The sequence below is a fragment of the Peromyscus maniculatus genome, chromosome X (genome assembly GCF_049852395.1).
Source record: "Peromyscus maniculatus bairdii isolate BWxNUB_F1_BW_parent chromosome X, HU_Pman_BW_mat_3.1, whole genome shotgun sequence".
In the NCBI taxonomy this organism is placed as follows: domain Eukaryota; kingdom Metazoa; phylum Chordata; class Mammalia; order Rodentia; family Cricetidae; genus Peromyscus; species Peromyscus maniculatus.
This window is the reverse complement of record NC_134875.1, coordinates 51,579,303-51,643,210: the sequence shown is the minus strand read 5'-3', so window position 1 is coordinate 51,643,210 and position 63,908 is coordinate 51,579,303. Positions and strand designations below refer to the sequence as shown.

General features: G+C 45.2%; 2 protein-coding genes and 1 pseudogene across 5 annotated transcripts; 2 read left to right on the top strand and 1 right to left on the bottom strand.

Moving 5' to 3' along the window:
- Positions 1–2,242: 2,242 nt before the first annotated feature.
- LOC102916758 (small ribosomal subunit protein uS2 pseudogene) lies at positions 2,243–3,216 on the top strand (annotated as a pseudogene).
- An 18,010-nt stretch (positions 3,217–21,226) lies between these two features.
- Ripply1 (ripply transcriptional repressor 1) lies at positions 21,227–26,994 on the bottom strand. Of its 3 annotated transcripts, none has more exons than XM_042268718.2 (5): positions 24,696–26,994; positions 24,124–24,281; positions 23,153–23,228; positions 22,525–22,583; positions 21,227–22,053 (listed from the first exon to the last, which is right to left on the bottom strand). In XM_042268718.2, exons 2-5 carry the CDS (start codon positions 24,222–24,224, stop codon positions 21,792–21,794), a joined length of 498 nt encoding a protein of 165 aa, XP_042124652.1. In that variant the 5' UTR covers positions 24,225–24,281; positions 24,696–26,994; the 3' UTR covers positions 21,227–21,791. The 3 variants fall into 3 exon arrangements, with proteins under 3 accessions (XP_042124652.1, XP_042124653.1, XP_015847815.1); XM_042268719.2 differs by having other exon boundaries at positions 24,124–24,225; XM_015992329.3 differs by having other exon boundaries at positions 23,174–23,228; positions 24,124–25,243.
- Positions 22,843–62,452, top strand: Cldn2 (claudin 2). Of its 2 annotated transcripts, XM_042268714.2 has the most exons (4): positions 22,843–22,927; positions 51,208–51,405; positions 59,645–60,509; positions 61,107–62,452. In XM_042268714.2, the coding sequence occupies exons 3-4, from the start codon at positions 59,827–59,829 to the stop codon at positions 61,129–61,131; spliced, it is 708 nt and encodes a 235-aa protein (XP_042124648.1). In that variant the 5' UTR covers positions 22,843–22,927; positions 51,208–51,405; positions 59,645–59,826; the 3' UTR covers positions 61,132–62,452. The 2 variants fall into 2 exon arrangements, with proteins under 2 accessions (XP_042124648.1, XP_042124649.1); XM_042268715.2 differs by lacking the exon at positions 61,107–62,452 and having other exon boundaries at positions 59,645–60,519.
- Positions 62,453–63,908: the final 1,456 nt, after the last annotated feature.

Here is a 63,908-nt window from a genome sequence, read left to right as displayed (position 1 = left end):
GCCATGGAGAGGTGCTCCTGATTGCTTATAGAGCCCACAGTGGAATGGGCCCTCCCACATCAATCACTAATTAAAATATCCTACAGGCTTTCCTACAACCCAATCTTATGCAGTCATTTTCTTAATTGAAATTGCCTCCTCTCAGATGACTCCAGCTTGTGACACATTGATAGAAAACTAGCCATCATGGCTGCTAAGACTGTGACCCAAAACTCTATCACTTTCTAATAGAAATTAAACCACATTAAGAACAGGATTTTCCCCCTCACAATTTATTAGGTCATAGAAGGTCACATCAAGGAATACATGAACATCTTCCATCCCACCCTTCTCCCTTTTTATCTTAAAGTTGATCCCCTGAAGATCACATGCTTCCAAAAGCTTGCCCTCTGCATATATGACTTTTCCTTTGAGCTGAAGCATTTTGAGAAACACAGTATACTCCCTTACTCCCTTAACCTTTTCTGAGTGGGGAATCCTACTAGCCCTGTGATCATTTTTCCCAGGATCCTGTGAAATTCCAGTGAAGAATGATTTTTTATTTCCATTACATGTGTTTGAATTTTCTAATTCATTTAATTTTTCAATATTATATTGTATGTAGCTTATTTTCTCATGCATTTTAAAAGAATAAGAAAGGGAAATTAATTGAGAACTGATATATATATATATATATATATATATATGTTATAAAAATAACCTTGTTCTTTCCCACCTATAATGTCTTAAGACCTCCAGAACATATTAGAGTTGCTGATTCCCTAATTCATGATTACTAGTATCCTAAGAATCTGATTTTAACTAGTGAGACTATCTCATTTCCTTGCTTACCACTCATGGAGGAATCTCCTTGCATGATTACAATTAAAAGTTGAAGTTATCTATGGCTCTCTTATTTACCCTGGCAGCCAAAGGCCACAGATTATTAATCGTTCCTCTCCTAAGTCAAAGTATGAATGAAAACATGGAAAGTGACTACAGATGAACTTTTTGTCTGAGCACTGATGCTGTGGGATGTTCTGTATGTTAAATGTGTTGCTCTGATTGGTTAGTAAGTAAAACACTGATTGGCCAGTAGCCAGGCAGGAAGTATAGGCAGGACAAGGAGAAGGGAATTCTGGGAAGTGTAAGGCTGAGAGAGAGAGATGCTGCCAGCCACCACAATGAGAAGCAGAAGTTAAGATACCGGTAAGCCATGAGCTACATGGCAACTTATAGATTAATAGAAATGGGTTGATTTAAGATATAAGAACAATTAACAAGAAGCCTGCCATGGCCATACAGTTTGTAAGCAATATAAGTCTCTGTGTTTACTTGGTTGGGTCTGAGCAGCTGCGGGACTGGCAGGTGAGAGAGATTTGTCCTGACTGTGGGCCAGACAGGACCAGGAACTCTCCACCTACACACTGATTTGTAATGTAGCACAATGGAATATAGCAAGACTGAAATTAGAGCCCATAAATTTCTACTTTCTTTCTTCCATCCTCTCTGTATTTTTCATCATTTCTTTTAACAATTTTCAGTAGAAGTAATTCTTCAATTATTAATATTTATTTAACAATAATTGTGTATATTTATGGGACATAATGTAGAAATGTCATGTGTGTATATTGGAACGAATAAATCAAGCAAGTTAACAAATATAACTTCAAATACTTTTTGTGATAAGAATAGTTAAAATGGCCAGTCAGTGGTGGCGCACGCCTTTAATCCCAGCACTAGGGAGGCAGGGGCAGGTGTATTTCTGTGAGTTGAAGGCCAGCCTGGTCTACAGAGTTCCAGGACAGGCTCCAAAGCTACACAGAGAAACCCTGTCTCGAAAAAAACAAAACAAAAAGAATGCTTAAAATGCACTATTTCTGAAAACTTAAACTATTTATTATGATATGTCCCTATGCTGTGCAATAAATATGTAAAACACTCATTTAATTTCGATCCCTCATCCTCTTTTCTCCTTTACTCCTCACCTATGAGGCTGTGGCCTCCAGTACTCTGAGTGCTCCTGAATATGACCTCTTCTATTACTCCACAAGTCTTGAAGAAAAGATACAAACCATTCTTATATCAACTTCTATGAGTTTGACTTCTTTTTAAAATATACCATTATGTTATTTGTCTTTCTGTACCTGGCTTATTTCACTTAACATAGCGTCCCAGAGTTCATCCATTTTTATCACAAATCCAGCATTTTCTTCTTTTTAAAGAAAAAGTGTATGGCTTTCCGCACTACTCTGGGACGGGTCCATACGGCATTGTTCTTGATTCCCGTCGTAACTTAAAGGGAAACTTACACAATGTCCAGAGCCCTTGATGTCCTACAGATGAAGGAGGAGGATGTCCTCAAATTCCTTGCTGCAGGAACCCACTTAGGTGGCACCAACCTTGACTTTCAGATGAAGCAGTACATCCACAAAAGGAAAAGTGATGGCATCTACATCATAAACCTGAAGAGGACCCGGGAGACGCTGTCACTTGCAGACCGTGCTATTGTTGCCATTGAGAACCCTGCTGATGTCAGCGTCATCTCCTCCAGGAAGACTGGGCAGCGAGCTGTGCTGAAGTTTGCTGCCGCCACTGGAGCCACTCCGATTGCTGGCCGCTTCACCCCTGGGACCCTCACTAACCAGATTCAAGCAGCCTTCAGGGAGCCGCGGCTTCTAGTGGTGACTGACCCCACAGCTGCCCACCAGCCCCTCATAGAGGCGTCTTATGTCAACCTGCCCACCAATGCACTGTGTAACACAGACTCTCCTCTGTGCTACATGGACATTGCCATCCCATGCAACAATAAGGGAGCTCACTCAGTGGGTCTGATGTGGTGGATGCTGGCCTGGGAAGTACTCTGCATGCGTGGCACTATCTCCTATGAGCACCCATGGGAAGTTATGCATGATCTTTACTTCTACAGAGACCCAGAGGAGATTGAAAAGGAGGAACAGGCCGCTGCTGAGGAGGCCGTGACCAAGGAGGAATTCCAGGGCGAATGGACTGCACCAGCTCCTGAGTTCACTGCTGCTCAGCCAGAGGTGGCAGACTGGTCCGAGGGTGTGCAGGTGCCCTCTGTACCCATCCAGCAGCTCCCTACTGAAGACTGGAGTGCCCAGCCAGCCACTGAGGACTGACTGGTCAGCAGCTCCCATAGTACAGGCCACTGAGTGGGTTGGAGCCACCACTGAGTGGTCCTGAGCTCCTCTGCAGACACCTGCGCAAAGGGAAAAAAGGTGGAAGGAAAATAAAGTTCCTACAGGCTGTCAAAAAAAGTGTATGTGAGAGAGAGATATTTTCTTTGACCATTCATCAGTTTGACAGACAAGTTTGTTCTGTTTCTGGACTGTGGCGAGTAGGTACTGCTGCACAGTCCACAGGGGTGCAAGTGTCTCTTCTTGTACATACTGATTTCATTTTTCCTAAGTAGAATCCCCCCCGGGGGGGGGGGGAGGATTGCTGAGTTCGATGGTACAGAACTTCTCTTTCCAGTTCTCTGAGTCGCCTCCATGTTGGCCACGGTGACTGCATACTATTCATGCCCACCTGCAGTGGTCCTTCTTTTCTCCATGTCATTGCTGATGCTTATCTTCAGTCTTTTGGATATCGGCCATTCTAACAGGTGGAAGGTAATGGCACACAGTGGGTCCAATTTGTGTTTTCTGTGTAGTTACTAATGCTGAGTTGTTGGGGGGTTGGTTGTTTGTGTTTTTGAACAGTACGTGTGTTCATTATTTATCTTATTTTAGAAATATCATGCCAGGCCTTTGTTCATTGCTATAGTTGGAATGTCTGTGTCTCTCCTTACCAAATTCATATATTGACACGTAATTCCCAACACAAAATAGCTATTATAGACCAATGCTAATTAGATCACAAGGCATTAGTCCCCCTTGGGAAAGAGAGCTGTCTTTTGTGCCCTGTGAAGACAGGAAGAAGGGTACCATTTCTGAAGCAGAAAGGAAGGCTGCAAGCTTGCTTGCCTCATGGTCTTTGACTTTCCCTGTCTCCAAATCTGTAAGCAATGAATATGTGTTCTGTATTCATTTTTTTTGTTACAGCAAGGGAGATGAAGACAATCATTTTGAACAGGTCTCTCTTGCTGATGAGCTTCCTTCTTACAGGTTTTGCATAATGGCCCTTTATCAAATGAATAGATCGCAAGTGCTTTCTCCTAATCTGTGGGTTGTTTCCTCACTCTCGGGCTCTTTGCTGTCCCTCAGGACTGCTCAACTGTCTTTCTTTACATATATTACACTATTTTAAAATAACGAAGTCTAGACAGATTCTTGAAAAGCCAAACCTACAGTGATACAGAAGGGACCAGTGCTGCCCCAGGCTGTGGGTAGAAGTAACCGCAAAGAAGCAACATTGGAGAGTTCTAGGAAGAGATGGAACTTTTTTGTATCCTGTAGTTAAGGCTGGCCTCAAACTCATAATCCTCCTGCCTCTACCCCCTCAGTGCTACCTGCCTTACTACCATGCCTGACTTTTTAAAAAATAATCGGGGGATATTTTACAATTTTTGTTTTATTTTATTTTTTTTATTTTTCTTTTTTAAGAAATATTCTATTCATTTCACATACCAACCACAGATTCCTCTGTCCTCCCTCCTCCCACCCCCCAGCTTTTCCCCCCAACCCACCCCCTATTCCCACCTCCTCCAAGGCAAGGTCTTCCATCGGGAGTCAGCAGAGCCTGGTAGATTCAGTTGAGGCAGGTCCAAGCCCTCCCCCTGCACCAAGACTGTGTAAGGTGCTCCACCATAGGCACTAGGCTCCAAAAAGCCTGCTCCTGCACCTCAGGCGGATCCTGATCTCACTGCCAAGGGGCCCCCTAAGCAGGTCAAGCTACACAACTGTCTTATAACTTGATTTTTTATGTGTGGGGGGGCACATGCCACAATGGTCATATGGAGGTCAGAGAACAGGTAGCTTTTAGGAATTGGGTCTTTTCTTCCGCCATGGGTTCATGGGATCAAACTTATGTCATCATACTTGCACAGCAAGAGCTGAGCCGTCTCGCTGGCCCTGTGAATTTTTTTAAAAATATTTTTATTCAATATAATCTGATTATGGTTCCCCTCTCACAATTCCTCCCAGACATACAGACCCCCCAACTCCATGCCCTTTCTTTCTCTATCTCTCTCTTTAGAAAACAGAAAAAATAAAAAATATAAGAAATATACACACACACACAAAAAAAAACAAACATAAAAATACAAAATTGAAAGACTCAGCAGTTAAGAGCACTGGCTGCTCTTCCAGAGGTCCTGAGTTCCAATTCCCAGCAACCAGTTGGTGGCTCCCAACCATCTATAAATAAGATCTGGTGCCCTCTTCTGGTCTGCAGGCATACATGCAGACAGAACACTGTATACATAATAAATAAACCAAAAAGGAAACCGTAGTATACACACAAAAGATCAATAAGACAAAACATGCCCAAACAAAGCAATATGAAAGAAAAAGTGTACAAAAATACCATTGAATTTACTTTGTGTTGGCCATATACTGCTGGTTATGGAGCCCATTCTTAAGTGTAATAAATATACCCAGTGAGGCTCCATTAAAGAAAATTAATTTTTCCTTTGCAAGCAGATCTCAGTTGGAGATAGATTATTGGTTGGATATGGGCGTCTTTGTCCACTTGCCTCTGTCAGAACTAGGACCCCAGTCACAGGCCCTGGAAATTTTAAGTGAATTATTTTGCTGTATGAACCTAAGCACACGATTAAATGGATGCAGTCTTGTTGAATGAACATATTACTTGGACACATTATAGAGCTTCCTTCCCCTCCTGCTGAGATTAAAATAATACAGATTTCTAAAATCACAAAGTTGTTTTGCCCATTTTTGAAAATTGTATGCATGGGATCTCACAGCCATGATGAAATATGTATTATTTTATATTTAGCTTCTTTGACTCAGCATTATGCTCATGGAATGCATTCCTATGGTGTCTCAACACAGTTTCCTTTTATTGTGCCGTGATGTTTCATTGTATAGATATAGTAAAAAAAAAATTCCATTCTACTTTTGATGGAAATTTGGCTGTCCAATTTGGGAGTATTATAAATAATGTGTCTGTAAGGATTCTTGTATTTGGATTTTTGTGCCCATATTTATGCATTTCTTTGAGGTATATCTATATCTAGAAATGGAATTACTGAGGCATATGGTAAGTCCCTGTTGAATATTTTAAGGCACTGACAGATTGTCCTGTAGCATGCTTGGACTGTTTTACATTGTCAGTAGCACTGGATCAAGTTCCCACTTTCTCTGCACCCTGCTAGCACCTGTTATTTTCTGTCTTTTCATTACAGCTGTCTTGGTATATAGCAATATCTCATCACAGGTTTTAATTTGTATTGCCCCGATGCTTAATATTGAACACCATTTTATGATCGTATTAGTTGTTATGAGATGATCCTGTGTCCACCTCAATCTCAGATATGGAAGCCCGATCCCCATTACCTCCTAGTGTGAGCATATTTGAAATCAAAGCTTTCAAAGAGGCGATTAAGTCAAAACTAAGGCCTTGTCCCAATATTCTTCAAAAGCTAGTAGCCCCCCAGGAAGAGAGAGGGTCCCATGATCGCCTGCCCTCATTCATGACTGACTGTTGTCCAGCCCAGTCTTAAAGGGGGTGGAAGTGGGGAAGGAGAAAGTGCAGGATAAGAGTCACCAGGATACATTACACACATGTATGAAGTTGTCAAAGATATATTTAATCTAAAAATGAGGCCTGTAGGTTGGGGTGTTAATCCAACAACAAATGGTTTCATGTTAAGAAAGACAAACTCGCACAATTTTATACATATCCAATTGATAAAAAAATTTTGGCATGCATAGGGAAGGAGCTCACAAGGCCCCAATCCTAGCTGAAGAGCAGTTACTAGTTGACAGCTTGGTGGAAGAAGAATCACTTTTCTCTAGGGGTGTGGCCACTAGTAGGTTGTCTATGCCCCAGTGGGTGGCCACACAGCCATGTGCATATGCACATCACTAATTGGACTCAGTGAGACACACACACACACACACACACACACACACACACACACACACACACACACACATGGACGGATGGACGGACGAAAAGTTGGGAGGCATTGGGAAGTGATGGGGGTGAGAGTGGAGGGGTATTGTATCCTTACATGACAATTTTGAAGGATGGATATAAATATGGTAATTTTTTAAGAAAAGAAAATTAGACACTTGGGTGGGTGTGTGCACAGAAGGATGAGAACATGGAGAAACAAGGAGAAGGCAGCCATCTACAAGCTGAGGAGAGAGGCTTAGAACCCAGCATTGCTAACATCTTGGTCTTGGCCCTCTAGCCACCAGAATTATGAGAAAGCTGTTTGTGCTGTTTAAGTCAGACAGCCTGTGCTGTTTTGTTATAGCAGACGTAGCAACTGAATGGAGCTGACGATGCCGGCCATCTTCCCACGTGCTCTTTTTCCATCTGTATACCCTCACGGGGGAGGTGTTTGTTGATGCCCTTTGCCCACTTCCTAACTGACTGGTATATCTCTTTTCTTTTTCTTGTTGGCTTTTTGCTGCTGCGTTTTGAGGACTCTCTAATATAGGTACCAGTCTTTGTCCTTTGTTGCATGGGAATAATTTTCAGACAGTCTATAGCTTGTCTTTTCTCTGACGCAGAGGATCTTTAACAGAACAGGACTTGTTATTTTAATGAGATCCAGTTTATTCATTTTTCCTTTGTAGTATCATAAATTTGATGTTGGCACTCTGCCTGCTTGGAGATCTCAAAATTTTCTGGTTTTGCATTGATCTATGATGCATTTAAAAAATACATGTATTTATTATGTGCCTGTGCCATGTATTTATTGTATGTGTGTATGTGCATGCACACACATGCCATGACACACGTGTGTAGGTCAGAGGACATCTTGTGGCCCTCCTTTTGCACTGTGTGGGTGTGGGGAATTTAACTCAGGTCATCACATAAATTACCTTTACCTGCTAAGCCATCTTGCCAGCCCTATGATACATTTTGAGTTTTAGTTTGGGTTTTATTTCACATTTATTTTGTCTTATTTGTGTGTGTGTAGGGAGCAAGTAAAGTCCTGAGTAAATGCGTATTGTTTGACATGAGCGTGGTCATGTCAAAGACCCCAATACCTCAGACCCATAGGAGTGGAAAAGCCTTTCCTAAGTGGGCTACAGGGGGGTGGCAAAGCCGCCCTCTGGCCTATGTGTGGATGTTAACAGTGTGTGCAGAAAAGTCCACTGTAGCTTTCTCCCACCCCTAGGCTTTGTGGCCTGAAGAATACTTCATAATAAACCCGCTTCCTTGTTCAATGTTATGCAATAACCCACCTCCTTGTTCAACTGTATATGATAAACAGGCTGTCCTCTTGGGGTCCTGTGGCTTCTCCATCAGAGAGCTCAGACTACCAGTTCTTGGCTTTTATAGAATGTGCCTGTCTTTTCTTCATTCACTCATGCCTCTGGTCAGGATTCTGGAACTGAAGTTGTGTAAACACTTGGCACGTGTGCGCTCTGTTTTTATTGTTAGGCTTTTTAGTCCTGTCTCAGCCTCCCAAGTACTGGTATCATATAGTGGCATGTGCCACCATGCTGGCTCTGTGAGCATTTTTCAAAACTACAATGTAGTGTCCATAACCATAGTCATCCTATGAACTCACTTGTCAGTAACTGAGATTCTGTGTCCTTCCACCAGTATCTGTCCAAGCGCCTTTCTTTGCTCTCTCACCTCTGCCCTGAGCAATCATCATCCTATTTCTATGAGGTAAACTCTAGGAAATGAAATCTGTGTGTTGAAGAGATATTTATGCTCCTATGGTCCTTCTAGCACTCTACACAAGAACTTATGAATAGAATAAACTGCAGATGAATAGATGAAGAAAAGGTGATGTGCATGCACGATGAATCCTGTTCAGTCTTAAAATGGAAAGCAATCCTGCTGTTTGTGATGGATGACTGGAGGGTACCATCCTAAGTGAAGCCACCCACAGAGAGACAAATGGCAGATGATCTCACTTATATGTGGAATCTGAAAGAGTTGATTCACTTTGAATTTTTTAATAAAATATGAGGTTCAATTCGAGCTTCAGGTTTTGTGCCTCTACCTGTACAGTTGTTCCAGCACCATTGTTTTGGACAAAATCTTTTTCCCCCAGAATTGCTTTTGTGCTTTTGACAAAACTCAATTTGCTGTATGTGTGGGTGTATTCACTCTCATTTTTAAAAGACATTTTTGCTGGGTATTAACTTCTAGATTACTTTTTTGTTTTTGTTTATTGTTTCCAGGACTTTAACAATATTATCCCGCTGTCTTTGGCTTTTATTGATTCCATGAAGCTGTCAGTTCTATTGTGGCTCTTTTGAGGCTAATGTATCTGGTTTTTTTGCCCTCTAGCAGGCTGAACTCTTGACTTAAAGCCAAAAAGACCAATGTAAGCCTTCTAGGGAGCATTTGGGAAACAACAAAATATAAATTAAAATCTCACAGGTATGTACTCATAGATATTGTTTGTGTATTTTAAATGGTTAGGTTTTAACCCACTTATTTCTTTTTTCAAATATTTATTACTTATTTATGAATTAATGACAAGTTCTCACTATGTAATTAAGGCTGGCTTCAAACTCACAGACTGCCTGCCTTCATCACTAGAGTGCTGGGATTACTGTTTAAGCCACCATGCCAGCTTTATTCCTCTGTTCTTTTTAAACAATGTGTTTTTATTTTATTTTATTTATTTATTTTGTGTGTATGTATGTATGTGTGTACCGCATGTGTGGATGCTCAAATAGGTCAGAAGAGGACATAGGATCCCTTGGAGCTGGAGTTATAAACATTTGTGAGACTCTTTCTTGTTCCTGTAGAGGACCCAGGTTTATTTCTCAGCACTTACATCTCCATGTCTGAAGTCCAAATCCTCTTCAGATCTCCAACTCCTTTCAGTTTTGTTGACTGCAATATACTTCTTTCTCTTACGCTGGTTCCACTCCCTGTTAGTAGCTTTCCTCAGTAGGTATCCCACGGCTCTGGCATCTTCAACGCCTTGAAGTCTCCAAAGTAATCCAGGCTTCAACTTCACAGCTTCACACAATGGCCTCTCTAGGCCTCCATTCATGGACCCCTGACACATGCCCGGCCTCAGCAGCTTTCCTTAGTTGAGGCGGTAAATTCCATAGCCCCTTTCTTCCAGAACTACATGGCCGAAGCTGCCAAGTTCTGCCACTTGCTGGGACTGGAACATGGCCCTCTTGTTCAATTTTATCTTCACCAACTTTCTGTTTTCAATGGTTTCCTTCTCTGTCAAAGCCTGGCTGTCCTGGAGCTCACTCTGTAGAGCAGGCTGGCCTCAGACTCAGAGATCCACCTGCCTCTGCCTCTGGAGTGCTGGGTGGGATCTTGCCCTGAGGTCATCACTCCCTTTATTCCATTTCTTCATCTGTTTATCTCTTGAACACAGGATTTATCTTCAATCCACTTTCTGGTGCTCCTTTTCTCCTCAATTTGTACATTTTGTAATTTACCCTGCTCTGCTTGCTCCTTTTCGTTATAACTCTTCATCAAAGTTAACACTAATATTCAAATGACAGAGTCTATAACTAGGCTGTTTTGAGATTTCTTCTGCCAATGGAATTAATCCAAAACTCCTCACTTTAGCCTCAGGCACAATCTTTGGACAAGGACAAAACAGCCACATTCTTCACCAAAATATCGCAAGAACAGTCTCTAGGCCACATATTAAAATTCTTCTCCTCTGAAAGCTCTCGAGCCAGGCCCCCACAGTTCATCAGCTCACCCTCAGCACCACTGTCTTCCATGCTCCTACTAGGATGGCCCATTAAGCAGCACTTAAATCATTACGTTGCTTTTCTAATGCACAGTCCCAAAGTCCATATTCCTGCACACAAAAACACGGTCAAACCCCTCACAGCAATACCCCCAGTCCCTGGTGCCAACTACTGTGTTAGTTAGGGTTTCTATTGCTGTGAAGAGAGACCATGACCACAGCAGTTTTTATAAAGGAAAACATTTAATTGGGCTTGCTTACAGTTTCAGAGGTTCAGTCCATTATCATCATGGGGAGCTATGGCAGCATGCAGGCAGACATGGTGCAGGAGCAAGACTGAGAATTTCTACAACTTGATCTGCGTGCAACAGGAGGTGAACTGAGACACTGGGTCTATATTGAGCATAGGAGATCTCAAAGCCCTCCCCCCCCCTCACACACACAGTGACACACTTCCTCCAACAAGACCACACCTTCTCCAGCAAAGCCACACCTCCTAACAGCACCACTCCCAGTGAGCTTATGGTGGCCATTTTCTTTCAAACCACCATAGGAGGGAAGTTAAAAGCAGGAAGATCTATAGCTCAAAGTTATCTTCTTGGCTGCATAGCATACTCAAGATAAGCCTGCCGTACATAAGACCCTGTCTCAAGAAACAAACAAAAGAGAATCATTTTGTGTTGTAAGCCTGTTTTGTTTGGTTTTAGCGTGGATAATAGTTTCCCAAGGATGCTCTGCTGATCAGGCAGGTTTCCATGGTTGTGTGCAGAGGGGGCTTTCACTGTTATCCTATGACAAAGCCCCTACTCCAAGACAAAGAATTTCACTCCATGATGATTATGGGAGTGCTGTGAACTACTGACAGCTCACTACAGACTTAGATTGAGTCAGAGGAGCAAGTGCCATGTGTTCTTACTTGCATGTGGAAATATTAGAGTCTCTGGGAACTAGAGGATGAGAAGAGTGTGAGAGTCCAGGAACAAATGAGCATTAAAGGCTGCAGGAGCCGGGCGGTGGTGGCCACGCCTTTTATCCCAGCACTCGGGAGGCAGAGCCAGGCGGATCTCTATGAGTTCGAGGCACCAAAACTACACAGAGAAACCCTGTCTCGAAAAAACCAAAACAAAACCAAAACAAAACAAAAAAGGCTGTAGGAATACAGTTAACTAGGAAAAATGACTCCTTACGTTCTATGTAGAATGGTGGGCCAGAACAGAGGAATTTTAATGCTCCTAACACAAAGAAATCTTTGTAAGGATCGATAAGCCAAATATCCTGACCCTATCTTTACTTGGCATTATAAATGCACTGGAATGCCCACCAATAACATGAATAGTTACCATGTCAGTTTAAAGGTATTAACTTATAAAAAGAATTTGAATTTAATTTGAATGTATGCTCCAGTTCCTCAGAAGTCAGTTTTGGGTGAGGAAAATGAATATGTGCCCCCTTTCTGCCCATGGTGAACACAGGCTGGGGTAGAACTGAAACCCTAGGTGCTTTGGGTTCAAAGTGAAGTCTTCATACCTGAATCTTAACACTTGCTCTTCTCTCTGACAAAGCAGTAAGGTACTAACAAAACCTTGGTTTGAGAGTTCACCATTGGATTGTTGACCTCATGTTTCCCCTACGTTTTCCATTCCAAGGGACTCTGGTTTTGAGGAACTGGGAAAATGCAGCATAAGGATACTTCTCTCTGAGCCTGAGAAGCCAAAGTTGGCCTGACCTAATAATCCAGTAGCAGATGGACCGTGTACTCACAGATGGGTATCATTTCTCGCTATGACTATGCTCACTAATGACAGGAGGTCCAGTACTTGACCTCCAGCTAATCCGATTGGTAACTGTCATGTAGAAAGATTGAAGACAGTGATATGTGACGTGCCTGGAATTGCAAGGGAAAGGATTTGCTCTCTTCCACAGACCATGGCTGAAGCATGAAGAGAAGGTCGAAACTGTTCTGCTTCCCTACTATGAGACAGTGTGCATGTGCTGCTCCACAAACGCCTGCCTCTTGGTAAGGCATTGATCTCAATGCTGCCTCCTTCACTGGGGTTGTCATGGTGATGAGAGAGTGAAGATCGAGTGACAGCGCAAAGAGAAATTCAGTGTCATTCAGAAATCCAGCAGGAGGGAGTAACACGATTTCCCCCCTCCCCAGAGCCATGCTTGCCAGGGCTCCCGTGTCAAATAAGGGATATGGAGGGGGGTCTCTGGGCTCAGTCATTTATCTCAGTCCTGCTTGGATGGTAGTCAGTGTGTTAGAATAAGAGGAGACAGCCTCTGGTGCTGTCAAGCCTACATTCTCTGCCCCTGAGTCGTGTCAGGTGACACTGGCAGCTTTGAGTTATTTATTATCGCTCCTCTCCCCTCACCGCACCCCCTGCCCGGTGCCTGCAAAGAGATGCTGTCGCTGGGATTCATGCTGATGACGCACATCAGCACTTCGAAATCTTTGCATGGACTAGAGAGACAAGTCGCCCTTCTGAGACCCAATGGTTAGTTCTAACACGAGATGAGAGGCTAAACCAAGCTGGCTGTGAACACAGCCAATTGCTCTAAAGTGCACAGTGCTCGGCTGAGGAGATAATGTTCATATCGCCTCAGACCTGTCATCTAACCTTTGATTGTACTCTTGACATGGGTCTAAGATGTGGCTATTTTTGGTCATCAGGTCCGGCAACATGCTGCCATTTCTTTTCTGTGAAGATTTCTAGTTTGACAGTTTACCTGGGAAACAACTTCAGCCTCTGTGGAAGCAGGAAATGGGGTATCAGAGTACAACAATGTGAAGTTCAAGAGTCAGCCATGTCCTGGGGTACAAATGCCTCATATCTGGATGGAACTCAGGGCCATGAGTGACTGCAAGGGCTGGTGGAAAGTGCTGAGCTTGACCAGAAGGCTCTGGATGCTGGCCCTGACTCCTGCTCAGCCTTGAATATGAATTTCCTTTCTGACCATACTCCATTTCTTTAGTGAGTATGGCAATAACCAAAGGAGAGCATGGATGCAAAGTTTCTCTAAAATACAGAAAGACACAAGCACCTGTGTGAGGCAATATTAACATCTGCAAGAGACAGGAGCTATGCAGCCGAGAGTCTTAAAACTATACATGGAGAAAAACAAGTGTGTTAGCCTGTCTGGTCCCCAAGTACTGAAACAGGCATCCTAAACTTTTTTCCGCTCACATCCCTTTTCACTCAATAAAATTTTGCACAGTCCTGGGTATGCAAATACATACGATAGTTATACACATCAAACATGTACCTATAATCAACCATGAAGATTTGTTGTCTTGTTTTTTACTCTTTGGTATGTCTGTAGTTTGACCATTTGTTAAAGAGGAAAGCAGGGCTGGTTTATTGGGTATGATGACTCAGGAGGTAAAAGACTTGCTGTGCCGAACTGATGACTCGAGTTTGATACCCAGATCCCATGATGGAGGAGAGAACTGACCGTGAAAAGCTGTCCTCTGACTTCCACACGAGCGCCGTGGTATGCTCACTCACACAGACAGGCACACACCGTGCAAGCAGACACAAGAACAACAACAACAGTAATATGAAAACAAACTTGCTTGCAGATGAGATAGATGTGCTTGTCTGGTTTACATAAAGAATGAAGCCTTGGCGGAGTATTTGATCCTGCATGCTCTAGAGCATCTTTCACCCTCTCCAGAGTTAGTTGATACATTTGGATTTCATGATTGCCGGTGCCACTTTACCTAAGCGTGTAGTACAAAATGGTAAGAGCATGTTTCAGACCATTGCAGAAATTGTTGGAAATGCTGTATTAATTCCAAGCCAAAGTTCACTTGATGATTGTTTTACTGAAACTAAAATTGGCAACAGCAGCAGCAAATTTTAAAATCAAGCATTCTAATACAATTCAAAAACGAACTTGATGCACCCTGAGAAATGCTGGGAAGAAACTGGTGGAAGTCTCTTGACTATAATCAAACAGTAATATTTCTGGACAGGCGCTTCAGACAGCGTTGATCGGCACTGCATGGGGTGACAGCGTGTACCGTGCAAAGTGTGAGTGTCATGTGTCTGGCAGGAAGGCTGCATGTGACACTCAATGCTCCATTGTGAGCACTGCACAAAACACCTCAGCCTCCTGCCACGTGTGACTGGGAAGTAATCGTCCACTTCTTTTAGTCACACAATGTATTTCACTTGTGTTTTCTCTTCCTCCAACGCCTGCTAGATCTTCCCCTCCTCCCCACCCACCCAACTTGATATTCTCTCTCTCTTCTTTCTCTCTCTTCCTGTCTCCCTCTCTCTCAAAAAAGAACAAAAATGAAAATCAAAACAGAAAGAAACCCAATGATACCAAAAATGTAAACACAAGAAATTCACACACACACACAGGCACACACACACAAACAAAACAACAAATGCTACAACCAGGGAGTTCCTCTGGGACTAACCACAGAGCAGAGCCTGCCCTGCAGTGTGGGTGATACACCCAGTGGCACTCTACTGGGAGAAAACCAATTTGGGGAATTACATGTTGATATATGTGTTAAAAAAAAAAAAACCTTTTATTGTTGCCAAAAAAAAGTTCTACCCCCTGATTCAGTTACATAACGCCACACAGGGTCAGGACCCACAGTTTAAGAAGCTCTGCCTTACATGATTGTCGACAGTGAATCCTTTGGGGCGAGTGGAGACATTACAGAGAAAAATGAAGAAGGCCGGCGAGGTGGGGAGGAGAGTGGAAGTCAGAGACATGACCAAACAGTTCCCCTGGTGTGGTAGCACATGCCCGTGATGCCAGCACTTAGAAGATGAAGTCAGGATGGACAGGAATATAAGGGCATGTTCAGTTGCTATGTAGTGAGTTCGAGGCCAGCCTGAGTCACCTAAGATGGTCTACAAACGTGTGTGTATGTATGTATATATGTGCACATGTGCATATGTAATGTGTGCGTGTCTAAAAGAAAGGAAGAAAGAGTGGAGAGAAGAAGAAAAAGAGGAAGGGAGGAAGCAGAAGGGGAGAGGGGAAACGCAGCCTTAAGAATTAATGTTCCACCGGGCGGTGGTGGCACACGCCTTTAATCCCAGCACTCGGGAGGCAGAGCCAGGAGGATCTCTGTGAGTTCGAGGCCAGCCTGGGCTACCAAGTGAGTCCCAGGAAAGGCGCAAAGCTACACAGAGAAACCCTGTCTCGAAAAACCAAAAAAAAAAAAAAAAAAAGAATTAATGTTCCACTGACTGCTTGGCTAGGAAGGAATATCTGAATTGAGATCTGGTTAGATGCCACAGCCCAGCCCCATGAAAAGCAGGCACTAAAAATTGCTGCCCACGTGTAATGCCGCCTTCCCTTGGGCTCGCTCAGCTATTTAAGTGTGAGAGGTAGAAGGATAGCTTAAACTCAGAAGATGAAGCCCAGCAAGACCCGCAGGAACAACGAAACAGCGTGCAGTGAGGTGCCTTCCTCTTGTAGGTTTTGTCGAAGTGGGTGATGCATTTTTACAGCAAACCACATAGTGAGCCTTTCTACTTGCATTTTAAGCTGTACTAGATCTATGGACAAATTGAAAATCTTGCATAACATGCCAATAGGCTACAACTTTGTGTTGTTTTTTTAACAGTGGTCCTACTGAACTTTTGGAAATGATTGTTGTCTATATTAATGGTTCCGTACTAGTCTCACGTGGCAAGTTCTTAATATTTTGTGTAGCCCTTCTTTTTCATGGAGAATTTTAAGTGATATTTTTATCTTTTTATATTATTTTCTTCAACTTTCATGTGTACCTCCTTCAAACAAGATTTCTGAACGTGTCTCCTAGAATTTTTACTGTTGCAGACAACTTGTAGATGTCAGCTTTTTTCGTTTACTCAGAAAACACACGCAGCTTTTCATTATGATCATAGCTAAGAGCAAGTTAGAGCCCTGAAACTGTAGGTTTAGGGCTCAGCCACGAGAGGGCGCTAGGTCTCTTTCTGGTAATGGACAGCAGTTGAATCCAGAGCGCAGGGCCAGCTGTTCACGTCTTGTGATTCCATTTCATTCTAAGGTTGTCTCTCAGTCTTTTAAAATCTACGCTTCCTCTCAGGCTTCAGGTGACAGTTTACACACTTTCCTGTAGTCTATGGGAGGCAGCTTGCCTGCGGGGCTCTTGAAGCTTCTCTGGGGAAATGGAGAGAGGACCCAGTAGTTACAAGTCATGACACTGTAGTTGCACTGTCACAGGTCTCCAGCTGTCCCACTGCGTGACTATTGACCGGGCCACTCCACTTCTCTGAGTCAAATGCATGAGGATAACCTCACACACTCTGCCGGCCTTTGGCGAGGTGCTTTCTGAGCAGGGTGGGAAGGATGAGAAGCACCACACTTGTCATCTACACCACACTGTACTCAGCGGTCGGGAGTTCTGCGTGGCTTCCCAACCCAGCTGGAACATGGTGTGGGCAGCTGAGGCCTGGCCCATTCTCAACCAGTGTAGCACTCTCGGGTGGTGACCATACTCCCTCATGTCTCTCATCAGTCCCCTGCCTCTGGTAGCACTGTACCTATAGCTAGGATTCTGAGTGCTTGCTTCTCTCTGCCCAGCACCAGACCCCAAAGTCCCTCCTTCTGTGACTCCTATTCATGGCCTTCAGCTTTTCCTGGCTACTGGCCCAGAGTTCCTCACATCCTCTGACTCACTTTCCTCCAGGCAGTACCTAGACCTTTTCTTCTCGGCCCTCACACAGAACCTTTGCCAAGCCCTGTTCATTTCTCCTCCTCAAGGTATAGGGCTTCAGACCTGAGGGCCCCCACTCCCACCTCTGCCACTTTCCACCACTGTAACCCTGGACGAATGCTGTCCTTTCTCAAATCCGTGCTTAGCCACTTGAAACATCTGGAACTGTGAGCAGACTCCTTATTATCCCCGAACCTCCATTTCCTCGTTTATAAAATAAGGATGATAATGGTTGTTATACTTGGGGATGTTGTAAGGTTAAACGAGACGATTCACACGAAGACCTTGGCGCTTGCACTTGCCCAGGTTATTGGTTTTTATAAAACCATTCTAAGCCTCAGCTTCCCCAACTTCCCATCCCTCAGAGCTCTATGAACGTTTCATGTCAAGTCTTCAGGCCTGCTGCTTAGCAACGCTTCAAGAACTATCCGTGGTTCCGCCACGCCCCCAAGTCCTTCTCCCACCAGTGCCCTTTGGGATGCAGAAGCCTCAGTGGCATCGCCAGCCACCCACACCCCCTCAAACTGGACCTCTGTGGTTAGAGTAGACAGTCTGCTCCCTTTTTTCCCCAGTCTCTGGTAGTGAAATTTTGAGCCTTGAGGCTCAGTGGTTAAGAGCACTGGCTGTTTTTCTAAAGGATTGGAGTTTGATTCCCTGCACACATCATGACTCAACTGTCTGTAACTCCATTCCAGGGGATCTGATGCCCTCTTCAGGCCTCCTCAGGCACTGCATTTGCATGGTGCATTGATACAAAGGCAGGTGAAAATCCATACATATTAAATAAATTTTAAAAAATCGTTGGAGGTTACTTTTTTCATATTATATATTTTGAGCACATTCTTTCTCCTCTCCCAACTCCTCCCAGATCTTCCCAACCTCTTTATTTATTTTTTTTACATCTCCCCATCTGCCTTTTTTTTCTAACATGGCAGCCTTACGTTATTGTTTTGATCTCTCTGGGCCCCGGTGTTTGTTGTATCGATGTCCATATTTCAAGGCCCAACTCAAACACGCACAACCTCACCTTCAATGAATGTTATTGTCAAGTAGGGAACAATTCACGCTGGGGTGATGGTGGATGGGACCCTAAGGGTGGGACAAGTAGGAGGAACTAGAAGTACTCTGAATTTTGTGCAGGTATTTTCTCCTGAATCTCCGCAGTGGCACTGGAGTTGTTGTGAGGCAGGGCTCACTGGCTCTGCCTAGTAGAACAGAAACTTTCCATCACTAAGCAACTGCGCAGGGGGAGGGGTCTTGGAAGCCGTTTCAGGACACGAGCCTGGGAGGAACATAAGACAAAATGTCAGCCCAGTAAAATAGCACGTGAGCAGTGAGGGAGGAGAGGGAGGCCAGTGAGAAGCACTCCCTCAGAGTTAGGAATTACTATTCCACAGGTTTTAGGGTCTTAAAGCCCATGAGGATTTACGGATTTGTAATTCTATGCTATATAATACTTTAAAAGCAAGGATATTGGGATTCCAAGAATTTTAAATCCCTATAACCTATGGTAGAAGAAGAACTTGAGCAATTTATGAGCTCTGCAATGCTAGGAGCTTAGGACTCAAAACAAGGGTTTTAAACGGAACATTGGACATGTTAAATGACTAATTAATCCTCCTTGGGTTTCCAATCATTCCTGACTTAACCCTAGGGACAGTGTTTCCAAATTGTCTTCCTCGCGGTCTGGGGATCCTTGAAGGGATTTCACAAGAGAAAATGGGAGAGCCAGTTTATAACAACATGGGGTAGGGGAGATTCTGCAACCTCATAGTCCCCTTTGTGACTTCCGTTTTTATCTAGTTTACATGTTAGTCTTTTGCATTCAATTCAGAAGAAAGGGTTTCTTGCTAAAGACTGTCAAGTTTTAGAACCTCTGTCCCAGGACAAAGGAATCTAAGCAACCACTTGACTGTCCAGTGGTCAGCAAGCCACAGCAGGCCTCTCTTGTGTTTTAATTGTTTATAAACACTGCCAGCCTTGCTCTGACTGGTAAACCATCAAATGATGACAAAGATTAACCCAAGGGGCCCGAGACATACTCGTTAGTTAAATAAATCAGTCACCATCTCCCTCAAGTCCGGACACAGATTTCTTTTATACGGTCAGTAATTCCCAGTACAAACACTGTCCCTGTGACCGCTGCTGTCCTGTGAGTAGCCATCCTGTGTGCCCTGGCTTGGGCTGTTTTCTTTATTCCGTCTCACTGAGTCTACACGGCCACACTGACAGCAACTGTCACCCATATCTTCATGACGAAGATCAAGAGAATGAAGCTCAGGGTCGATCAGTAACTCACCCAAGGTCATGCATCTGGCTCCTGGGAAATTCCACTTCACTTACCAGAAGAAACCGAATGGGCTGAAGGAATGAGAGGGGTCAAAGTTCAACTGCCTGACAGCCTTCTCCCAAGACCAAGGCTCAATTTTAACCGATAGATGGCAGCAGTGCTTGAGTTTGGTGGCTTACCTCCAGGCTGGCCGTCCCATTTAGGGAAGTCCCAGCGAGGGCTCAGAACTGGAGCAACTCTCTCAGGCTGAGAGAGAAGGGGAAGGAAAGGAGGCGCCATTTTGCTTTTCAATAAGATGCCATCAGCCTTTCCCCTCCACAGTTAAGGAAAGAGTCGAGGAGGTGGGCAGGTGAATCAACAGCTTTGAGAACATCCAGGCAATTTTCCTTCATGATTTTCCGAGCCATCTTTTGTGAGGGGTGCTAGGCTAGGAAGTTGCATGGGATACCAAACACGGGTTCCTGCAAAAGTAAGGCGGAGGCAGATGCTATCGTAAATGAGACAGTGGGTGTGTGTGAGGTTATCCATCCTGGATTTGGGGGCCTGGAGATGCTCCGCACAGAGAGATAATGTGAGGTACTTCTATCGAATGACCGAGAGTTTAAAGGGCCTAGAAGAGTGGAAAGCCTTTGCAGGCAGGAGTTTAAAGGCACGGAGGAGTTCGAAAGCATGCTACATTCAAGGGTAGAAAGATGAGTCTGAAAAGACAGGCAAAGACTGGATGATTAGCACCAGGCATTGGGGCCTACGCCTGTAATCCCGGCTGGGGAGAGTTAAGACAGAAGGACTGCTGTGAGTCTGTAGCCAGCCTGGGCTAGAAAGTGCCACAACAGCTAGGGATACAGAGCAAGACCTTGTCTAAAAATAAAATAAAGTAAATGATTAAAGAATCCAGAATACCACCGTAAAGACTTGATTTGTGAATGTAGAGTGTTTTAAAGTATGTCGGCGTATGTTTTCCTAAAGAGCCACAGTGCTTCATTGGTAATCTGTGTCACCCCCCCCCCCGAAAAAAAAGAGCAAACCATAAGGCTAGCTGTTGGTGAGGCAAGACCATGACCTGATTTGGTGGCCCACGTGCAGACAGATTGTGAAAGAAAATGCTGGAAGTAAGAAAATTCATTGAAAAGTAGCCAAAGAGATACAATCGACAGGATTTGGTGGGTGCTCAAGTGTTCCTCCTCATCTGTGACAGCAGCCCCGAAGGACTAAATGAGAAAACGTGTCTCACCTTTACCCCACGGGGGGGCTTTCCCCTCACTTTTCTAAGCGGCCCTTGCAGTTTAATCAAGCGTGGTTTCATAAGTGGACAGAAAAGGCCTGGCCCAAGTCTCTGTCCCCAGCATTGCATTCTCCGAGGAGAACTATCTGTCAGCTGACCTCAGGCAGAGGTGGAGCAACGAACTGACCTCCACCTGTGGCTTCACAACACGGGCAGAGTTCAGTTAAGAAATCAGCACAGTTCCAAGAACAAGGCAAACATCATTCCATTTATTTTCCTCCTGATTCATCTTATGCCAATACCCAGACTGAATGAATAGCAGGCAAAGCGGGTGCAGGTCCCCAGACAAGCAGATTCTCAAGATGCCTCCTTCCATTCCATTCCGTTCCATTCCCTTCCCTCAAGGTGCCCCAGTATTGCTTGGGTCTGGTGTTGGTGTCTCTGGAAGTCAGCCTTTCTCCCCCGGAGACTGGCTCACGTGGCTACCTTTGAAAACTAGGGGATCAAAGGGCCCTGGGGAGTGCCTGCTCTCTTGTCCAAGGGCATCTCCTGCCCTGCTCTACTTCCTGAGGGCTTCAGAAATCAAGTCTTCCTGATATCCTTCCAGGTCTGAGGAATCTCCTACTGTTGGCACAAGGACAGCCCAGACAGGAACATACCAGAGGCCTAGACTCGCAGGCCCATCAGGGGAGCCAGGGTAAGCTAGACAGCTTGAGGACACTGGTTTCAGTCCAGAAAATCTGTGTCTGGAGACTCTTTGCTAATCAATGCCCTTGGAAACCTGTCAAGTGTAACTGGGACTGCTTCAGTTTGGACAGGTCAGGGGTTGGTCAGGGGAATGAGCTGTGGCCTTGTGTGGTGTGGCCTCTGGTACCCTCGCACACCCTTCTGGCCCTATTTCATTGACCTCCTCCTCCTCCTCTTCGTCCTCCTCCTTGTCCTCCTCATCCTCTTCACTGTTGGAATCCTCATATAAGTTGATGGTGGCCTGGACAGGGAAGTTCTGTAGTAACATCTCCCCAGCACTGTACAGGTAGTCAAAGGAGCGGGATTTAGGCCAGAAGAGCCTGTGGACAAAAAAAAAAAGAAACAAGGCCCCAAACTTAGGCAGCTCTCAAATGCAGAGGGACCAGTAGGGCCAAGAAGGATTCAGACCCTTAGATCTGGTTGCTAGATGCAGGAAAGGTCTTAGAGGGAAATGAAGAAGCAGTTTTGGCACAGAATCTTTGCAAGTGTTACAAAATGGTTCCAGGAAGGCACGTCACCTCTGACAGGCCTACAGCTGAGGTTGAGGGTAGGGCCCACCCAGCGTCTTTCAATTCTAGCACTGACACCATTAACCACTCCATCACTCCATCCCTTCTTTTCCTACTAAGGATTCATCCTTAGGGCTCAGTGACAGGGAAGTCCTCTGGGGAAAGTCACTTTGGCCTGCTAAGTCCCGTGGTCTCTTTCCTCCTGAGTCACCGCCTCGTCTTGAGCATTCACAGTGCTCGTGGCTGTTCGCCCCGTTCTGAACTTGAACAACAGAAGCTTACCTGACAGGGTGATGGAACTCAGCCTTGGTGGCGCCAGCCGCTGTTGCCCCACCAGCAGCCTGTCCAAAGCAAAAGCTAGCATGTGGCTTAACTGCCTCTCCCACAGCGAGGGTCAGAGATCTGCAGGGTCCGACAATCTACACAAGACTCTAGGCATCTCTTGAGTTCCAGCCACCTCCCAGCCCTGCCCTACAGCAAGGGGTCTGTCTGGGATCTGATCTAAAAACAAGTGGAAAGTGTCATGGGTCTTGTTTTCTTCCCTGACCTTGTTCCAGGGCCTGTTTGGAGGCTGTCCAGGGGACAGAGTTCTCTTACAGGATAAAACATTCATGGAGCAGAGTGGGAGAGCACTGGGACGAGGTATCAAGAGACCTGGATTCCAGCGACAGCTCTACCACACACTGTGAGTCCAGCCCAGGTCCCTTACCCACTCTAGGCTTTGATCTCCCGGTCTCATTTGTCATGGAAACCTTGGCCCTGCCTTCCTCTCAGAGGTTCTGTGGGGGTAAAATGTGAGCAGAGTTGGCAAGATGCTGCCCCAGATCCACAGCCTTAGACTGGAGTCAGGGGATGTCTGAGAAGAACATGGCTGTGCCCATGCAGACATGCCACAGGGCCTCACACTCACCCAGTCCACCAGCATCCTCACCTGCCTTGGTTGGTCATTTACGGAGGACAGCCAGGGTCTCCAAAGACAAGTTTCTCTAGGGCAAACAGAACAGATCAGTTGGGAGAGGAAGAGACCTAAGCACAGGCTTCCTCTGATGACAGAAGTGGTCTCCTGAAAGCTTGGCACACAAGCCATCTGCTCCAGAATACCTTTTGTCCCCTGCCACTGAGCCAAGGCTGTGACAGATACCCCACATCTCTACTCCAACAGCATTATCGCTGCTCTTGTCCCACTGTTTTGTGATTGTCATCTGAGTCTCTTAATCTGAATGATATGTATGGGCATATCTGAATCCTCAACCCTTAGTACGATGCCTTGTACACAGGAGGGTCTTAACCGTTTGTTGGATGTGAATGTGGAACATTTGGAGGAGTGTCTTGCTGCCTACCTCCTGCATCAAGCGGTAGAGAAGAGAATTCTGCCATTTTCCTAGCTCAAGAAAGGGCTCAGAATACTCCTGGGCCCATTTCTTCTTCTCTAGACTTCTAGAGGCAAGGACAAGCAAATAGGAAACTTATGGCATGCTCAGGACAGAGGCAGCACCCCAACCAAAGGCCTCTTTAGACTTTGTCCCTCTCACCCTGTGTCACCTGCCACCATCTAGGTCCCATAGTCCAGGTTGCATTAAGCCCGGTTTCCAGGACAACTTCTCCTGTTCCCTCGGGGAGTTGTACAGACTAGCCCACGAGGGTCAGGCTGCTTGGCTTTCAGCTTTGGCAATGGCCACTGTCTCTCAGCCCACTCCTGTCACCTGGGGTGATGCGTGAGGTAAAATATTCCAGCCAAAAGTGTAGAGGGAGGTCTGGGGCTCTTCGTTGTCTCCCCACTTCAAGGAGAACAGGGCCACCATCACCATGGGCATCTCACCTTCTCCAGCCTTCATCTCCCTAACCCTGGGTTCAGGCTGTCAAAGGCCAAGTTCCACTTACCTTTCATTCCCAGAAACTTCTTGTCCATTGATTTGTGCTAGGGCGGGGGCTTGGGCCAGGGCCAGGCCCCGGGGAGCAGCAGCAGGAGCAGCAGGGTCCATCCTTGGGACACCAAGGCAGATGACTGTGGTTCTCAGAACCTCCAGCAGCACTCTGGGCTATTCCCCCCCAGAGACCCTTTTATGAGCCCTGCCTTGACTCATCAATTATTCAGGCGTTGCAGGCAGGGGTGGGGGGATGTGGGACAGACGGTTGTGAAGATTTAGGGAGGGGGCTCCTGGAGAGAGAGCAATGTTCTTGGGGGTTAAATCTCTCCCAGTTGAATAAACAGGGTCCGGGTGGAGGCGAGGGATCTGGGATAGCTCCAAGTCAGAAAGGAAAACAAAGAAGAGGCCAGTTTCACACCATTTGTGTGAGTTCCCCAGGCAGTAAGTATCAAGGCCCAAGGGGGGAAAGAGGGGAGCTCATTAACTCCCAAAGGCACCCAGGCTTGTCTGGGACAGGGGCCTTTAGGAAAGCTGGTTCCCAGTGAGAAAAGTAGGTGCCAGTTCCAAGAACAGTGGGGGACTCACCAGGTATTTCAGCTCAAATCCCAAGTAGATTTGCCAGGTGGACCTGATACAGGGTCACTGCCATGAAGCATGTCACGTGGCTTGGGATAAAGAGGGGTTCTGGATGGAGCAGGTCCAGTCTCTTGCAGGGTAAACCTCAAGTCACCTTTCAATGCCTACCCACATCCTCCCCTCACTGCTCAGTTGACTTGCAAAAGTGCCTACAGCCCCCTTTGGCCTCGGCAGAGGGTTGTGTGGTGTGGGGAGCGGGCCCAGGGAGTTTGCAGGGCGGATTCCAAATGGCACAGCTCAGCTCCTAGTTTAGGAACCCGGGTGCTGGGGGCTGGGAGGGTTCTGGCCAGCACTGTGCTGCCAAAGGGACCATCCCAGGCCTCAGTCCTCTCACGTGAGATGAGGGTGCTGGCTCAGTGGTCCCCAAGGCCCTGGCAGCCTGAACACTCTGTGACAGGAGCTGGGTAATGGGTACTGACCTCAGCAAGCCAAAAGGTTTGAGCAGAGCGCTTGGCATTAGCCACCTTTTGGGCCTTAGCCAAAAAGCTTCCAGTTACAACAACTGGCAGGCACTTCATGCTTAGAGGTTTCAAAAATATTCCTCCTGACCTCAGTGGCCAGCACCTGCCTAGATTTAGTGTCTTGGATGTTCATCACAGCCGGGTTTGTAATGTTCAAAAATTAGAAACAACCTCAGTGTCCAATAATAGGAAACCTGTTAGTTTTATTAATTGTGGTCAATCCTTGTAGCCACATCAAAAATCATGGTATCAATGCAGAAAATGTAAAAGCTAGATGTTAAAGAATGTGATTAATAGGATTCAAGGGCTCCTTATCCAGCTCCCACCTCCCAGGACTCTGCTTGAGTTTTATAGCCCCACTGTGATCTGTACAGCAAAGAAAAAAAATCAAGGCAGAGTTGTAGCTATGGCTCAGTGGTGGAGCGCAGGCGCAGCAGGGTTTGACCCCTGGAACCAGAAAAACAGTGAAGAAAACAGCTCCACATTCAAATTGTCATGGCGGAGGAATTCGTAAACAGCTAATGTATTCAAGAGTGAAATGCATACGTTTCAAAAATATCCCTTAGGACGATCCCATTTTGATAAGGAAGAAATGTGGAATGTACAGTATGCACAGAAAAAATTGGCTAGTTACAAGAAAACATGTTGCAATTGTCAGCTCAGGGAGTAAGAGGGCAAGGTGGAGTTTTACTTCATTCTTTACGATTTTGTGATGTTTTGAAACAATTTCCACAAGTGAACCGATACTGTGTGGTGAACAAAAAGTAAAAATAAATAAAGACATAAAGTTGAGTGGGTATGGATTGGGGGTGGATCTGGAAGGGGATGGGGGGATGAAAAATATGATGCATGAAATTCTCAATTAACAAAAAAGTATATATATATATATGTCTATTTTAACTGATTTATAGAACTATATGTATTTTTTGAAACATAAACAAAGAACATTTATTTGTGGAGCAGAGAAAACTCTTGGACATGGCAACCATTTTGAAATACCTGAGGATTAGATGGCAATGAATTATACTTTTCTGTGTGACTTCAAAGGGCAAAGCTAGAGAGAGGCCCAAGGATGGAGCTACAGGAAGACTCACTTTGGCTCACTCAAAGGAAAAGTTTCGAACGGCTCAACCACCTCAGGGCCTGGCACTGTACCTGCTGTCCACAAACAGAGGTTTATTATATGAGATGAAATGAGCCCTGTGGAATGTGCTACCTTGGACTGGGCTAAGCTCTCTCAGGCTGAATTTTGTTAAGTTGGAGCTGGATGCTATATCCTGGAGAGGGGGATCCTGTGGAAATTTGCTAAAAGGAGAGAGAAGGAACTTGGAGAAGGAACAAAGCCAAAAGGACTGGGCTGAAAAGAGACAGCATGCAAAGAAGAGAGAGCCCAAGACATATTATCACACCCTGGAATCTTTTTGACCTCTAGGTGACCTCTGACAACAAGCAGGAGGTCAGAGGGAAAGGGGGAGGACACACATTTCTCTGGAGGTCCCAGGTCATGCGCAGCCTGACTTAGTCATGTCACCCACCATGCCACCTTTGACCTTGAAATTGTATTCCTCCAGCCGCTCCCTTCCCTCGCCACAGCAGGCCTCACAGGAAGCCTTATGCTCAGCTTCCAGCATCCTCTCCTAACTCTGAGGGAGCCCTGTCTCCACGACTCTCAGCTCTCCCTAGACAACTGCTCTGACTGCTGCCTCCTAAGACTCCCCTTAGCATCACCCAGCCATGGAGGAGATGAAGGCATTGATTGACCCCTGTTGGGGGATGAGAGCCTGTTGCTGAACCAAAATATCAGAACCTACCCGTTCTCTCTTGTACTGAGTACAGAACAGAAATGGGGTGGTCAAAGGGATAGCAGGAAGGACCAGGATAAGCCAAACAGGGGAACTTCCAATAAAGGCAATGACGATAACAACTAATTTCTTTATCGGTTGTAATGTGCAGGGTTTATCAGTGATGGCTTGCCCAGGTTTTCTGGGAGGAGAAGGTTGCACTCTCTGAGGCAGACGCTTTGTTAGGCTTTGCTTGGCAGGGAGATGAGTTAGAATGAGGAAGGTGCTGTGGCTCCTGCCCCAAGGTGCTCACAGCTTAAAGGGTGGAGGAAGACAGACTTAATTAGCCTCTGCCAAACCGGAACCCCTCCACCAACCTCAGACAGGTTCCCTTGTCACGGCCCCAAAGCAGCCTCCACGTTTCTCTGGGCCTCATTCCAAATTTCCTTCAGTTCCCTACCATGTTCCTGCCGCACCCTTCTCCCTGCTCAGAACAGCCTCTCCTCCCACTTCCCTGAGAAAACAGAGGCCTTCAAGCATGGATTACCTCAGTGCCCTGCCCCAACCCCCAAGACTGGCTTGCCTCTCCAACATCCTTCCCACCCTCCACCCTCCCCTAACAAGGGACAAGGTGCCCCTTTCGTTAAAGGCTAATCCCTTCTCTCCCGGGCCTTGGCCTCATCCACCCTCCTCTGGGCCCTCTCTCCAAGACAGTATCCTCTTTCCCTTCAGGAAAACCCAACTTCCCTACACCAGAGTATAAACCTCTGTTTCTGTGAGTCCCTACAACGAGCTCCTCCCTCCTCACACTTCTCCCCCAGTCTGCTCTCCCTCAGTTTCTTTCTCTTTCTGCCCCCTTACCACCCTCTTTTCTTTCCTTCGCTCTCCAGTTTGTTGAAAGTAGAACCTAACCTCTCGACTTAGACTTTCTGCAGCTTCCCATTCACACTTTAGCCCACAGCAATTTGGCTCCGGTCCCATCATCCCAGTGAAAAGGCACTGACAAAGGTCACCAATGGCCTCCTAATCGCCAAATCCAATGAACTCTCTGAACTGTAGCTCCTCTTCCTAGTCCATCCCCTTGCTAGGCGATGCCCAACAATAGACATTGTTGGCCGAGCAAATCCATCTTCCTCTCTTGGCCTCATGATCAACCACCCCCTTCCTTTCCTTCACTCCCTCTCTCCATCTCCCCCTTCCTCTCTGCCATTTCTCTCCTGGATATTGAACCTCATAGTCTCTTTCTATTGTTTTGGATTTTTTTTTTTTTTAAAGTCTGGGTCTCGCTCTTGTAGCCCATATGGGCCTGAAACTCGGGCTCCTTCTGCTTCCCACTACGGTTACAGGCATGCTCTACCAGGCCTGGCTCAGTCTTTGAAGCTGACCTCTCTCTTCCTGTGCTCATTTCTGCACTCAGTGGTCCTCAGATCCTGATGATGCAGTGATGTTTTCAATGGGTCACAGCAAACTTCACCAGGAGAAAGTTCACTAAGAGACTTTCTCAACAGTTTAAATGTATCGAATTCTAAACGGTCCTTCATTCTAAGATTCTATCCTTTCTAGTTTGGGATGTTAAAATGATCTCTCTTTCAAAGTGAAGGTGATAGTGAATGCTAGTTTATTTCATTAATGTTTCCACTTGGCACAAGGAAACATTAGTTTCTTAGTGTTGGTTTCATAAATATTTATAGAAAGAATGAAGGAACAAGAGCTATATTTCCAGCCTGGAATTTTTCCCAACGGGCATCTCAAATTCATTCCAAAGTTTAACGGTTCTTCTCCCCCAACAAATCGCCTGTGTACCCACCTTGTAGTCAGCATCACATTGAGCCAGTCACGTGATCTAGACTCCTCCACCTGTGTGTGTTGTCAGTTTTGTTCTTTGCTGGCTTCTCCTCCTGGCTCCCCCAGCACATCCAGGCTTTCATTTGCTGAACGATGGCTCCTTCTGTCTACTCTCACCTGCACGTTGTTGGGTTGCTCTAAAAGTAGCTATGGTTTCTGCACTGGTGAAGTTTGTCATTTGATGTTAGACTAATGCTTTTTGTTTGTTTGTTTTGTTTTTGAGACAGGGTTTCTCTGTGTAGCCCTGAGTGTTCTGGAACTCACTCTGTAGACCAGGCTGGCCTCGAACTCAGAGATCCATCTGCCTTTGCTTCCCTGAGTACTGGGATTAAAGGCGTTAGCCACTACTGCCCGGCTAATACATTTTTAAATAAGTGTGATTATGTTATATACCATTTTAACACGCATTCTTGTTTTACGTCTTTTTGTTGATGACTTATTACATGTTGTTTATTTTTATTTTTATTTCTGCTTTGAGACAGGGATTCTGTGTGTAGCCTTGGCTGTCTTGAAACTCACTCTGTAGACTAGACTGGCTTCAAACTCACAAAGATCCACCTGCCTCTGCCTCCAAGTGCTGGGATTAAAGACATGTGCTACCATGACCCGCTGCATTTTTTTTTATTAAGATTTATTTATTTTTATTTTATGTGTATGGATATTTCCCCTGCATTAATGCATGCAGTGCCCATGGGGGCCAGAAGAGGGCATTGGATTCCTTGGAACTGAAGTTTAAGATGGTTGTGAGCTGTCATGTGGGCACTGAAAATTGAACCTGTGTCTTATGGAAGAGCAGTCAGTGCTCCTCCACTGGGCCATCTTTATAGGGCCTTCCCTTGGTGCTTATTTTATATTATTTTATACTATGTAAATGGTGTTACACACAAAGCAAATTCTAGTGATTTTTCTTATTCAACTCCAAAGTGATTGTAAAGAAGCAAAGGCAACTCATAACATGATCAACACATTTAGCCCAGGAACAGCTTAGGAACATACAGAGCAGCGGTGGTTCAAGAACTTTTACAGAGAGCTGACTAGAGCTTTGAAGATGAGGAGCATGATGGTTGGCTCCCAGAAGCTGCCAGCGATCAATCAGAGCTGATCCTCTTACAACTGCGGTAGACATTGCCAAAGAATTCATCTCAGACTACTTAATAGCCATTCAGAATGGAAAGAAAATAGGAATTGTGTATAGACTCAATGAGTGGGTGCCCCATGAGTTGTCTAAAAATATATTTTAAATCATCAATTTAGAGTATTATCTTCCCTTATTAGTCTGGTCAACAGCAATGGACAATTTCTCAATGGGCTTAGTGAGGTGGATTTTATTGGACAAACTGGTGACAATAATCTTGGTCGTTGGAGTGATAAGTTTGAAAATACTTCCCCAAGCCAAACTTGTATCAAACACTAAGTCATGGGCCCTATTGGGTGGTGTGATACCTGCCTGATCCAGTGCAGCTTTCTGGCCCCCTAATGAAGCCATTACATCTGAGCAGTATGTTCAGCTCATTGATGAGATGAACAGACAACTGCAATGTGTGCGGCCAGTATTGTCAAGAGAAGAGGCTCAATTCTTCACAACACCTGATCTCAATCAAAGCTTAAAGGGAATGTATATGGAGAAAGGGTCTTGACGTGGGTGAGAGGGAGACCAGAAAAAAAGGTGATGAGTGAGAGTAATCAGAATGCCTTATACGTGCATATTAAATTATCACTGAACAAATTTAACTAATAAAGAGAGAAAATGAAAAACTTGAGCTTCCTAATTTTGCCTCATCTGGCATTTTCAACTAACCTTGTAGCAGGTAACGCCCGCGTTACTGCTAACCGTTCACCATGTCTGAGCGAAGGGCTGCGGATTAAAAAATAGAGACAAGAGACAGCGAGTCATTCGTACGTTTGGATGTCGAATGCCGTTTATTGAAAGAGGGAGGAAACCTTAAATACAGGCTTACAACACAAATGGAGGATCCCCTGAGGGCAGAAGTTCGCTACCAATGGTCTACATTCTAGACCCAAAGTTCTGCATTCTTGCATCTAAGTTGTTTACACCAAATACAGGATGCACCTAAGTTGTTTACATCACAAGCAGGATGTAGGAACAAAGAACCTCCGGTAAGCTCTCCGATGAGCCTAAGGTGAGAAGGACACCGGCAGGGAATCTGAATGGGAAGGACACCTGGTCAGGCAAGCAAGGCTACAGCCACTCACAGTCGGGGGTCAGGGCCCATGGCGCCCACAGGTCCCCCCTTTTTATTAAATGAGCTTCTGACTTAGGTTGCGTGGGACCAGCAGACCACCTTACCCGTCATAGAGACACTTGCCCAGGCCACACAAGTGCTCTGTCTTAGGTTGGAGGCAGCGGCCCAAGCATTACCCGTCTCTGAATACTCATTATCATACAGACTCAACCATGTGAGCTGTAGAGTGACTGCCGCCAAAGATCTCAAAGTGGCACTGGGCTTGCAATCTGTGCGACACAGAAAAGACCAGCAGAAGTCCTAACCCACCCATAGCCAGAGGGCTACAGGCAATTGAACCATTCCCTATTTAAACGAGCCTTACCGCAAATAGGAGTCCTGTAAGGTGGTATCCCGAGCAAATGGAACTTGAGTTAGAATAATTTATAACTTACAAAGCCAATTATAATGTATAAAAGTGGAATTAAATTTATCATGCCCAATAAGAAGAAAGATTAACTAACTGTGGTAGCTACTTTTGCTGCCAGGGTCTCCATTGTGCTAGCTGTAGTAACCAATTATGAAATAGCAATCCCAGAAACAATAGCAGCAGTGGCAACAGCGATGTCAGAGTCTCTTCTGGAGCGTGTGAGCATCATCTGTGTCTAGCTGCCACGGTCCACTGGCATGGACACGGCTCCAGGAACACGAACCACCAAGGCCCATTTTTCTTGATCCCAGCACTACTTAGGCTGGCAGGTCTGCAAGAGAACAACTGAGAAACATAAAGAAAACAGAAAACAAAAACAGCAAACAAGGAGCAGAACTAATGACCTCAATAATGGCTACATTCAGGCTCACAAATTTTGAGGTATCTTCAAAAAGGCTAGATGAATTTCAGGAGGCAAATAAATGTTGCACAGAGCCATTCCTGAAAAGTAGGTACTACACCAGCTTGAGGGGGGTTGCAAAATGCGAAAAGCTTAGCTGGCATGCTACTGTTAGCAAATGAAGTTCATTGACCTTCAGAGTTATCCTTAATCTCTAAGGTGTGATACATTCTCAATGTTTTTTGAAAAAAGTTACCATACATTACCTTCTGAAGAATCCAACCACATGGCTACAGTTCCTAGGCTTACAATAATGTTTGCCAAGGCTGGCCATATTGGGCTCTCAATCCCCATCAGCATCAGAAGGGGAGAATTTTTTACGAAGGCCCAATAGGTCTCTGCCATGTTGGGATTCAGCAGCAGCCACAGGGCGTACACAGCGTTCAGGAACCCACAGAGGAATTTCATTGTCCTGTGGAAAGACACAAACAGATCCCCGGGCCCACACCAACACTGGATCGGGTCCCCTCCAAGTGCCAGTAGAAAGATCTTTCCATCGCACCAGAGGATGATTTGCAACAGGAGCCCTCCAGTGCTTATCTGCAGCAGATACTCCAGCAGAATCCACCGATAAAAAATTTAAAATATATAAAACAAGGGAAAGAATAGAATGTGGAGAGGAGAGATGAGCCCCTAACTCCCCCCTTTTTATTTTAGTAATATAAGTTTTTAAGGTACGATGGCAGCGTTCTACTATAGCCTGCCCTTGAGGATTATAAGGAATACCAGTCTTATTAACAATAGAAAAATCTTGGCAGAATTTTGAAAATCCCGTACTACTGTAGGCAGGACCATTATCAGTCTTTATGCATTTTGGCACTCCCATGTAAGTAAAAGCATGAAGACAATGATTCTTTACATCCTTAACCTTTTTCCCTGAATGGACAGAAGCAAAAATTAGAGAAGAATATGTATCAATAGACACATGGACATGTTGTAATTTTCTAAAGGAAGGCACGTGTGTGACGTCCATCTGCCACACATGATTAGGTAAAAGTCCTCGAGGATTAACTCCCAAATGAGGAACAGGTAAAAATTCCACACAAGTAGGGCATGATTTAACTATCTGGATGGCTTGTTCCCGGGTTATGCCTGTATGATAACGGAGAGATCCAGCATTAAGATGATAACGCTGATGCAACTGAGTAGCCTTATCAAAGGCAGAACAGACTAATGTGACAGCCATACGAGTAATGGCGTCAGCCCTCTGATTACCTTCACTTAGAGGTCCAGGCAATTGAGTATGAGCTCTGATGTGGCCCACATAAAGGTTATGAGAGCGAGACCATATAAGTCCTTGCACTTGCAATAAGTATTCATGAATGGAAGAAATGGATGGTATGTAGGCTGTTGTTTCCAAAGGCATAATGGCATGTGCCACATATTGACTATCGGTATAAATATTTACACTCTCATCAGAAAACATCTGTAAAGCAAGCAACAGCTCCTGTACCTCTGCCACCTGGGCAGAAGTGACCTGGACTTTTATTCTCTTTACTATGTTACCAGAAACCACCACAGCAAAACCACGTGAAGTGCCATCAGTAAATACCACACGGGCCTGAGGAATAGGAGTCATTTGTACTATCTTGGGAAATATAACAGGATGCAATTTAAAAAATTGACACACATCATTGGAGGGGTAGTGAGTATCAAACTGACCCTGCATGGAGCATGTCAATATGGCCCAATCATTATCATTAGCTTGCAACCATGTTACTTGAGACTGGGTGTATGGGGTCACCACAATATCTGGCTCCTTACCAAAAGTTTGAACACTGATCTTGATTCCCTTAAATATAATCTGAGCGACAGCTTGTGGATAAGGAGTGATGATTTTTGCTGGAGAAGCTGGGGAATGTACCCATAAAATAGGACCTGTTTGCCAAAACACTCCAGTAGGTGAATGAGTAAAACAAAATATCAAATACAATAAGGGAGAATTAAGATCTATATACTGTACGTGAGCCTGTTCCAGGGCCTCTTGCACATGTTGTAGGGCTACACGTCCTTCAGCTGTTAATTTACGGGGAGATGAAGGGTCAGGGTCGCCCTTTAAGACATCATACAAGGGGCGAAGCTGACCTGTTGGAATTTTTAAAGTGGGCCGAAGCCATTGAATATCTCCCAGAAAGGTTTGGAAATCATTAAGTGTGCATAGCTGATCCATACGCAGAGTAATCTTTTGTGGGCGTATGCCCGTGCGTAACAATTCATGACCTAAATAATGATAGGGAAAAGATACCTGTACCTTTTCTGGGGCTATCTGTAAATTAGCCAAGCTAAGAACCTCTTGTAAATAAGAAAAGGCATCAAAAACAAGTTTTTTATCTTTAGCAGCCATTAATATTTCATCCATATAGTGAATTATATGAACACCTGGAAAAGCTTTTCGAACTGGAGCTAGGGCCAAAGACATATAAATTTGACATATAGTAGGACTATTGGCCATTCCTTGAGGCAATACCACCCACTGATATCTCTGATAAGGTTCCTTAAGATTTTCTGAAGGAACACTGAAAGCAAAGCGAGGACTGTCCTCGGGATGCAAAGGAATGGTGAAGAAACAATCCCTCAAGTCAACCACAATTAACTGCCAATGCTTAGGAATTGCCACAGGGGCAGGCAGGCCAGGCTGTGTTGCTCCCATGAGAAGCATGGTTTTATTTACAGCTCTAAGGTCCTGTAATAGCCTCCATTTTCCTGATTTCTTTTTAATAACAAATATAGGTGAGTTCCAAGGTGAAGTGGAAGGAATGATATGTCCAGCATCTAACTGCTCCTTAACCAATGCATACGCAGCCTCCAATTTTTCCTTAGCAAGGGGCCACTGCTCCACCCATACAGGGTCATCATTCTTCCAAGTGATTTTTATCGGTTGTATTATTGAAGGCTGCTGTGCAGTGACCCCTACGGAAAAGACCCTAATCCTCTAGTATCGCCAGGACCCCTAGTGACACAGTTTTTGTCTGCCGCAGGGAGCGGGTCTCCTTGCAACATTTTCCCTAAGCCTTTGCCCGGGCAGTAGCCCTGACTCTTCAGCATCTGTTGTACAGGCTGTGTAGTAAGTACAGCTCCCATGCCATCCAACACATCCCGTCCCCACAAGTTCACTGGAATGTCAGGTAGCACAAAGGGTTGAAAAGCTCCTGCATGACCTTCCTCATCCTTCCAATTTAAAAGTAGCCTGTTCTGTAATGGCATCTGAGCTGTGCCGATACCTTGTAGGTGAGAGGTAGAATCTTTAAGGGGCCAATTGGGATCTCAGGATTCTTGTGAAATTATAGATATATCCAGTACCAGAATCCAATAATCTTTCAATCTCAATCATACATAATTTTATTTTTAATTTAGGCTGTTTATCATTGATAACTGTTTGTTAAAACACCTTTTTCCCTGTACTTCCAAAGCCTCCAGTTCTATATATCGGCGCCATTTTGAATTTAAAATATGAAAGCAATAATAATTGAGCAATTCTATCACCAGCTTTTGTTTTCATGGTCTTTTTTACATATGTCAATTATAAAAGCATTAAACACAATCTCTATAGGGTTTGAAAAGGTAAAACTTTAGGTAATACTTTTCAGTAGTATTTTATAAAATTTTAAAGAGGATTCCTTTTTATAGATCCCAAATAACACATTAGCACAAATAGCCAATTATTAACAATGTGGACCAAACAATATACCTGTATATTTTATTTACTGGAAGATTAATTTTGTAACCTCTTTATCAGGAAGAGAATATCATATATGGGTTATCTTAGCAACATTATTTAATAGGCTAATAACCCAATTCATTTCAGGTGTTATATTTTTATAAAATTAAACCAAGAATTTCTAGAAAGCAACTTAAATTGCAGAGCCAAATTTTCAGTGATCAACAATGATCAACAATCAATGATCAACAGACAAGACCATACCTAATATATAGTTCAAAATTATGAATTTTGTTCCTTTAGTTTTTCAACCATGAGGATTAAACATTCATCCAAACATTTATCAAGACAATCAAAAGAACAGAACATCCTTTATTCAAACAGCATTGACTTAGCATTCAGTGTCCTGACCGAAACCATATTTCACCAGAAATTAGACCCCGTTTAAACTTTTAGCGCTAGTCCCTTCCCAGGCTCAGCTCGCTGGCTCTGCCCAGTGCTCAGGCTCTATTGCCAGCACCTGCCTGGGCCGCATTCCTTTACGGCTTTGCCTCCCACGGCGTGTACCTGTCGGCCCGCTGCTTCGGGCTATCTCGTGTATGTCTTTGTCCGCCACAGCCGCTGGGCGCGCCCCACATACACAAACTCACGTTTAAATTCTCTACTCCCATGAAGGGACTGCCTAATAACGAGTTATTCCCACCATAAGGGAAAAACAGAAAAACATTTCCCACAAAGGGATCCTAAATATTGAATTATTCCCACTCTGAGGGAAAAATAAAAAACATTTGAACCCAAATTAAGCAAACAGACAGCAAAACTTCTAACCTCTAAGCTTGCTTGCTCTCCAGCCAGCAGCAATGAGGCCTACCTGCCGATTCTTTGTAATTCAGATGCTGCCGCTCTGCACTGGCGGGAAGAAAAAACTCAAGAGTTTTCAGCTATCCTGAAAACTCTACAACTGGAAAAAGTCTTTACATTCTCCATTACCACTGGAAGAGGCTTCTCTCTTTCCTTTATCTTTCCTCTACAGGACCCAAATCTTTAGGCCTAGTTTTAAAAATTTTTCCCCTTTTTACCGGAAAAATCCTTTTTTCTTGATTAAAATTTTTCTCCCATTTCTAACGGGAAATTTCCTTTCCTTCCCTCTTCTCTTTTGGGAAGATTTCCTTCTTTTTATTTAAAATCTTTAGCTGTCTTGCCCTTTCTTAACTTTGGTACCTTCCTGCTTCAACAGTCCAATTAACTGACTGTGAGCTACCTGTACCCATTTCAATCCACTCTTACCTGAAAAATGCCGGCCGGCCTTCCAAGAGTGTCCGTCAGCTGTTCCTTCTTACTCAAATCTCGGTAGGAACCTCCATCTGTAGCAGGTAACGCCCGCGTTACTGCTAACCGTTCACCATGTCTGAGCGAAGGGCTGCGGATTAAAAAATAGAGACAAGAGACAGCGAGTCATTCGTACGTTTGGATGTCGAATGCCGTTTATTGAAAGAGGGAGGAAACCTTAAATACAGGCTTACAACACAAATGGAGGATCCCCTGAGGGCAGAAGTTCGCTACCAATGGTCTACATTCTAGACCCAAAGTTCTGCATTCTTGCATCTAAGTTGTTTACACCAAATACAGGATGCACCTAAGTTGTTTACATCACAAGCAGGATGTAGGAACAAAGAACCTCCGGTAAGCTCTCCGATGAGCCTAAGGTGAGAAGGACACCGGCAGGGAATCTGAATGGGAAGGACACCTGGTCAGGCAAGCAAGGCTACAGCCACTCACAGTCGGGGGTCAGGGCCCATGGCGCCCACATAACCTCTCAGCAACTGGCTATGTCTTCAATCATCTAGACAATATTTTGCAGGGAAACCCCTTCCCAATCAGGATTCAGAAAATGCTTTGCATGACTTTGTCGAGTCCCAAATTACAGACTTTTATGCTACAGGAATAAACAAACTTACTTCTTGTTGGCAAAAATAACTTGATGTTATGGTTTCCATTTTGATCCATGAAGATATGTTTGAGACTAGTTTAAGTCATTTAAAACCCATGGTCTGAAACCACAATTCTTTTTGAAGAAATATAGCTTCCTGAATGTCCTTGACTTAGCATTGCCCACTCAGTGTCCTCTCATGTGACCCAACAATCTTCCTGTAACAGTCCTGTGGATGATCTTCCTCTGCTTAAAAACTTCCAGTCACACCCAGTTGCATACGGGAAAAAGCCAAATTCCTCTATATTGTAGTCCCTTGTCACTGGGGTCCAGCCTGCCTCTCCAGACTCCCGCCTCTTTAGACTCTCTGCAACTCCCAATGATTATCCCCATTTCACAAACAGGCCATTCCTCTGGAATTACACTTTGCAGCCTATGGAAGCCTTACTTTCACTCTGGAGTGTATTAGAGAGTCTCTGGGTTATCCCTGAGGTTGTATGTCTCAGACCTTGGGTCATAACTCATGGTAGGCTTCAAAATCAACTTAGTAGGCTGAGATCAGCACTTGCCAAAATGAACAGCAAATGTAAGAAGGAACCACACCTGGGTGTGGTGTCGCACACTCCCACTACCAGCATTTAGGAGGGAGAGGCAGGTGGATCTCTGTTTGAAGCCAGATTGGCTTACATAGTGAGTTCCAGGACAGCTACATAGTAAGACCATATCTCAACAATAAAATATAAATATATAAAGAGAATGAATTCCACTTAACAAGGATGAGTAGTAGTATTCTGAGAAACTTTTATTTTACTCACATGGATCAATAGGTAGGTAGATAGACAGATAGATAGATAGATAGATAGATAGATAGATAGATAGATAGATAGATAGATAGACAGACAGACAGACAGACAGACAGACAGACAGACAGATAGATAGATAGATAGATAGATAGATATAGACATAGAGAGATAGAGAGACAGAGACACAGATTTGTGAGTCACAGTAAAAAGAAATGATAGCATTAAAGTAGTTAATGAAGATGTTATTCTGCAGTTCATTTTGTTCACATAGTCCTTTGCACTTAATAGGATGGTCAATTCCAGAAAAACTATTGGGTGAGGGAGCAAGCGAACTGAGCTGTGTTTAAGGGCACATCAAGAAGGAGATGTGATGTTGGCAGGGAGAAGTAGCACAGAGCAGATAAGAAGAACAGAGAACATTAGTTAAAGTTTGATGTGCTAGATATCGTTTTAAGCACTTTATGGGGCTTAATTTGGCTTCGCAAGCAAACTTAGAAGAAAGGTGTTATTAAGGGCTTCATTCTGCAAGTGAGATTAGACATTTGCCCAAGGTCAAAGAGCTCAAAGGGACAAAGCTGTGATGTGAACTCAATCACTGTGCTCGGCACTGCCCTACAGTGTTGCCACTGGAAGCCAGGGAAGAAAGGGGCTACCAAGGATGCCGGAAGTGTCTCAGCTAGTAGGCATGGATAATGCATCCCCTGAAGGCCGAGCTGAAAGTCCCCATAACCAGTGTCCTCTCGTGTTTAAAAACTTCATCCTATTCTCTCTTTACGGTGTCCGCTTCTTGAATCAGCACCCAGTGCTGAGGCTACAAAGCCTGGATGTGCAGTTGAGGGTGCTAGGTGATGAAGGCAAGGAACAGGACAGGCAGGTTCTGCTCAGCAAGACGAGAAAAGAAGGTCTTGTCCCCAAGTCAAGCACGTTCCCATAGTGTAGATAGCAAATGGTGCCTGGGGCCTCTGCCCTCAAGTCCAAATGTCCCAAATGTGCCAAGCCTTGGAGCCACCCCCTCAGGTTGCTGGGACAAGGAGTTCCCTCCAGAGAACAGTTGGTTACCACACAGCTCTCCTTGGGCAGCCTCTGCCAGAGTCCTGCCCACCATCTGAGTGCGGGCTGCGGCCCATGTGGTGTCGCTGTCTTGTGCAGAGCCTCTTGCAGCTCCCCATTTGCTCCTCATTTGGACTGCAGAGGCCTAGCAAAACAAAACTATAGGGGAGGGAGGAGGCTAGAACAGAGAGGGTCTGCAAAGGTCGCTCCCACCGGGGCTCTCTCCCTCCTGCACTTTGACAGGCCTGGTCGAGGCCTGGCGTTTCCATTCCAGCCTCCCGACCCGACTCCTTCTGATACTGCCTACCTGCCCTAACTAGCATGGGGCTTTCTGAAGATGGGGCTGAATTCCCTGTGATAGACTCTTTTTTTTTTTCTTGTCTTTTAAATCTTCAGACCCTGGAAACCACTGACAGATGCCTGCCTTCCTGGGAGGTGGGTCCTGGGAAACTCATAAAATGGCAACAACAAAATTGTTAGCAAGTTTACATGCTCAGCACTTGTCAACCAGTGTGGCAAGTACTTTATTATCTTATTTCATGTACTGCTTCTACAAATCTGATGAGGGATTATTGTTCCCACTCAGAGATGAGCAGAACACGGAGGACAGAACGCTTGATCGGCTAAGGGTCCAGTACCTGTGAAGTGACTTGCGGCCACTTGGCTTCAGGCCTTGATCATGTTATGCCTGTGTTTCTGCAGGAAACCTTGAGGCAGGAAATCTTGGCTCCCTAGCTAGACTTCGGTATGAGGATGATAATGATCTCTACCTCAGAAGCCTACAGAGATGACTGAACCAAATAGTGCATACACTTTCCTCAAAGCCTGATGTGAATCTAGCACTCGGTATACTATGACTCCTACATTTTTATTATTCTATTTTCCCTCCATCACTGTGGTTACTCAGAGCTTAGACTGCAGAGGCAGAAATTCCTATGTTGGAAGGACTTCCCTGTAGATTACCATCTGGGTGACTTTGAGTAAGTTAATCCATCTCTCTGAGCCTCAAATTCCTGCACACGAAAATACCAAGGCCCACCTCACGGGGCTGGAGTAAGAAGAAATGAAGTGCTGGAGATCCGTTGCCCTTAGTTCTTTCGGTCTCTCACACTTTTCGGTGTTTTCTACATATTGGATCAGATTTGGCTTACCTGATCTGGCTTCCATCCTGTTCATCCACATTTAGTAGTAACTCGTGCCTGGCAAGAAGAGATTGGGCACCCATGATTTGTTCTCACCCTTTCAGTCTGATCCCCAACTCCATACAGCTTTCTTATCATTCCCATCACTCTTATTAGTACTGTTGATGCACAGTCTAAAATGTCTCCCTCACCCCTAGAGCAAGAGATTTCTATGAGCTTGTCCACGAACTCACATGGATTTCAGGGAGCCTTCAAGCCACACTAGTGTCTGTCTTCCCCAGAGGCCCCTCATCTGAAGCCCCCTCCCATGAAGGGGTACTCCCCCTTCCCTTCGGTCTCCTCTGCAGTTGTGAAGTAAGCCGCTTTATGTAAGTGTTACAGGAATAGCCATTGGCTTCCTCCCTCCCGTTAGCACCTGGCACTGGACTGCTTCCACAGCAGGTGCTTGCTCTTTGTGAGTCGAATGGTGTTTGACACAAGGCATTTGGTCGGAGAGACAAACAGCTCTAACTGGACTAGCAGAGCCACAGGGAACCAGGGTGGACTAGCAAACAGCTATGGCAGGTGCCTGGGCCATGGCAGGATCCTCTGTTGGCTTTGTTGGCCATGTGATACAGAACATGTAAGATCTCAGGATGCAGACAGCCTTAGAGAGCAGCTATGCCTTCAGACACAAGGTGAATTGGGAGAAGGCAGGGGCATAGTGCAAGTCCTCAGGAGAATGAATCTAGACAATTTTCCTTATTGCCAGCCATTTCAAATTTTTCTTCCCATCCTCCTAGCCTTGGCAGTCCAAAGAAAAAAGGGGCCCCTAAGATTCTGGAGGTTCAGTGGACTTCTGTAATGCTCAGACGCTAGTTGCCTTTTTCTGTCAAGAGCAAAAACAATGAGGGGAGGGGGTAAAAGTTCCATTGCCTCAGCATGGATGAAGGCTGTGTTCTTACTCAGTCTTCATGACCAATGCACCTACTCCTGCTAGAGGAAATATCGCTTCAGAACATCTTGACGAAGTGATCCAAATCACTGCATTTCAACCAGGTGTGGTAGCCACATGCCTGGAAGCCTCCTACTTTAGGAGGTTGAAGCAGAAGGATTGTGAACTGAAGCGAGCCTGATCTCTTAAAACAAATATATAACATGGTCTCCAGGGCTTCATACAAAGACTCTGTCTCAGGACTGGAGAGATGGCTCAGCGGTTAAGAGCATTGGCTGCTCTTCAAGAGGACTTGGGTTCAATTCTCAGCACTCACATGGCAGCTCACAACTGTCTGTAACTCCAGTTCCAGGGGATCCAATACCCTCACATGGATATACATGCAGGCAAAGCACCATTGCCATAAAAAGGTGGGGGAGGCTGGAGAGATGGCTCAGCAGTTGGGAGCACTGACTGCTGTTCCGGAGGACCTGAGTTCAGTTCCCAGCAACCACATGGTGGTGCACAACCATCCATAGTGGGATCTGATGCCCTCTTCTGGAATAAAGATGTGCATGCAGCTAGAGGATGCATACACATTAAAAAAAGAAAGAAAGACTGTCTCTTAAAACAAGCAAAAATCTAATGGAGTTAGAGAGACAGCTCAGTAGGTAGAGTAACACTTGCTCCCCACATCTGGTGACCTGACTTAGATGTTTTGATCCCACACACAGGGGGAAAGTGAAGAAAACAAACAAACAAAGAAACAAACAACAACCACAACCAAACCAAACCCAAACCTCCACAAGATTCTCTTCTGGCCTCCACACATGCACCATGGTACACACATCCACATCCACATCATAATAAATGATTTAAAGTTAGGTTTTTATTCTATATCAAATTATTAAATATATCTTTAATTGTGTGTGTGTGTGTGTGTGTGTGTGCACGCGCGCGAATAGAAAAGGAGTATTTCCACCTCACAGTGAAGTATGATGACTTTCATGAGCAAAAGCATTTGTGTCTCAACTGAAAGCCAACCTTTCAACCTGGCAAAATTCTATCTCCCCTCCCCTATGCCCCCACACACACTCCTTTTAATTAACACTATCCAACTTTTCGTGGAGCTTTTTTTTTTTTCACTTGAAATCAGTAGACAGGCTGTGGTTATTCAAAGTTGACTGAGTATTTGGCTAGTGTTTTGTTGAAGATCAACAAAGTGATCTTGTCACTATAAGGAAAACAACTGATAGTATTTATTGTCAATCATAAATTTTAAGCCTTCAGGCAAATTGTACAAGTCTGAGAACCTCCATCTCATACTGTGAGCTTGAGAACTTCCTTATACCCCTAAAGACCTTTATGATAAGATTAGTAATAATATTAGGTGAGCATGAACTCGTTATATTGTGTAGTCAAGAAATGAGTCAACAATCAGAAGACCTCTATAATGACTCATGCATGATGTTCTAAAAACCATGCATGGATAATTGATCCATTCAAAGTACAAGATAAACCAATAGATTTTAATGTAACAGAGTACAAAAAGTTCGTTGATACAGTTTTAGTTTCAACACTGCAAATAAATATTAAGAAACTACCACTTGTGAAGTTTAGTTATCATAAAGAATCCCACACAATTCATTTTCTATTGCTGCTATAACAAATTACAACAAACTTAACAACTTAATACAACACCCATTATCTCACAGTGACGTAGGTCAGAATCCAGATGGATTCCTCTGTGTTCTTTGCTTAGGGTCTTACCAATGCTGAAATCATATTATCAGTTGGGCTGGGCTCTTATCAGGAGGATCTGAGAAAACATTCCTTTCCAAGGTTGTTATCAGAATCCACTTTCTTATGAGTATGGTTTGAGGTCCCTGTGGCCTTGCTGGCTGTGACACAAAGGCAGTTCTCAGTATCTAAAGACTAAGCACATTTCTTCTCATGTAGCCCCTGTAGTTTGAAACGATCAAGAACACATCAAATACTTCTCACTTCCAAAGACCTATGACTTCCTTGTCTACTACTGGGAGACTTCTTTAAAGCGAGCTTATAATTAGATCATTTCTATTTGTCCCATAACTAGCACAATGTTAAGAATATCTCATTATAAATATCTATTCTCAAAAGTAGGAAACTCTCCATAGTTAAGAGTTGTTTGGAGGTCAATCCTAGAATTGTTCCTGGAAATGTTTAAAATGCTTCTCTTTGTCATCTATACCCCAGCTCCAAACAACCTACAGCAACAGTTTGAGTGTAAGAGCCAAGTTTAGAATCAGGCTGTCCTTCATCCAGCCAATTTACAAATATGTAATATAATGCCTTTTCTGTTTTGGAAAACACAATTATTTTTTCATGAATATACGCTATTTATCAGATAATAGATTTATAATATGCAAGAACACACACACTTCACTCTTTTTGCTGTTCAGTTCTAAGAAGTTTTTGTTTTGAGACAGGTTCTCAGGAAGCCTAGGCTGGCCCTGAGCTCACTATGTAACTGGGGATGGACTCCTGATCTTCCTGCTTCCAGCACCCAAGAGCTAGGATTACAGGCACACACCACTATGCCTGGATCCACAAATGCATAGGGTTGTTGAGACAACAGTTAGAGGTCCAATAACCAAATTAATTTCCTATTCCTATGCATATCATTTCATTCAACTCTTTCCCTATTCCTGCCCCAACAATCTCTTCTTCATCCCTATAATTTTGTTATTTTGAGAAGGCCGCACAAATGGAATTATACTGTAAGCACCCTTTGGAGTCTGACTTTTTTGACTGATAAAAATACATTTGAGTTTCATTCATGTAGCTGTGGGATCAGTAATTCCATCAGTAGTAGTCACTGGAGATGAGCTACCTTTCGGTTAACATGTCTTTAAATTCATCTGTATTAAACTTAGTGAAACTCCACTACTCTGAGATGTGGGTCATCTGGCAGCTGGGGAACTTGGAGTTGGCCTTTCATGATGCCTCAATAACATATTCCTTATTCTACAATTTGATACAGATGGACATGATAATCTTGCCAATGTGAACCCTGGGGCTTCCCAAAGGCACCCTGCATACCTGTCTGGAGTTTGTTGGCCCCAGCACAGGACAAAAGCTTGTGGCTGAATTCCCAGGGGAAGACTGATTTTCCATCTCTAAGCAGTCTTTAATTGCATATATCTCTTTATCTAGGGGTGGGAACTTGTGAGATGTCCATCCAGCTTCTCCTTCCTTCTCAAACTCTATGTACTGTGCACCAGCACACTATAACCACCTAGTCCACATCTCTCTGTCTGCATCTTCAGATCCATATACTCAAACACCATTAGGCTCTCTTGTCTCGAAGTCTGTAGACCTTTCTCTTGTACCCTCAAGAAGTCTTCTCCATTTTTTTTTCCATTACAGAATCCTCTCACATCTCCCTCTTCTCTCAGAGTTCTCCCATCCATGATACATTCGCCATTTCTCTTGTTACCACATCGTCTTCTCAGTTCAGTATGGAACCCTTACTATGTGCTAATGACTGTAGACTAGATGAACGAAGATGACAAGGAAAAGCCATGCTCTCTGGGCAATTACAGACCAGTGGGGCAGAAGCAGCCACTACATCCCAGGAGGATTGGGGTGGTGGTGGCAGGACAGGGACAACAAAGTGCTTTGAGTGCAGAGAGGAAGGATGTCCAACAAAGGGACACCAGGCATCAGGTAAGCAATGCATAAACTGAGAACTCGGTGATAAGCTTTCTAGACAAAGCAGGAGTTCCAGGCCAGTACATGGCAGGTTTGAGAAGCTGAAAGGAGGCAGTGAGGAGTGTCTTGAGGGAGAGAGAGAATCAGTGTGGAGCATTAGAGCCTGCGGAGATACTGTAGGCAGAACGGACAGGCAGCCACGAACGGGAAGCTGTAGCTTTGTCTGGGCAGGAGACACTGGTAATAAGGCAGGAGTGGAAACCAGTTAGAGGAATGAAAACACTATAAGGGAGACAGGATCGGGAGGGCATCCAGGTGAGAGGAGCTGAGGAAATTAAAATGAAGGCCAACTTTGAGGTTTCTGGCTTAAGAAACTGGCTTTTTCAAAGACAGAATTATGAAGGAGGATTGGTTTTAGTTCAAAGAGGAATTAAGGCCATCATTTTGGGTCAGCTATGGTTGTACTTACCTGTAATCCAACCGCTTGAGAGGCTGAGGCAGTGAATGGTGAGTTTGAGTTCTATCTGGGCTACATATTAAGATTCCATCTCAACAAAAAGGGGTATGATTTGGGGCACAATGAGCTACTAAAAAGATACCAATGCAGAGAGATCAAAATCTCAGAAAAATCGAAACGTACATTGATGGTTTGGAAGCTATCTGATTATACAGACTCATTGAAACCATTAAGGACATAGAAGACTTCCTGGAGTGATGATGCAGAATAAGAAGAGCAAGTTTGCCAGGCAGTGGTGGCTCATGCCTTTAATCCCAGCACTTGGGAGGCAGAGCCAGGTAGATCTCTGTGAGTTCGAGGCCAGCCTGGTCTACAGAGCGAGATCCAGGACAGACACCAAAACTATGTAGATAAATCTTGTCTCAGAAAAAAAAAGAAAGAAGAAGAAGAAAAAGAAGAGGAGGAAGAGGAGGAAGAGGAGGAAGAAGAGGAAGAGGAGGAAGAGGAGGAAGAAGAGGAAGAGGAGGAAGAAGAGGAAGAAGAAGAAGAAGAAGAAGAAGAAGAAGAAGAAGAAGAAGAAGAAGAAGAAGAAGAAGAAGAAGAAGAAGAAGAAGAAGAAGCAGCAGCAGCAGCTGAGCCAGGCTCTTGAGAAACATGAAATTGTATCAATAAATTTTGCTCTTTGACAATTTCAAACACGTATATAATGCACTCCAATTATTTCCTCCACTCTCTCTTATTTCCCTCCCACTCTTGCTAGAAATGTCCATATTTTAAAACAATTTTGGAGGTGCTGGAAAGGGAACCTTGGGCCATCAGTATACCGAGCAAGCACTTTACCACTTGGTTATAACCCCAGCCACCTAAAATTGTTTGGACTTGTAACTGGCCCATAATATGGAACGCAGTGTGATGTTTTGATACATATGTACAGTGTGTAGATGTAGTGGATACTTGTTCTAGCTATGACCTTGAAGCACCACCCCTAGGGATGTAGCAGGTAACTGTCCTGCCAATCTGTGACATTGAAGTACCTGCCCCTGGAGCATAATGGCTCAGGGCTACCCCTAAGACCTCAGACACACATATACCACTCTCTTCTCTCCCTTGAGGGCTTGGATGCTGAGACAGACCCAGGCAGGAGAACAGCATTGGACTGTACCTCAAACTTCCAGTACCCTAAGATAAATCTTCTGTGCTGTAGTGAGTCTTCCTCCCTAATAAATTCATTTACCCTTTAAGCAGACTCCGTAGATTTCTCGAGTTATGTAATGATTACATCAGGATAACTGATGCAACCCTAACTCCAGAGAAGTCTTTAAAATTCCTTTGTATTTTATTATTTTATGTGTATGAATGTATTTCTGTGCACCACATGTGTATGATGCCCTCAGAGGCTGGAAGGAGGCATTGGATCCCCTGTAGCTGGAGTTACAGATGGTTGTAAGCAGCCATGTGTAGGCTAGGAATCAAACCGAGGTCCTGTGGAAGAGCAGTCAGTGCTCTTAACAGCCAAGACACCTCCCCTGCCCCAGCTCAAATAATACTTCCTTGTATGGGAAGCATTCATGATCCTCTTCACTGGCTATTTTGAAACATTAAACATTAATTGTTGTCAACCATGTCCTTCTGAGGCTCTGGTAATCATTATTCTACTCTCTACTTTTATGAAACAGCAATCCTTATTGTCTGACAGAGGAGAAAAGAGCCAAGGAAAAAGGAGTTCAAGAGGTAGGGTGAGAAACCATGGGAGCGTTGTGTCAGCAGCCAAAAGGAGTACCTCACAGGGCACTTATGGAGGGTGTAGAAAGCTGTATGGAAATGAGGGAAGCTAAGGTCTCAGAAGTAGCCATTGGACTTGGTGGCATGGGGCCAATGGTGACAAGTATGTCTTGGTCTGGTGGAATGGTCAGGTAGCCATCTCTCGAATCTCTCCCCTGTCCCCCCCCCCCAACTCTTCCCAGAGTCCTTTCCTCCTTAGTTTTGTCTCAAGTTGCTGTTGTTTCTCTCTCTAGACAACTTTTGTTTCCTTCTCGTTGTTCTGTTCATTGTTATTATTTGAGACATAATCTCATTTGGTAGTCCAGGTTAGCTCGAAACTCACCATGTACCTTAGGTTAGTCGTGAATCCATGGCAATTCTGCTTCAGCCTCTGGTTGTATAAGGATCATGGGCATAAACCATTGGCCAGCTTTGTGTCATGCTACATAGAACCCCAGGCTTCCTGCATGTTAGACAAACATTCTACTTGTTTTTGTTTTGTTTTTTGAGACAGGGTTTCTCCATGTAGTTTTGGTGCCTTTCCTGGATCTCACTCTGTAGACCAGGCTGGCCTTGAACTCACAGAGATCCACCTGCCTCTGCCTCCAGAGTGCTGGCATTAAAGGCATGCACCACCGCCGCCTGGCTAACATTCTGCCTCTTAAGCTATATCCTCAACTCCAGACTTCTCTTTTCATCATATGGTCTCTTCTCTCTCCTTCAAGACCTTGCTTTACCTACACGACTTACATTCTCTTCCTCAGACTGCTCTCTCCTCTCTTCCACTCTCTTTTCCTCGTCACTCTTCAGACCTTTAGTTTCCTCCTTTTGTTCTCACACTACACATTCTTCTCCTTAACCAGACACTCCTCTCCCCAAACTGCTGCTCTCCCCTTTTCCTTTGCATCCTACTCCATCCTCTACCTAGGTAGGTTGGCTGGATCTCAGCTGGGGGTCTCAGCAGAATGATCACTAAGATCCCTCCCAACCTCGAAACCCAGGGCTTATACACTTTGGCGTGGGGCCACCAGGATCTGTCACTGCCGACCTGTATGAAGCATTGTTAGAACCTAGTCCTTGAATGCTTGCCAACGCAGTAACCACATCCTTCGAACACAGTGCCCTCATCCGCCCTGGCACCTGTCCCTGAGATTCTGCCTTTCCTTGGTTGCACAGTATCACTGAGAGCTGATAAGCTGCCCCACCACCACCAAGTCAAACATCTTGCCTTCAACCAGCCTTTTCTAAGTGTCAAAACACTTTCGGATTCATTAGTTCAGGCTTGAAGAGTCCGCTGTGGGGAGCCTGGAAAAAAAAGAGGATGGAAAGATTTGCTCAAGGTCACAGAGCTGGTTAGAGGATTAGCAGGTTATCCTTCTTGCCCCTACGGCCTTGCCTGCTTTCATGCTGAGTCCCCAGGCCTGAGTTCAGGCCTCACTGACCTTAGCTTGTCCCAGCCTGCCAAGGGGGACAATCCTGAAGAGCCTCTTGTGCAGGAGTGCTGTTAGGGGGATCAGTGACCAGTTCATACCTGCTAGGCAGGGATGGGCCATCTTAGGAAGGAGGATGAATTCTGATTTGCTTCGCTGAATTCTCCCTAGGCAACAAATCTGTTTGCTTTGATAGTTCTTAAAAAAAAACCAAAACACCTAAAATACACTGATTAAGAGTCCAAGTCCAGAGTGGGCCACGTTTAGTACTCAGGCGTGCTTTTGCTCTGTATTAGCTCAGTGAGAGATGCGTGGGAAAAGCCCACCACCACCACCACCACAAAGTACTAGCACAGGGCATAGCACCACCAACTGCATAGTGGCCCCTGACCCGACGGAGTCCCAGTGTGTTCACCTGAAAGTTGACTCAACTAGACACCTAGATACCAGGTCCAACTCACCTTGAGTTGCTGGGTAGTTTGTTCTCTCACCTCGTGGGACTTAAGTTTCTTCATTGGAAACAGCAGCAGCCATCTTAGTTTTATAATATAGTGTATTAGCCTTTACAAGTAAATCATCTCTAATTAAGCAATTCTAGGCCTAGGAATTTGTTAGGGTCATGTGGAAAGATGAGATTTTGTACTAACAAAAGTGGTATATGACAAAATGTCTGTTTATGGTTAAAGACATCATTTTACATGGTAGAATGCAATGTAGGTATTGGAGATTTAAAAAGCTCTGGTTTTTAATTGATATGGGAACAGCTCCTTGATACAGTCTTTAGAAATGATAGGTTACAGAATCATAGATATAGTGGGATTCGGTTTTGTAAAATGTATTTCCATTAATGGTTTCAAAATGTTAGCAGTGATGCTCACTGGCCAGTAGCATTCTGGGAACATTTCAGCCTCTGAATTCTTTTCAACAGCATCAGACATGATGATTCATGTGTGTAAATCCCAGTACTTAGGAGATAAAAGGATTGCTACACATTCTAGGCCAGGGGATACATAGTGAATTTGAGGCTAGCCTGGGCTACATAGAGAGCCTGTCACAATTACAAAAAAAAAAAAAAGGAAAATTTTTGTTCTACTTGGTGAGGAACCCTAATCATACAGAACTTTTGAGGGGGCTCCAATGGCAATTTAGTACCTCTGTGTTTGGGGGGGGGGAGGAAGCCTATTATTATGGTAGCTTCATCAGGCTCACTGTGCAGGACCTGCTCTGAACCCACAGAGCATCTGTAATCTCTCTTGGTAGGAGAAAAGAGATTCTTTTTCTGGGAAGGATGGAGGAAGGAAGAGAAGAAGGAGAAAGGGCAGGAGAAAGGGAGACTACACTCATACATTCAGCTTAATTTTTTTTTTTAGGTCAGGTCTCATATAGCTCAACTGGTCTCAAACTTACCTTGAACTTCTGAACCTCCTGCCTCCACCTCCCATCCCAGGTTAGAGGCCTGGGCTCCATGCCTAGTTTTATGGGTGCTAAGAATCAAACCAAGCTAACTACCAGGCTGACCTACATTCCCTAGTCCAGAGAGAATATGTTTGAAAAAGAGATGCCTATGTCTCTCCCTTTGACTATCAGACCATTGAGAAAAATCAAGCAGAAAGAACAAAAATTTCCCCAGGGGTCTCATGCAAAATTGAAATCTGATGGGAGACGGCAAGGCTGAGGCCTGATGGGAAAGAAGCCTTTGCTAGGCAAAGGAGGAACTTGCTACCAAGGAAGAGATTTCACAGGGGTTATCAGACCACTTTGCAGGACAGAGAGGAGCTAGAGACAACAGACAATCAATGATGGATAGGGCTGCCCCATGCCCAGGATTGCCCAATCATGCACACGTTTCTTCTCCAGAAACCTAATCCTCCTGTCAACCCCCTGAAGATGGACTTGCAGGATCCCTGAGCTCCCTTATTTCTTCTTCTTCCCAAAGTTACCCTACTGAATAAATCTCCTTTCTCTGCTTTTGCTCTAACTGGTGTCTTTCATCGGTGTAGTAGAGACAGTGGCTAAACCTAGTTTGTTGGGCCTGCGAGAGCCCGGGTTTTCACCGTAAAAAATTCAGATCTACGGTACACTTGCTTTCTCTTGGGAAGTTGGCGTTGGAGGGGGCGTAGGGCTGGGGACCTAACCAAAGAACCACAGTGAGTTAAGGAGTTTCTGGAGGCCTGGCAGCACAGGACAGCAGTGCCAGGCCACACTTAGGCCCTCCTTCACCCAGGCCCTGTTTATGAGGCTTACTTCCTGCTGAGCCTTGGGGCTGCAAGCCAGGGACACCTAATGGGCATAACAGAACGCCCTTCTCTCCCCTCCCCCCAAAGCAGGAATGTTCTAAATTCCTCCTTGGCCCCAATCCCCCTCCCCACCGAGGTCCACCACACAAAAGCCCAGCTGGAGTTTTTGACAGGGTAAACATAAAACCCACCAAACATTTCTTAAAGAGTACCTCAATCTGTTCCAGCCTCCAGGGGTTTAATTCTCATCTGTAAGAAGGCTCCGATTTACAGGTGGATTTTTGAAAAGCTGTGGCTAACAATTAGAAATCCCTGATCACCACAGCCTGTGGCCCCTTGGAAGCGGGTTCGCCTTTCTCAGGACCCAGTCCTCTGTCCCCGGGAGCATCTCTTCAGCAGGAGCTCTTCCAAAGAACAGCTACTCTGTAAGTATCCTGATGCACTTGCCATCCTTCAGGCTCACTTAGGTGGGTGGTTTCAACCCCAGCTGCAGTCACCAGAGCCCATGACGGAGTCAGGGTGGGCTCCCTTGGGAAGCTGGGGGAGGCTATGGAAGTGGGCACATGGGTTGGCACTATGTGTTTTCTTCAAGTTGTAACAAGGTTTGCCGTCTTTTAAGGTGAAGGGCCAGAAGATCCGTTCTTCAGATCAGAAATGAAGGAATTCGGGAGAATAAGGGAGGAGGAGGAGGGCTGGAGCTTTCCCTTTTGCTGGACCAACATGGGGCTAAGCAGGATGGGAAGCTCCAATGTCCTCCTGGGCATGAGAGCTTATGGGGCAACAGAAGGTGGGTTCCCCGTGACTCTCCTTTCAAACCCCTCAGCTGCTCTCCATGAATGCCCCCATCTCAGGCACTGTTCTTTTCAAGTGCTCTTCAAAAATGGAGTTGGAGCCAAAACACTCATAGCACTGATAGGTAGGGAGACAGTGGCAGATTTTTGTCTCACAAATCCTTCTTCTCTGTGTTTCCCAGTGCTTTAAAGTATGCTTGCTTTGACTTTGGTGATCTGGACAAAAAGAAACTTCTTTTTAAAGACAATTATAAAATCCCTCACCGGGTGCAATCCCCGTAGCTGCCATCCATCAACCGGTGCAGAGAGGTGGACTGCAAAGAGATGGCTTCTACAGCCGCTTGAGCCCTTGGGATGTGGCAGTGGGGGACAGGGGAGGGATCGACAGTCTCAGATTCCTCCCAGGGGCTCTAAACTCAAGGGATGGGAACATGAGGATGACCGGCAAACAGGATCTGATGGCTTCCGTTCTTAACAGAAGGCTATACCAGGTCCTTCCTTGAGCCAGAGACTCTTTATGGTCCTGTCACACTCTTGTTTCTAAGAGCATCCTCCATAGAGACACACCAGGCACCACAGATGGGAAAGCTATCAAGGGACTGCCCTGGTGAGAAGGAGTTAAGTCAGACTTGACCCTCTTAATCTTCCCCTGCACTTCCAATCCCTGCCCTAAGGAAGATTAGGTAAGGGTCCAGAGGGAAGCTTTCTCCGCCAGCTTTTGGCCATGGAGGATGTTGGCTTCACTCCCAGGGGACGACTTCATCTAGCAAGGCCTAGAATCTCTGGCACCTGGCTTTCAGGAGGACCCCTGAAAGAAAAGTTTCTTCTAAAGCCCTCTGCTTCAAATAGCAGCTTTCTAGTCCTCTGCATTTGTAAAAAATAAAAATTAAAAAATTAAAAAAAAATTTTTAGAGAGAGACCTCCTCTCTCTACTACCTAATTCGAGGTGAAGAAAACCTTACTGATAAACAAAGTCAGGCATAAAGAACTCAGGGGATTTCTTCAACAAGTTGTAGGTACAACTGAGACAAGAAACAAGAGCTTTGGCCACTCAGGCAGGACCATTTATCTTCACAGTGTCTGCCCTCAGTGCTACTGCTCACCAAAGATGAATCCAGCCTAGCTCACCTCATCACCCAGTCACTTGCTAGTTTTTCAACCTTGTCTTCCTGACCCTATGGGAGAAGGAACTCCCAGGGAGCCACTTTCCCCATTTGAGTAAACTCTAGTAGTGCCCCTTCCGGCTGCTCAGCTATGGCAACTCCCTTTGTGAAGACTCCAGCCTTCAGGTAAGGCCTTTTCCTGAGTGCACTCACAGATACTTTCCTCTCACAACTACTAAGTCAGGCCTGGCTCTCAGGAGAGGTTTTACCCTTGGAGAACCTTTGATTTTCTTGGGGAAACTGAGGGTTGCTGGCTTGGTTTTGTTGTTGTTGAAGACAAGGTTTCTCTGTGTTGTTTTGGTGACTGTCCTGGATTCACTCTGTAGACCAGGCTGGCCTCGAACTCACAGAGATCCACCTGCCTCTGCCTCCTGAGTGCTGGGATTAAAGGTGTGCGACACCACCACCTGTCTGCTGTTTTGGTTTTGGTTGCTTGTTTTTGAGACAGAGTCTTGCTATGGTAACTGACACTGACCTAGAACTCCCTATGTAGCCCAAGTTGGCCTTTAACTCACCATACTTCTTTCTCTACCTCCTGAGTGCTGGGATTACAGGTATGTGCCACCAAGCTGCTTCTCTGAGAGCCAGGAGTCCTTTCCTATCTTTAAGGTAGTTCTCCACCCTTCTGCGTGTTTGAAGGGAAGGTATTCAACTCAGCCTGGACAAGGAATGGAGGAGGGTCCAAGAACAGTTCTCAAATATGGATGATTATAACACTAAAGGACGACCAGCAAGTCTCCGGGCAAATGGTGGATGGCAAAGCTTGAACACAAAGGGAGATGGAGAGAACTGCAGCTGCCCAGATACAGCTGAAATGGTGTGCATGTGTGTGAACATGCATGGGGGGAGGTTAGCCTAAAGGCATACGGCATGAAATGGGAGGTTAATGGTTAGAGATGAAACTCAGAAGAAAAGGGTGAGGTCAGACAACAGAACACGTTCCCTGGTTTCCTAGGAGAGCAAGCCTTATCTTGAAAGGAATCAAAAGTTCCAAAAGTCTTTTAAGCATGGCAAGGGGTAGCATGACAGTTATGACTGGATTGACACTTTAGAGATATCCTTTGTGACTGGCTTGATGACTGATTGCAGGGGCAGAGCTGAAGTGGGATTAGCACGACCAATGTGAGGGTCCGTGATTTCCTGTAGATAAGAGATGCTGGCTGTGTGGTCTAAACTAAGGTTTGGGCAGTGCAGAGGGAGAGAAACAGATACATCTGTGTTTTGTTTTGAAGGTATATCTGGCATGACTTCATGACTATATGTCAAGAAATGTGAAGAAGTCAACTGTGGGGTGGCACATTCTTATAATCCCAGAATTCAGAGAGTGAAGTAGAAGGGTTGCCACAAGTTCAAGGTCAGCCTGGGCTATATAGCAAGACCTTATCTCAAAACCAAAACAACAACAACAACAAAAACAAAAAAACAAACAAAAAAAAAAAACCCAGAAAAACTGAAGAGCCAAGGCTTACTGGCTTGGGTTACTGGATGGCTGATTATACTACTGCAATAGGGCATACTGTATGAGGAGTAGTTTGAGGATGGGAAAGACGAGCAGGGAGTCTTCAGCTTTGTATGTGTTAATTTTGAGGTGCCATTAATACATTAATACATTCATGGGTGGTCATTCCAAATGCAGTCGACTATGCAAACCTAGAGTTCAAAAGAGAGATCTACGGGAGAGGTATGGAATTAACAGCCATTGTCAATCTAAGGCAAGAGGATTTGCTAGGAGTTCGAAGCCACCCTGGGCTGCATAGTGAGTACCACACCAGCCACGGCGACATTTGGAAGTCCTGTCTTCAAAAAGAGAGAAAGAGGAACGACAACATGGGAAGCACTAGAGAAAACAATGGAGAAGTCAGCTTCCTGAAGAAGAGGGGCAAAGCAAGGTGGTAGATATATGAGTATGAGACGTTAGAATGAGGAAATGGTTGACTTTGACCAGAGCATTCTGAGTGGGGGGCAAAAGCGGAAGAAGCGAGGCTCCAGCAGAGAAGTGTGTGCAGAGGTGAAGTGGAGATAGCAGTATTGAAAGGGTTAAGAAGGTTGACTGAAAAGAGTAAGGTCCAGACTGGCAGGAATAGCTGCATAATGAGGTGGGAGGAGGGAAGGGGGCGTTAAAATGTATTGGAAATGCGAACTATTCACAGGGCCATGTCTATAAGGGAGAAGCAGGGTTGCTCAAGGCCTTGCTGAGATGTGCATCTGCGACCTGGATAGGCACAGTTGTGACCAGAATAGCAAAAGAAAACCAGTGCCAGGAAAGAACTTGCCCCCTGTCATAGCTGTTAATGGCCGAGTTTGCTAAATGTACCCTGGTATCTGCCTTGCTTTACATAGATACTGCGGTCACAGCAGTGCTGACGAACAGGGCTAACCATGTGTCCTAGGCTGTGAGAGCAAGACACAAGTTTAGCATGCTTTTCACCTTCAACTACACAGGCAAGATAGTCAGTAAATGGAGAGGGAGGGAGGGAGGGAGGGAGGGAGGGAGGGAGAGAGAGAGAGAGAGAGAGAGAGAGAGAGAGAGAGAGAGAGAGAGAGAGAATGAGAGAGAGAGAGAGAATAGTGTAACTATTTCTTCATTGTGTGTTTCCTCCAGTTATATCTCCTTTTCTTCTGATCCCCTTCATTCTCTGCACGGGTAACACTTTGGTAATCCTTTCTGAGCAATGTTCACTGACTCATTAGAGTCTCCTGGGGGCCGTCAAACCTGTTTACTGCTTTTAGTCTTTCATTAAGATAATGTGTTTGAAGCTAGGGGGAGCTGGTGCCTGCTTGTAGTCCCAGCCTTTAGGAGCTAGAGGTAGGATTACATAGCAAATACCAGACCAGCCAGGGCTACATAGAAAGACCCCCGTCCCCATTTTTTTTTTTTAGCAAAAGGTATGTTTAAAGAGTTATTTGGGGGGTAAGGCTCATGAAATACAGACATAAAGGACATCCTTGATGCCATCAAGTAGCCCCCATACCAGCAGAGAGAAATGAGTTTAAATAGGAACTTACAATATAACACAAGTATATGATGACCTTAATTTTCTCACCTATTATACAGTAGAGAGTATTGGTATATCTATCATGAAATAGTTGATAATCAAATGAATTAACTCATATAAAGTACTTATAATAGTCTCACGAGAAACACTATGTATCTGGGCACAAGGGTGCATGTCTGTATTCCTAGCACTTGGATGGCTGAGGAAGGAAGATCCCAAGTTTGAGGCTAGTTCAGGCTACACAGTGGGTTCCAGGCAGGCCTGCCCTACAGAGTGAAATGCTTTCTCGAAACAAAACAAAACAGAAAACGACAGAAAGGATGCAATAGGCAGTATGTGTGTTGCTCTTATTATTGTTACTACAGTGATGATAGAAGTGCATGAACATAAGGTACCATAAGGATAGCGAAGACTGTCCCGGAGAGATGGCTCAGTGGTTAATAGCACTGAAAGCTCTTCCAGAGGACCCAGGTTCAAATCTCAGCACCTATATGTTGGCTCATAAACTTCTATAACTCCAGTTCCAGGGTATCCAGTGCCTTCTTTTGGTACCCAAGGGCCCTGCACATATGGGCACACAGACATCCACACAGGCAAAACATTTTCACACATAAAAATAGATAAGCTTGCTGGGTGGGAGGGGGGGTGGCGGCAGTGGCGGCGGCAGTGGTGCACACCTTTAATCTCAGCACTTGGAAGGCAGAGCCAGGTGGATCTCTGTGGGTTCAAACCCAGCCTGGTCTACAGAGTGAGATCCAGGACAGGCACCAAAACTACACAGAGAAACCCTGTCTCGAAAACCCAAAATAAATAAATAAATGAAATGAAAATAAATAAATAAATCTTCAGAAAAAAACACAGAGGAGGGGCACTGGACCATGTCTAGAACAGAAGATATCCAAGCTAAGTCCTCAAGATGTTCTTTTCAGTACAGCCTGTACTCAGACGTGGGAGCAAAACACCGCATGACATGATTGAAGAGCTGAGAAGAACTTAGTTCAGCCGCAATATGGAGTATGAGCAGGTTGACAGCAAGAGGTGACTCTTGGGAGGTCATGGAGTTCAAACAAATCTGGATTTTATCCTTTGAATTCTATCCTTTGGTCAACAGTGGGCCATCGGAATGTCTTAAGAGTAGTGATTTGTTGTGAAAGCATGATGACTTGAGTTCAGATCCCAAGAAGAATGTAAAAAATAAATCCGGGTGTGGAGGTGTGTACACTCAGAGTGGGTGAGGATCAGGTAGATCACAAGGTTTCACTTGCCAGCCAAAACAACAAGCTCCAGGTTTAGTGAGAGACCATCTTAAAAAAAAAAAAAAAAAGACAGAAGGTGATGATACAGCTTAGTGAGTAAAGGCACTTGCTGCCAAGTCTAACAACCTGCATTTGATCATCAGAACTCACATGATGGAAGGAGAGGACCAACTCCCCACAAAGCTGTGCTTTGACCTCCACATACACACACATGTATGCATAGATGCATGACAAAATAAATTATCAAAAAATCAAAACATGCCAGGTGGTGGTGGTGGTGGTGGTGGTGGTGGCGGTGGCGGCGGACGCCTTTAATCCCAGTACTCAGAAGTCAGAGGTGGATGGATCTCTGTGAGTTTGAGGCCAGCCTGGTCTACAGAGCAAGTTCCAGGACAGCCAGGGCTACACAGAGAGACCCTGTCTCGAAAAACAAACAAACAAACAAACAAACAAACAAACAAACAAACAACATAAGATGGAGAAAAACCAAGGAAGATACCTGAAGTCAAGGTCTAGTCTCTACAGGTTTATGCATCAAGTGACATCCCTCCCCGGCAACCCCGTGAATATTTGTGTGTGTATCCACACACCTACATGTAGGCACATGTAGGCACACATGCAAATGACCTCTTCAGATTAATGTGTTTAAGGACCATCCTGGCAACCATACAGAGACTGAATTTGAAGAGACAAGGCTGGAAGGAAAAGCAGTTACAAAACTGGTGTTTCCCGAGGCCAGGAAGGGAGAATGACAAAACCCTGAATTAGGAAGTAGTGGTGGAAATGAGAGAGGAGAGTCCCACATTTTGAGTAACTCAGAAGACAGGACTAGTGTAACTTCGTAGTTACAAGATGCAGGGATAAACAGGAGCAGGGTGTCAAGGATCACTCCTGGGATATTGGTCTGAAGAAGGTCACCATTTGGTGACAACATGGGACCCAGGCAAGAATTGGTCAGGAGGTACAGAGGGAGAGGTGCTGTGTTCTTTTGAAAATGGCAAAGGAGGTTGTCAGGAAATTTTCCGTGCTCCCACTGAGCTAAACCCCAATCTCCTCCTCCCCGAATTTTTTGTTAGATCTCTTTGCCTCTGTTGACTATTAGGAGAGTTACCACTGAAAATTTGGATTTGGATAGGGAACAGATTAGGTAATAGAGTAGGTGTGCTTGTTCATCTTTAGAGTTTTAATTCAGGAAAGAATGGATCCCTGAGCAACGGGAAAGAGGAATTTTAAAACATTTATGTTTTATTTTATGCATATGAGTGTTATGATTGTATGTATGTCTATGCATCACTTGTGTGTCAGGTGCTCGCAGAGGCCAGAAAAAGAAATCAGAACTGGAACTGGAGTTACTGACAGTTCTGAGCCCCCATGTAGATGCCGGGAATTGAACCTAGGTCCTCTGATAGAGCAACTAGCGCTCTTAACCACTGAGCTATCTCTCCAGCCGACACCCCCCCCCCCCATTTTTTTGGATGAAGGTGAAGATGGAGTAGCAATGTTGTATTGGGTTGAAAATTTGTGGGCTGAACAGTCCTGCAGAAGGTGGGGGGAGGTGTGTAACTTTGACCTTTGTATCTTGAGCCTTGGAAAAGAGTGAGGAATCTCCTAACACTGCAAAGTCCCATATATCACCGAATGCCTGCCTACCTCTTTCAAAGCCCTCTAATACTGGATGGAGCAACTTCCCTCCCCTCCCCTCCACCTTTTCTACCATCTCTAAGAAGCCAGGGACCTTGAGGACCTGGAAGAGCTTTTTCTCTAGAGTCCTCCCTTGTCATCTGAGAGGCTGGTCATGGGATCATGTTAGGAGAGGAACCAGTGGTGAGTAGAACCGGTGTGTGTGTGCTACACCTTTAGGGGCCCTTATGTGACCTTGCACAGAGGGATCTGATCAAGCTAGAATGACCTGATCTCTCAGACAACGGAGAGAAAGCTTTGTTACCCACCCTGATCTGCCCTGGAAGGACATTATTGCCATAGGCAGAAAGATTCCTGGCTAAGCCTCTACTCTTTAGTCCCTTGGCAATTCAAGTAGCCTCTGACAAACTGGAGTCCAAGGCCACATTCTAAGACTTGTTCCACATGATCCAGTCTCCTGGAGTTTGGCCTCAGTCTGCAACTGAGGGGCCCCATGGTGTGGTTGCTTGGCAATATGTTAAATAGCAGGCCTTGGAGACTAGCTGTGGCGTTAACACACCACAACTACTATTGCCACCACTACCTTCTCGGAAAGCAGCCACCTGTCTTGCCCCTGCCTTTTGTCTGGCTGCCAACCTAGAGCATGTGCCTACGCAGGAGGTGATGACATTTTGGCTCTACTTCCAAAGTTTTTTTTTTCCTTTCTCATGTGTTATTTTTAAAGATAACAAAGGTCAAAAGGCATCCAGCGTTTTCTGGTTTCTCATAAGCTTCTGGTCAATATTTAATCTGGTTTATGGGTTTTTTTTTTTTTAAGGTTTTCTAGATGCCTTCTTGAGCCTGCTTGTGGCCACCCACAGATACTTGTAAGGAGGAAAGAAGTCAGCTGGCCAGAGACACTGTGAAATGAGGGATTAGAGTCCGGGATCCAAGAAACAAGAGCAGCAGCCAAGAGACAAGCGAGCGGGCTCCGAAGGGACTTCTGTTGAGAGGTCTGCCATGGCCTCCCTTGGCGTCCAACTGGTGGGCTACGTCCTAGGCCTTTTGGGGCTTTTAGGCACATCGATTGCCATGCTGCTTCCCAACTGGCGAACGAGTTCTTACGTTGGTGCCAGCATTGTGACAGCGGTTGGCTTTTCCAAGGGCCTCTGGATGGAGTGTGCTACACACAGCACAGGCATCACGCAGTGTGATATCTACAGTACACTTCTAGGACTTCCTGCTGACATCCAGGCTGCCCAGGCCATGATGGTGACATCCAGCGCAATGTCCTCACTGGCCTGCATTATCTCTGTGGTGGGCATGAGATGCACAGTGTTCTGCCAGGATTCTCGAGCTAAGGACAGAGTGGCCGTAGTGGGTGGAGTTTTCTTCATCCTTGGTGGCATCCTGGGTTTTATCCCAGTTGCCTGGAATCTTCATGGCATCCTTCGGGACTTCTACTCACCACTGGTTCCTGACAGCATGAAATTTGAGATTGGAGAGGCCCTTTACTTGGGCATTATTTCAGCCCTCTTCTCGCTGGTAGCTGGAGTCATCCTCTGCTTCTCCTGCTCGCCTCAGGGAAATCGTACCAACTACTATGATGGCTACCAGGCCCAGCCTCTTACCACAAGGAGCTCTCCAAGGCCTGGGCAACAGCCCAAAGCCAAGAATGAGTTCAACTCCTACAGCCTGACTGGGTACGTGTGAAGAACCAGGGGCCGGAGCTGGGGGTGGGGTGAGGTGGTGGCTGGGACTGTAAAGAAAAAGTAGCAGACAATGCCCTGAGGGTCACAGGCAAGGTATGTTGCCACTGAACCATGTATAAGGTGCTGCTGAGGCTAGACTGACTTTGGCCATCGGATGGAGTGAAGGCAGAGATGGAGACGGGTGTGGTGGCATGTAGGTCCAATTGCAAGGGCCCTCACCAAGTCAGCTTTTCAATCTTCCTTACCCTGCCCCACCAAGGCACCTCCTGTACTTTGACTGCTCAACCCCAAACTCCAAATCCCATCCCTGCCACTGTTGGCTAAACCCAGAGGTGCTCCTCTGACCTTTGGTTTACCTGGAAATCGGTGCCCCCAACCTACTAATCATATCCTACTGACTGACCATCTGTGAGCAGAAGACCCTCTCCCTCTGGCTGAGGTTGGCTCTTACCAATTGCTGGGGGACAGAAAGAAGGAGTGGTGGCTTCTGTGAGCACGGCTCTAGCTCCCTTCTCAACCCTCCATCCAAAGACATGGATTGATCTGTAGCAGGCCTAAGCCTCTCTCCCACTTTTGTTATGAATGCAGCGTGTCCAGACTGGGCTGTGAATGAACTGAAGGAAAGACACCTCGTGGCATCCAGCAGAAAGCAACTGGGGGCAGGATGGAAGGCAATCTGGGACCGGCAAATCGTCAGAATCACTTCTCAGGGCATGTCCTCTCGTCCCCATACCCCTGGGGAGGCAGAGCTGCAGAAAAGCCCAGGAAGAGAACGGAAAAGTGCAGGGCTGCAGCACTCCGACTCCACCGCGGAGTTACCAAGAAGCTGCAGTTAACAACCACTACTGAAGCCTCTGCCTCCCTCTGGGGTGTCTGACCTAGCCTCCTGGCTAAACCACAAGACCTGGAGCTCTAGACAAAGGTTTCCTTGGGAACAACAAACCAGTTTTTCTAGAACTGCCCTTCAACATGGCGAACTGCAGAGGACTAAGAAAGATATTACTCTTTAACCCTGGCCAAGAAAGAATAAGGACGGTGGTACCCGAGAAGCTAGGTGAACATGTATGGTGGCTGTGTGTGCCCCTACTGTTTCAGAGAGGCAGCCCTACCAGAACCTTCAGACTTAATGGAAAAACAACTCAGAGCCCTACAGTGCCTCCGAAAGACCACAGCACCAGATAGGTCATTGGGCACTTTGAATCCTCTGTCATGGCCCTTCAGAAGATATTTTGACTGGTATGCAAGGTCTCCAGTGTGGAACATCGGTTTATGACCTGAGTGATAGACGGACTGCTGCCTGGGATTGTGCTCGAAGTAGGAGAACAGAGAATGGTTCTCAGCCTAACAGTTTCACTATCAAGGTCTTAAAATGCTCCGTTTCCTCTGTGATGCGTGGGGATCAGAAACAAGAGACGTTCTTTTCCCCCCACCAGCCTAATATCACCAGCTTCAGAAGATGTCCAGCACACCGTGTCAAAACTTCAGTGCCAGCAAGGGAGGCCTGTACGTGAGGTTTCCTCTAACATGCCTTTCCTATTTCCACCATGCTCAAGCTGGTTTACCGACCTGGATGCCATTTCCTCTTCACTAAGTCATTCCCATGCTTGGAGAACTTGCTCGTCATCACCTCCTTCATCGAGACTTCTCTGACCACTCCTTTCTGCTCTTACCTCTCCCTCTTCCAACTCCCAATATATAAATCACTTAATGCTTATTAGTCATAATTTTGATTGATAGTTCTCGTGTGTGTGTGTGTGTGTGTGTGTGTGTGTGTGTGTGTGTGTGTGTATCTGTCTGTCTGTCTGTGTGATCTCAAAAGTTCACTGTAAGTACTTGGAGGGCAGTTGTCATATCTTAGACCTGTCTGTATATATACCCAAGACTGTAACAGTGCTGGGCACACACAAGATGATCAATAAATGCTTGTTGATTGAGCAATTGTTTTATTGATTAAAAGGGAGCTAAGACAGGGTACATGTGATGGAAAGGAATTGGGTTAGGAAGGGCAGGTGGGAGCCTATCTTTGTGTGTACAAAGGTGCACAGAAAATTCCAGGTTTTGTGAATACAATCAGAGTACATGACAATACCCCTCACAAAAGAAATGAAGTCCTTCATCTTGCCCAGGGTTTGTTCTTTTTCAGAAAAGTAAAAATGTACTTGAAAATCACTTAACTGGGGTTGGTTATTCAATGGTTATGTGTGTATTCCTCTCATTCTCCAATCCACTAACATGAGGAAGCTGAGCCTGACCTGATCAGCTCCATTTGGCATATAGGGGAATGCAGATCCACCCAAGTAAAGGTTTTCCCAGGGCTACATAGCTGGAGTTAGTACCCTAGTCTAAGTTAGTCTCTTGACTCTGAAAATAGGACCCTGCTGATCCAGCAGTTTTCACAGCCAATAAGAACAGCCTTCCAGAAGTTCCCATGCAGTCTAAAGAAATCTGCGTAGGACCTGCAAAGTAACAATGAGACATTCAGGCTCCCCTGCTTACCCATGAAGGTGATCTGGGGGAGTGGGAATTCATCAAGCTTGACTTCTGCCGGCTCCTACCATGCTATCTGTCTGACCAGGGGGGTGCTAGGTTGTCATCTAAGATCCAACATATCAGTTCTAAGTCCTCTAACTCTGGGGAAGTTTGGAATATCAATGATTTGACTTCATAACACAGCCTAGTAATAAGTTTATTAATACAATACTAACAAGAATGGGGCCCTGTGAGTTCAGCTCAACCAGCCCTTGAACTTCCGGGGGCATCGCATATAGGAGCTGGTTATTACAAACAGCAGCCTTGTACTTCTGAAGCGGACCTTCTTTGGTGCACAGGATTGAAGACAGCATCCAAATCCATTTAGAGGGAAGGGCTGGGGAGGAGGAGGACCCACTCACGGCACAGTAAGAAGTCATCTCCTGTCTGGTCCCAGAATTCCCAGTGCTTGACCCAGGACAAATGGGGGCTGAAAGGCGGGTTAGCTTTAACGAGTTTACCTTGATGAATCCTGAGTATGGTTCTGACTACCCACCATCTGGCAGCCAAGGCATTTTCATCCTCTAAATATCTCAGGGAAGCAGGTTTTTCACCGGAAAGGACCAAGGTGGTGAGTGAAGTCTCTAAGGTTACAGAGCGTCAAAATCTGGATATAAGCTTGGCAACTACTCCCATGGTAACATGGATCTGTGATTCTAATCCAAGAAGGTATGTGAGGGCACTGCTCTGTAAATTTGAGGACTCCCACTCTGTTTGCCACAGACTAGAGCGGCTTATGAAGGAAGTGAACCAAATAACTGCCCTAACTGCCCTTTGTTTCAGGCTGAAGCTGTCCTGCTCTCTCTCTCTCTCTCTCTCTCTCTCTCTCTCTCTCTCTCTCTCTCTCTCTCTCTCTCTCGA

Bases quoted from the DNA above. Each gene is read 5' to 3' on its own strand.
- Ripply1 (XM_042268718.2), bottom strand. From the start codon at position 24,224: ATGGACCCTGCTGCTCCTGCTGCTGCTCCCCGGGGCCTGGCCCTGGCC. The intron at 23,229-24,123 runs GTAAGTGGAACT...TGTTTGCCCTAG, and splicing joins GAAGTTTCTGGGAATGAAAG to AGAAACTTGTCTTTGGAGAC. The intron at 22,584-23,152 runs GTGAGTGTGAGG...TGCTTTGGACAG, and splicing joins TGAGGATGCTGGTGGACTGG to GCTGCTGGTGGGGCAACAGC.
- Cldn2 (XM_042268714.2), top strand. From the start codon at position 59,827: ATGGCCTCCCTTGGCGTCCAACTGGTGGGCTACGTCCTAGGCCTTTTG. The intron at 60,510-61,106 runs GTACGTGTGAAG...TTATGAATGCAG, and splicing joins AACTCCTACAGCCTGACTGG to CGTGTCCAGACTGGGCTGTG.